This window comes from Strix aluco, chromosome 2 (genome assembly GCF_031877795.1).
Source record: "Strix aluco isolate bStrAlu1 chromosome 2, bStrAlu1.hap1, whole genome shotgun sequence".
NCBI classification, from domain to species: Eukaryota; Metazoa; Chordata; class Aves; order Strigiformes; family Strigidae; genus Strix; species Strix aluco.
Window position 1 is genome coordinate 84,077,104 of NC_133932.1, and position 72,089 is coordinate 84,149,192.

Below are 72,089 nucleotides of genomic sequence, written 5' to 3' on the forward strand. Positions count from 1 at the left end.
CACTTGACCCCAAATGACTAAAAGCTTACTCCATACCATATGACATTGTGTTCAGCAATAAAAGCTCAAGGAAAAGAGGAGGAAGGGGGTAGTCTGTGGTTATATTATTTGTCTTCCCAAGAAACCGTTACAAGTGCTGAGACCCTGCTTCCCAGGAAGTGGCTGGACATCTGCCTGCCAATGGAAAGTAGGGAATAAATTCCTCATTTTGCTTTGCTTGTAGCTTTGCTTCACTTGTTAAACTGTCTTTGTCTCAACCCGTGATTTTTTTCTCACTTTTGGCCTTTCAGTTCTCTCTTCTACCTTGCTGAGGGGTGATGAGTGAGTGACTGGGTGGGGACTTAGCTGCCAGTTGGGATCAATCTACCACAGTATTCTAAATTATTATAAAGAGCAAAAAAACCATAAGTTGGCCACTTTGTCACTCCATAGTTCCACGCCGGATTTACATCTTGAAAATAAAATATATTTTGGTTTTTTTACTCAATTCATAGAAGATATTCTAGAACTAAAAAAAGTTACAGAAGAGGGAAAGAAAAATAAATTAACATATCAGATGCCTGCCACCTGAGAAGGTATTAAATAAACAGCTAGAAGAAATGGAGGATGTGGGGACATGCGTTAGAAAGATGATAAAATTATGAACAGTGTATTTATTAATAAATAAGGAATAGTAATTCACAGCTGCTCATGGTTTAGAAAGATTGCATTATGCTTAATTTGCCAGACTGAAAGCAAATCAAAATAGTGGTTTTTCCACCCCAACTGTAATTAAATTAATTAACACATGACCAAAAGATGTCATGAATGCCAAAAACATGAATTGGTTTAAGATGTAGGAGGTGGTCGTTTTTTTTATTTATCATCTATAAATCTATAAATGGCTATTAAATGCTATGACATGGATATTCACTTCATTTAAGAACCACCATCTTCAGAAGCTGAGATGGTGCATCAGATATAGACTGTTTATTGTATTATTTCACAGAATCACATAAGCATCTAGGCTGGAAAAGACCTTGAAGATCATCTAGTCCAACCATTAACCTAACACTGACAGTTCTCAAATACACCATATCCCTAAGCACTATGTCAACGTGACTTTTAAACACCTCCAGGGATGGGGACTCCACCGCTGCCCTGGGCAGCCCATTCCAACATCTAACAACCCGTTCTGTAAAAAAATACTTCGTAATATCCAGTCTAAACCTTTCCTGGCGCAACTTCAGGCCATTACCTCTTGTCCTGTTGCTTGTTACTTGGTTAAAGAGACTCATCCCCAGATCTCTGCAACCTTCTTTCAGGTAGCTCTAGAGGGTGATGAGGTCTCCCCTCAACCTCCTCTTCTCCAGAATAAACAACCCCAGTTCCCTCAGCCGCTCCTCGTACGACATGTGCTCCAGACCCTTCACCAGCTTTGTTGCCCTTCTCTGGATACGCTCGAGTAATTCAATGTCCTTTTTGTAGTGAGGGGCCCAAAACTGAACACAGTAATCCAGGTGTGGCCTCACCAGTGTCAAGTACAAGGGTAAGATCACTTCCCTGTTCCTGCTGGCCACGGTATTTCTGATAGAAGCCAGGATACCATTGGCCTTCTTGGCCACCTGGGCACACTGCTGGCTCATGTTCAGCCGGCTGTCAATCAACACCCCCAGGTCCCTCTCTGACTGGCAGCTCTCCAGCCACTCCTCCCCAAGCCTGTAGCGCTGCTGGGGGTTGTTGTCGCCAAAGTGCAGCACCTGGCATTTGGCCTTATTGAAACTCCTACAGTTGGCCTTAGCCCATCACTCCAGCCTGTCCAGATCCCTCTGCAGAGCCTCCCTACCCTCGAGCAGATCAACACTCCCACCCAACTTGGTGTCATCTGCAAACTTACTGAGGGTGCACTCGATCCCCTCGTCTAGATCATCAATAAAGATGTTAAACAGGTATGGCCCCAAAACCGAGCCCTGGGGGACACCACTCATGAGCAGCCACCCAGTGGATTTAACTCCATTCACCACATCTCTTTGGGCTCGGCCATCCAGACAGTTTTTTACCCAGCGAAGCGTATGCCCATGCAAGCCACGAGCAGCCAGTTTTGCCAGGAGAATGCTGCGGGAAACGGTGTCAAAGGCCTTACTGAAGTCAAGGTAGACAACATCCACAGCCTTTCCCTCATCCAATAAGCAGGTCGCTCTATCGTAGAAGGAGATCAGGTTTGTCAAGCAGGACCTGCCTTTCATAAACCCATGCTGACAGGGCCTGATCATCTGGTTGTCCCACATGTGTTGTGTGATGGTACTCAGGATGAGCTGCTCCATCAGCTTCCCAAGCACCGAAGTCAAGCTGACAGGCCTGTAATTTCCCGGATCATCCTTCTGACCCTTCTTATATATGGGCGTCACATTGGCCAATTTCCAATCTGTCGGGACCTCCCCGGTCAGCCAGGACTGCTGGTAAATAATGGAAAGCGCCTTGGCGAGCGGTGCCCTAGTCGTCCTCCAACCACCACACCATCCACCAGTCCCTCTCTGTTCAGAAAGAGGAGGTCCAGTAGGGCACCTTGTCTGGTTGGTTCACTCACCAGCTGCATCAGGAAGTTATCTTCCACAGATTCCAGGAATCTCTGAGACTGGTCCCACTCTGCTGTGTTGTATTTCCAGCAGATGTCTGGGAAGTTAAAGTATCCCCCAAGAACAATGGCAAGTGATCATGAGATTTCTCCTATGTGCCTATAGAATATTTCATCCACCTCTCTGTCCTGGGTGGGTGGCCTATAATAGGCCATTACTACATCTGCCCTGGTGGCCTTCCCCTTGATTCTAACACAAAGACACTCCACCCTGTCTTCACTACACTTATGCTCAAAGCAATCATAACAGTCCCTAACATACAGCGCCACCCCACCACCTCTCCTTCCTTGTCTGTCCCTCCTAAAGAGCTTGTAGCCATCAATTGGTGCACTCCAGTCATGGGAGACATCCCACCATGTTTCTGTAATAGCCACAACATCATAGTTTTCCTGTTTCATCATGGCTTCAAGCTCCTTCTCTTTGTTACCCATGCAGTGTGCATTGGTACACATGCACTGTCATGTATCTCAATAGCTGTTATTAAACATTATTGAGGACAAGGTGTGAGATTAGATGTAGCAGACAGATCTTTCACCTGTGCCATCATATCAACTGTCATAAATTTATGTACCTCATAAATCTGACGTATTTGCATACAGTAAATGTAGTCAATAGGAAGAGCCAGACACCTCTAGGCAGTTACTCATCTAGGTTTCTTTGTCAGAGAAACCTTAGGTAAATTTCTACAGTTGGATTGCATGAATTCTTCTCAATGATTTACAACAGGAACACTGTGCAAAAGAAGAGATAAATGTCCATTAAGTATTCACAAGTATTGCATATATTGAGAAGACCAGAATATACAATGCTCAAGGTAGATGTGATTCTTTAGAGTGATTTTAGAATCCCTTTTCCTCACTTAGTTGTGCTATGCACAGATAAATGGATCCTTTATGCTTATAGAAAAACAAAATATTGTTTATAGGATTCTGACTGGAGACCTGTAGCATATAACTCCATTCATGTCTTAAAAAATGTGATAAAGGTCTATCTTGTTAAATTCCAAACAATCTTGACTCAATGGCTCTTCTTAGAATCACACAGGCTCAAAGGAAAAAAAAAAAAAAAAACAAAAAAACAAAAAAACCACACACATAATTTTCTTCCAGACCTCACACATTTCACTAATAGGTCGTATCAAGGTGCTGTACTTGTTCTGCTAACATCTCACTACATGCTGTATTAGGATGCTGCTGTTTCAGATACTTAAAAGCCTTGCTTTAACACTCTCTGCCAAGATATGCCATGAATGTCAGAGTGCTTTAAATCAAAACTGAAAACTGACTTGTTTTTCCCTTTGCTTTCCATCATTAGCTTGGCACGCAAGCTCTGTTATTAATTATTGTACATCTCTTGTAAAGCACCTTGAGATGTCTTGCTGAGTTAAGGTACTATGCCCTATAAATGGAAATTGTTGCCGTTATTCAGTCAGAAATGAGTCTAAAGTACAGTAGAACAAAGTTTTTCAAAAGTTCCATCAACTATAGAAAGTTTAATATAAATTAATACTATAAGGCTGATTCTAGAACCTGCAGCTTATAGTTTCCAGCTCAGAGAACCATTTACAACTGTGCATTATGCCTTCAAAATAATTGTATATTCATAGTGGTTTATATCAACCTGGCACATCATTATTCAGGTACAACCAGCCACATAAAGAGAAGGACAGAGGAGATGCAGATTTAACATTTCTGTTAGTATTCATATAATTCATTTCCTAGGCATAAGATTTGTACCATATGTTATTGTTAGTGTAGAGGTACTAATGAGGAAGGCAGATAGCTCAACTTAACAGGGTAGTTACAAAAGCAGGATAGTTTCCTGAAGGAAGAAACTTCTTTGACACTGCTGAGCTATTTTAATATTTCGCTTCAATTTTACGGGGCTTCAAAAAGCATGAGAGACATTAAGAGTTTATTTTAAAATAGGATTAGCTGTAATTTTGGGATGCTAGGTTTACCTTTGGTTTTAGAGCCAACCTTATCCCTAGCGAAACTGTTTCAAAAATGTACTTTGCCTAATTTCATTGCAATTCAGGCTATTTCTTTTCAACAGCAGGAGAGGGTTGACTTCACTGCTGAGGTCAAGGCATTTTCAACTATACAGAGGGCTGAAATTTCTCCTCAGTTAGTTCTCCTTCTGGCTATGCATGCAATAAATATCTAGCTCATATATCATTCTTTTTGCCTGTAGATCTCCAAATATTTAATATATGAAAATAATTATTTCCCCGAAAGGAAGCTCAGAAAGCTCAGAAGACCACTGACACAGCTGGACATTGAACTCAAGTGTCCAATGAGTGAATGCAGCTCTCTTCTTACTCATTCTAGTTTTATAAGCACGCTTTCAGATATTCTCTAATAAAGGCAACACAGATAATTATCTGCAGAGGAGCTCTAATGCAAGCAACTCAGCCATGGCCAGGTGTTTATTAAAATCAGTCATTAGTAGAAACATTTTGTATGTCAGATATGGAAATTGAAAAACAAAATTGGAAAAACACATTCAGCACTATTTTTCTAGTTCTTCTGTGTCTCAGAATTCTTGTCCTGTGTTTGGCATGAAATGAACAGCTATTGCAGGTACCCTGTGGCCCCCTCTTTGCTCATTTCTGCCAGTGAATCATGGTATGTCAAATGCCGTTGGACTGTAGAGATGGAAGAAACAGATTTCTTGGTATCCACAGAAAATTGCCAGGGAGCACTGAGACATTCACAGGACAAACATTACAACAAAATGGACAATTTTCACAATTGTAGCCTAGACATTGTTGGTCAGCAATGGACAAGCATAGAATAAAGTGATTACAACTTCCCAGCTGCTACTGAAAAATTTCCTATTTGGTGTCAGATCTAGTCTCAGAAAAAGCTTGGTGGTTAATAAATGTTTTGCTATTAAGTATAGGATGACATACATGAAAAAAAAAGAACTCATTATGGTGAAACTGTCAGTCATGGCAACATTTATCATTCTAAGCCTATGTACAATTAAATGAGTAAAAAAGATGAGGCTAGTATCCTGATGAACAAGAAGGAACATTTTACTTATTCCTTGCTATCTATTTTTCATTCCTCAGCAGTACATGGTCATAAAGTGAAGAATATCACTAACATCAAGGACACAGAGTTGAACTTAATGATGCAACAGAACTGACTGGGCATTGACAGAGTCAGCAGTTTATCCCTATCCCTTGAAATTTCCAGGCTCAAAGCTCAAATCTGCACTTTATTTTGCCATTGCATCTTGCATAATGCTTGCAAAAGCATGTGCAAAACACAGGCTGAGGGCTTCAACAGCAAAAGAAAGTGTGACATAAGCTAAAACAGTAGAGTGGTAGAATTTCAGTGTGATTTCAATTAAAACATGCATTGCATTTTCATTTTCATAATAGTCAGAACACCCTGAAGATTTGACTAACTTTCTCTTCGCCCTTTTCTCATCACTGCATGTTATATCATTAGAGTTATGGAAACTCATTTACCCATGAGGCTGATGTGGTATCTTGTAAAAACTTGTACACTTCCAAAGACTGTATCTGCAAAAATTATACTCATGTTGAAGATACTTAAGAAGATGAAATGTGATGATGTTTTCCCAAATGAGGCTTTTATGAAAGAACTAATTCACATTTATTTACATTCATTTTCTTAAAATTACTTTCTTTCCTCTGTGAAGAAATTGTAAGTGGTAGCTCAAAAGAATCTTGATATCAAAGCTAATGTTTGAACTGATTGGTAAGCCATGTGCACTTAACAAACCCTTGTGATATACTTTGCTGTGCAGTTATCTCACAGAACATTTGATTTCAAAAGCAAATAATGAGCCTCAGATTATTTCACATAGCTTTTGGTAAGCAGACATATTTTGATGTCTCTTTCAAATTGAACCTGAAGATTTAAATACTGGTCCAGCCACTAGCATAAGTAAGTGTGTTTCTAACAAGACAGTTCAAAATAAATGATGCTATTAACTAGATGAAAACACAAATCTTAACATTTCTTACTTTCTGGTCCTATTCTGTTCTCTTTCACATATAATTTATATTTTATCACAAGTGTTTCATTATAATGTGGACAGAATTAATACTGAATAAATCATTTTTTTTCAATTAAATCTCAATTACCTAATGTTTCAAAGTGAACCTGGGCCTTATACTGATGGTGAATAAGAATATCCTTTAAACAGGAAGATCTTTTGCTTTCATATCTACAAGTCCTAACAGGCTTTAAATTGCTATCAAGATTGTATACCTTTTTAAAATAAGCATTCAGTTTCTCTCCATTCTTTCTTGTATATCAATGCCACAATACAGGCCTGAACAGCTTTGCATATACCAATTTTAACTAGTTCAGAAGTCAATTTTTCTATAGAAATATGTGTGATGTATTCGTATTTGCCTCCTTGGAGATGCCATGAAAATACATTTACATTTTCCACAGTGCTTAACTGGAACACTTCTGCAGTACAATAGTCAATGGTCAACCTATCGTGTTGTGTTGCTATTCAGATTTAAATTATTATTCACTGCTCTTCAAAAAGTTAAATGTCACCACATGTTCATGTGTGAATAAGAATGAAAAATTCAGGCTGCAGTAATTACTCACTGTGAATTCTAGCTAACAGAGGTGAGTAATGATAGCTGCAAAACTGATGGATTTGGATTTTTTAATCATATGTCAATTACTTCTAATAAGTAGTAAAACTGTGAAATAGTAAAATATTTTATTAGAAATTCAAATGCTTTGAAAATGTATTAATTTTACAAGAATGTATCCAAAGGTATCAGAATGCAACATTTTGACACTTTCTCTTTAATTACTTGTCTGAATTCTTGCTCTTCTTTAAACTAATGTGTAATTTGTGCAAAACTCCCCAAGCTGTTAAAATATGAAATATTTATCTTCATTTGAAACTTTTTTCCCTTATAAATTTACTTAGAAAGTTTTCATTGAAATTGAAAAAAAAAATCCTTAACAAATTCTGTAAACTCAAAATCCTTTATAACATTAAATTTGTTCTCCTTCCATCTCTACTTTTTAGCTTTTTCCCTTTTCAAATGCCAGTTTGTCTTATTTATTCTCATTGATTTCAACAGCATGTCTAAAGATATTCAAAAAAATTAAGATGCATAATCTGTCAGATTCACAGTAATTTAAATAATGGGGTCACATACATTATTTTAGATCAGATGTAATCATCACATTTGTTCTGACCTTATCTATGTCAAACAATTGCACTCATACTGTTAGCCTTTACTGAACTCCAATAACTAATTGTAACTAAATCAACTCTGCCAACATCTCTGACAGTAATAATCTGTCCAATTTTTTATTTTATTCAGCTTCAGAATTTAGGAATCAATTCTTGGCATGCTTTGGAATAATAAAGAGGCTGTGAGAATTTAGCATTTTCTCCTGAGATTAATAAATGAAGAAGGCATGTTCTAATTTTCTCACTGATAAACTAAACAGTTCTATACATTCAGTTTCTCCTCAGAAGACTTCTTCCTTCATGGTATTCACATCATCTTACAGGATTTTCTGTGAATTTTCTAGAATCTTATAGCGAAAACTTCTAATAACAAGCAGTATAAGTTATTGAAGAGTTTATCAAAGGCATACAGATCAATGCAGCAAAATAAACATCCTACATCCTGACACTACACCATTGTATTACTATCTCATTCAATTATTTGTATAACATGACCCCAACATTTTTTTCTTAGCCCCAGCCAGCTAGGATACAGTTCCCTGTACAGTAAGCATGACCTGTGTTCCTGGCTTCTAGACAGACTTGTGTTTGGCAGCTTGAAATCATGTTTTGTTTTAGTGAACTCAGCTTAAGCAGTGACACAGATCATTCTGTATGACAGCCCTGTATGATTCATTGTTTTCCACTGTCAGTCTTGTACTATCTGCATATTTTGTCAGCAATTATTTTATATTTACATCTATGCCACTGATAAAAATATTGCCAGACCTATTATTTTACACTTCAGAAATCCAATGGAAATGTCCTCATTCAACATCTAATTGTTACAGATTACTTCAAAGGATATATCAGCCATGCATTACTATGCTTTAACTGGGTCTTTTTTAACCATAGTATTTTTCTGTACTGTTAAGTGTTATAAACAAGCCTATCCTTTTTAACAAAAGATAAAAATAAATAAAGAAAACCTATTGATGATGTTCTTTACAAAGAGTAAACTATCAAAAGAACTATCTAATGAAATGAAGAGGCACATAGTGGTCAGGCAGGATAACTTTATGCTTCTAAAATGCTATGAGATATCTGCGTTTAACCATCTGAAACCCACTGTTAATAAATGATCAACACATGACATTTTTCTTGCTTAAACATGTTTCACATTTGGAGGTCAAATCAGTCATACTAAACACTAGTCTTTAAAGTATCTGGCTTACCAGCTGTGTCTCCAGAAGGAAGCAGTTGTCTGTGAGGTCCTATATCATGCATAGCAGCTCTGCTGAACTTCTGAAAGGGTTAGCTGTAGCCTGGTGGTATAATTATGTCCTGGTTTTGGCTGGTATAGAGTTATTTTTTACTCTCAGTAGCTAGAATAGTGCTGTGTTTTGGATTCAGTATGGGATTTGGTATGAGAAGAATGCTGGCAATACACGTTTCCAGCTGTTGCTAAGAGATCAAGGACTCTTCAACTCCCCATGTCCTGCCCATGCACAGGTGTACAAGAAGTTGAGGCCCAAATTAGCCGATGAAATATTCCATATCATGTAACATCATGCTCAATTTAGAAAGGAAGGTTGGTTGGGAAGGAGGGGGTTCTCTCTTGCTTCCAGGACTGTAATTGTGGGATCTAGGTATTTTGGGATTTCTAGCTGGGAATGGGCTGGTTATCAGTCAGTGAGTGGTGAGCAGTCGCATTGTGCAATACTTTCTATTATTGTTATTGTTTTATTTTATTAGAATTATTAAAGTATTTTTATCTCAACCTATGAGTCTCCATTTATCCCTCCAATTTTCTACTCCATCTCCTGGGCAAGGGTGGGTGAGTGTGGAACTGCATGGTGTTGGGTTGCCAGCCGGGATTAAACCACAACAAATTAAAAGAGCATTAGACCCTATGTTGACATGACTGTATCCTGCTCTGAGAGAGCTGAATAATTCTCCAAATTCCACTGGCAGAGTTGATCAAGAGATCATTTTGCTTGCCTAAATATATACATCTAATGATATCTGAGATACCATGTAGCACCTGAAACATGCATGCAGGACTGGCAGACATTCTGTGGAACCTCTGGGATATTCACATTTTTACAGAAGCCAGACAATCAACTGAACAGATCCCCAGACCTCCCTTGACTATAAAAGACATCACAAATAGTTCATATACAGTGACCAACATTCAAACAAGATACACATTTCTGTTTCTTCAATCAAAAGATAAATTCCAACATTTAGGCTGTATAAATTTCTCGCACAAAGGCATATAACATAATTTGGGACTCCCTAGGATGTCAGGTCTGGCTTTCTGTAGCCTTAGAGTTGTGAGCGTCTTCTATAGGTCCTGTATAATATCTGCAAATCCATGTTTAGACACTTTGAGGCTCCTTAAACCATACTACATGTGGGTAAATGAACTAAGCTTATTTTCACAGATAATAATCAAGAAAATGGCATGATTTCCCAACTAAACTGAATGCTCTCAAAATTATTAAAAAACACCATTTTATCTTAAAATTCTATTGTCATATGTATGTATGTATATACTTATATTCTTCTGTTTTAATTTGGTTTAATATTCAAATATAGTTAAGGTATCACAGATCTAACTTCTATACATGCAGAAGGAAAGTCTTCAATTTTTCTTCCTGGAAATGTGCATGTTAGTTACTCCCTCTACATTTCTTTGAACAGCAGTTCTTTAGGAAAACAGCTAAGACACTTTGTTTATTATGAAGTATTTGTAGTTCTTATTATTAGTATCATCATCTTCATTGTCACTAGGTATTTTTTCTGCTTCATTTATCAGTTGTAATTGAAAAATTGCTTACCGACAAGGAACTGTGCCCAAACTCATATACAAGTTTATTTATTTTAGTTAATAGTCATGTTTTCATTAAATTCAGTGTGTATTAAAAAGTCCCATAAAGCCAACTGAACTACTACAATAATTTTCATGTATTTTGAACAAAAATAATTGTTATATTACAACTATGTTCTTTATAAATGCAGATTCTTCTTTTACTGTAATTGTAATAAATCTATAAATTACAACAGCTATAACTGTTTTCTAGGTCAATAAGGTCAATAAGCTGTCATCTTCTGAAATAAGTTGAAGAAAATAATTAACATTTGCCAGCCATTACATCAAGTTTCCGTTAGTATTTCCTATTCTAACTGCTATTTTAAAAAATATCAAAACTACACTACATTGTTGCAACAAAACAGTTTTTGCAAACTTAATGTTTGTATCTTTCAGTAGTGTCCTCTCATGAGAGGAGAGATTCATAAATGTTCCTGAAAACATTCTTGGAAGCTGAAAGGCAATTTTATATTATTTAAAAAGCAATAGAATCTTGAGAAACTACATTGTTTCTCATTATTGGTTTTCCTTAGGAAGGACCAAAATTTCCCCTTACCTGTGCTCTACCCTGACATCAGACTGTGTCCTAACTTGTACCTGAAGAATCTTATTGTCCTCATTATCATGGTAATGACCTAAAACTATTTGAAGGCAAAGTCATTTCAATGTTCAATTAAAAATGAAAATTATTAGACGTGTAGGTGGAATCTGATTGAGAAATCTTATTCCATTAAGTTTTGATTCTGCAAAGTAACCAAGAAAAGCAAGAGGTAGAAAGTTTTTTGTGAGTGTGCTGTCCTTATTAGATTATCACTTGCTATTATTTGTTATTACTTGTTATTAGTAGATTATTGTTTGCTGTCTTCACCAAACTCTTTCAGAAGAAAATGACTAAAACAGGTTTTCACCTGTGATGAGGGTTAGGTTAGAATCAGGTTTTAACTCTGAAAAATTATTCAAGAGTGGATTGAGGAAAAAATTGGGGACCTCAGGAAACTGTATTCAACCTGTATTGAATGAGGGATATATTTGAAAGAATACCTCTCAAGAGTCTTCAATTCTATTCTCTGTAAAAAAACAGATTACATTGCCAGGACCACTCAATAGCTTCTGATCATCTTTTTTCAAAATAGAGTTACCTAAAGATCAGAGTAAAAGATATGGTATATTAAGCCTGCAAGTTCAAAAAGTAGGGCTGCAGATAGTGACCCTGAAAGTTTGTATAAAACAGTAAAACATCTGTGAGGGATAGAAACTGCCATGGACTGAAAATTTGTGCAGGTTAATTTTATGATGTCTGTGTAGTTACAAAACATGACATAATCTCCACTCCTTTCTCAACAACAATGTTTGCTCTTCCTTTCAAAAATTTTGTAGCCTTTCTTTTTTTCATTCTGCTTGCCTTTAATACAAGACAATATTTGATTTATCATGCTTTCCAGTTCAGTTGTGTTTTGCTAGTTACACACTTGAGAGCCTTATGTGAGTTGCTGATGCATTCTGAATCCACATTTAAGACTTCATTTTAAATGAATACGCTTTCACATAGCAATTCAACTTCAGTTTTTCTGATTTATGACACCAGCCTTTACTTTATATTCACTGCTCTTGACAAAAAAAATGTTTTTTATAAATATTAAAATACTATACATATGTACACAAAAAAATATATTTACTTATATTTATATATTTTATCATATGTATTTATCTTGTACATCCTATATGATTTTTTCAGTAACTAGGCTGTTGTGTAAAAGAAGGATCAGTGTCATTTTGCCCTGGCAAAACTGGCTGCTCACGGATTGGATGGGCAAGTTGGGTGGGAGTGTTGACCTGCTCGAGGGTAGGGAGGCTCTGCAGAGAGATCTGGACAGGCTGGAGTGATGGGCTAAGGCCAACTGTAGGAGTTTCAATAAGGCCAAATGCCGGGTGCTGCACTTCAGCCACAACAACCCCCAGCAGCGCTACAGGCTTGGGGAGGAGTGGCTGGAGAGCTGCCAGTCAGAGAGGGACCTGGGGGTGTTGATTGACAGCCAGCTGAACTGGAGCCAGCAGTGTGCCCAGGTGGCCAAGAAGGCCAATGGTATCCTGGCTTCTATCAGAAATAGCGTGGCCAGCTGGAACAGGGAAGTGATCTTACCCTTGTACTCAACACTGGTGAGGCCACACCTGGATTACTGTGTTCAGTTTTGGGCCCCTCACTACAAAAAGGACATTGAATTACTCGAGCGTGTCCAAAGAAGGGCAACGAAGCTGGTGAAGGGTCTGGAGCACATGTCGTACGAGGAGCGGCTGAGGACACTGGGGTTGTTTATTCTGGAGAATTGAAGGCTGAGAGGAGACCTCATTGCCCTCTACAACTCCCTGGAAGGAGGTTGCAGAGAGGTGGGGATGAGTCTCTTTAACCAAGTAATAAGTGATAGAACAAGAGGTAATGGCCTGAAGTTGCGCCAAGGAAGGTTTAAACTAGATGTTAGGAAGGATTTCCTTACAGAACGGGTTGTTAGGTCTTGGAATGGGCTGCCCAGGGCAGTTGTGGAGTCCCCATCCCTGGAGGTGTTTAGGAGTTGGGTCGACATATCGCTGAGGGATGTGGTGTAGTTGGAAACTGTTAATGTTGGGTTGATGGTTGGACTGGATGATCTTCAAGGTCTTTTCCAATCAAGACAATTCTGTGATTCTGTGATTACGTACTCATCTACTCATAATTTAAGCAGAAAAAAAAATTATTTAGTTTTGTATGAAAAGTACATCTAACTTCAAAAGGATAATTCAAAGGACAAATACTAATCACAAAGTATTTCACTAACTATTGAAGTCTCAGAATTTTTTGAAATGGTTAGCCTTTACCCCCATTGACTAGTAATAACCATATGCAGCAACTACCTTTTCTGGTGAAGATGACTGGGGAAAAGTAAAATGAGAATCTTGAACCATGCAACATGGGCTTAAGATGATTTTGATGCATGCTAGAGGACTGGACAGAAAACAGGGTTTGGGTTTTTAGATATGAGGTACAATAAAGAGAATTCTGAAAAAAAGGGTAGGTGCTAGGAATATAACTATGTGCATGTGACTGCATGTCACTTTTCAGCACAGTTTATTGGGGTATAGAAAAACTCCACCCTCAGACATGACCACAGTGAGGTCCTCCAGGTGTTCATCCAAAGATATTTCTTTCCATAACACTGTATTATACGAAATCTTTCCTGTTTTATTTTCTTGAATGTCCTTCTAATTGATTAACTTTACTCAGTTCTGTATTGGATCCTAGGGTGCTATCAGATCAAGAACTTTTTATTATTATAAAATAAATGTACAAAAAGTTTGAAATGTCTGTTATTTCTAAATCTATCAACTAGGTGTTATCACTGCTTGTAAAGACCACTGTTCACTAAATCTTGTCTTAACCCAAAAACTTGTCTTGACTTCTGCTTGCTTTATTGCCAAAACAGATTTTTAGCATCAGTCAGGGGGTACAGGGGCTAATGATTAAGCATCAGCCCTGTTCTCAATGCTTAATCATTGGAATTGGAACTTGTTTGGATTTGTTCCACTGAAATTAGTGGTCTAATGATTGTTCATGTCACACAAGCCATAAAATTTAGGGCAAAAGTCCAGCAAACAGCCTAGAGTCGGAAAATAATTAGCATAATATAGAATTGCTGAATTTTTGCTGAGAAAAAACAGAAAAGAAAAATGACAAAACCAATGACACTGACCTTTTCTCAGCAGGAACTCACCAGCCAGCACATTGCTAGGACAACCACCTCCAAGTCACTTTTGGCAAGAGTTAAACACCTCAGGAACCCATGGCCATCCAGAAAGGTAAGAAAGTACATCAGGTAAGAGCAGTGGTTTCAAGATGCTATGTCCTGATTATTAATATTAGAACTGCCTTATTAATTTCTCAGCCTTTTACATTAATGTCGGATACTGGTTATATGGGAATCACTTTCCTAGAGCCAGTTTGCCTTACTGAAGTTGGATTAACAATAAATTCTTGAGTCCACACATAAGGTATGTTTTATTTTTGCTCATAATTAAATTTTATGTGTCACAAAAGGTACATGCAAGTTTGGAAGAAAAAAAAAACTACTACCCTTAAGAGGTTTACATTAAGAAGAGCTATGTCTACACATACAAAAAACGCCAAATTTTTATCTTTGGAAAGAAGAATACTTCTTTTCATTAACTAAATCCTTTTGAATATTTTTTTTTCTATGGTATATTGCTCTTCTCACTCAGCACAAAATTAGAGAAAAACTTCAGGAAAAAACTCTAAACTTTAAAATAAATGGGAATATTCTCTGAATAATAATTGATGATTAATTTATTGTTGCTCCCTCTATTGCTATGGTGCTCACCTAGTAATACACTTTAGACAGAGAAACAGAAGTAAATGGAAAAAAAATCAAAATGAATGCCTAAACTAATGCATGTATGTCTATAAGAATTTAAATCTTATATTTCCACATTGTAACCTGAAAAAAAAAAATCATCAGAATTGTACAGAGAACTTTTTAGCATCTCACATAACCTTGCAAAAGGAATACATTTCTATGAAAAGTAAAAATAATTCTATTCAAAAATGACAGTCTGATCTCCTACAGCAGTTATAACTTTTATAATAGCTGTTTTCATTCTTCTTCATGAGCCAAGTGTTCTAGATTAATCACTTTTTAATACACTGCAGTGTCAACTTATATGAGGTGCTGTGTATCATTTTAAAAGATATTCTAAAGATGTCAGTGAAGTATTTTTGTGTATTGAAGGCTATTAAAAACAAAAATTAAGATTGAACTTTTATAGAAAATATTTTCATAGTAATCCTTTTGAAGATCTTTAAGTAATTAAATCATATGACAAAATATAAATTTGGGTTTGATAAATTTATTCAGCATTTCTAACTCTCAGAGGCACAGTATTGGTCCTTAAGATGCAGAGTCTCTATTCCTCAAAAATTTCTGTTTTTTTCCTGCAAACATTTTAATTTTTTTTTTTTTTCATGGCATATGGTACTACTCAAATATCTGTAATAGAGCCTTAGAGTTGCCTTAGCTTCTTTCTTTCATACGAGGAACCTTCTACTTATTTCTTTTTTTTTTTTTTTTTTTTCTTACTTGCTTGTTTTAATTATGGTATTATTTATTTCTCCTCTCCCTCTTAATCCAGTTTGGTGTGCATAGATATTAATACATTACTTCCTTCTTATTCTTCCCTAGCAAACTTCCTTAATCTCATTCTTTTCCTAAAACTATATTTTTTCTGACATAGGAAGTGCAAAATAATGGACTGGATTCAATCTAGAAGATGCAAATTTCAGTCTCAGTACTGCCATTCATATTTTGTGTGATACCAAATAAATTATTTATCTGTGAAGGTCTCTGTTTCTATTCCCAAACTTTAGCTATCTGGATACAAATTCAACAAATTTGTTGTCTCTGTTTTCTATTTTGTCAAAAAAAAAAAAAAAAAGTACTTTGAATGTGGTAAGGTTTCCCTGTCACCACAGTGATATGAAGTATGTTCTTTTTGAATTAGTCTCTCATGCTATCACTTTTTTTGACCCTCAACCCACCTGAACCTCTCTTTCTTCTGATAAAAGCCATTTAAGATTACAGTTTTTTTTCTTAACCTTCAAACTATTTTATCCATGATTTATTTATCCATGATTAGTACCATCTTTTCTTGCCTTTATCAATCCCTATTTTATTATTAATTTTTTTCTGATTTGCAGCTTTTTGTTGACTGAGTTCTTACTCCAGGGCCCATACCCAAATTTCTCTTATTGTCAATAACAGTAAATCTTGACTAATGCATCTTCATGAAGACAAATATTAACTAGTGAGAAAGCACAAGTAAGGCTCTATTAGTAACCATGAAACTTTCACTGTACAGGATGACTGCACTGTTAGAGCTAATGACATTTTCTGTAGCTTTTATGTACTAAGACCACTTACAAAGAGATAGTGTTTTCTTTTAGCTCTCTTAAAATTTTTCAGGGTCTTCCCTGGACTGGAAAGGAGAAACTCTTCATACAACTTGATTTTTGTGACTTCACACAAAAGAACAATCTACAGGAACATATTTGTTCAAATTTAGAGGGAATTTCGAAAATCAGATACATCAGTAGTGTGTCTTGTAATTAATACTGAGTAAACTAGCAGTAAATAATTGTAGTCAAACAAACATACTGAATGTGGTCTGCCACACATGGTCCTTTAATATCAATCCATTAGATAATTACCTTACTCTCTCTTAAGAATGAGAATTTGTTGACAAAATCTATATCACTTCTGTTATGTTTGTGTTGTGTTTGAGTGTGACAGGGTTTCTGGTAGCAGGGGAGGGGGCTACAGAGGTGACTCCTCTGACAAGCATTGTGAAGCTCCCCTGGCTCCAAGTCAGACTTGCCTGTGGCCAAAGCTGAGCCAATTAGTGACGGTGGCCGTGCCTCCATGCTAACATGTTTAAGAAGGGGAACCTGAGAGGAGTAGGAGTTGTGAGGGAAATGCCTATTGCAAACACCGAGGTCAGTCGAAGAAAGGAAGAAGAGGGAGAGGTGCGCCAGAGCTGAGACTCCCCTGCAGCCTGTGGTGAGAGGGCAGGGTGTCCCCTGCAGCCCATGGAGGTCCATTGTGGAGCAGATGTCAAACTTCAGCCTATGGAGGACCCCATGCTGGAGCAGGTGGCTTCACCTGAAGAAGGCCATGACTCTGTAGGAAGCCCCTGCTGTTGTAGTTCATCATTGGAAGGACTCAAACTGGAGCAGTTTGTGAAAAGCTGCAGCCCTGTAGGAAGGACTCACATCAGAGAAGTTCAGGGAGGACTGTCTCCTGTGGTAGGGACACCACGCTGGAGCAGGTGAAGAGTGTGAGGACTCCTACCTCTGAGGAGGAAGGAGCAGCGGAAACAAGTGATGAACTGACCACAACCTCCATTCACTTCCCCCCTGTGCCTCTCAGGGGGAGCAGGTAGAGAAATCGGGAGCAAAGTTGAGCCTGGGAAGAAAGGAGGGGTGGGGGAAGGTGTTTTTAAGATATGATTGTATTTCACACTGTCCTACTCTGCTTGATTGGCAAATTAGTGGTGGTTGTGGTGTTCGAATTATATTGATGTTCTTTTTTATTCCCCGATCGAGTCTGTCTTTTGCCCATGACCATAACTGATGAATCATTCTTCTCTGTCTTTGTCTCCACCCCAAGATTTTGGGGTGTTTTTTATTTTGCTTTGTGGTGTTGGGTGGGGGTTTTTTGTTTTTTTGTTGTTGTTTGTTTTTTTATCTCCTCCCTATCCCTGAGAGGGGAGGTGTGAGCAAGTGGTTCTCAATTCAGTCTTAAGATGTTGATTATAATTTTTCCCCTTGATAGATTTATGTAAATATAGTGACCATAGAAAATATGCTTATTTTTCTAGATTCCATGTTTTCTTTCTGTTTTCATCAATAGAGTTAGGCGTTGATGTGCTTTGTTCAAGCAAAAAGTAAGTAAATGAATACATGAATAATATCTTACATTTGTAGTTAAAGCTGCTGAAATCAGAAGGCCTATAAAAAGGCATGATTAACTTCCTTCTAGAAGCAAAATAATATTGCTTCAAGTGATTTTGCTTACCATTTAATATGACCTCACAGAAATTTCAGTGGAAATTAAATGATTTTAAACCAATGTTCCAAGACAGAAAGGATCAATTGTGGAAATGTCAGTATCTATACGTTAATCTGATTTTATTTTTAATTTGTATCTTTGGGCTAGAAGCTCACAGGTAAAAGACTCTGCCCCACAATCTGTTAATAACCAGTGTATGAGACAAAATGAGATATACCTCTGTGGCAGTGCAACTCCCTCCCCACTCTTGGGCCACTCAGCACTTGGTGCAATTTCCACCGCCCCGGCCACATGCCAACCCAAGTTGACTTGGAAAAGGTGGTGGACCAGAGCATCAAGGCACTCCCTTGGTGCATCTCGTTCCTATCTATCTCCCCTATTGCTTGGAAATGGATTACATGCCAACTCAAAATGGTTTGGGAAAGGCACTGGACAGAGTGTTAAGGCACTCCTTTAGTACACCTTGTTTCTGGCCCCTCCCCTATCATTTGGGAACAATAATGACAGTTAATACCTTCTGACAGCCTAGTACATCCATACTTAGGTTCTGGCCCAAAGGGGGTGATACCGGAGCTCCAAGGTCTACCAATTTCTTGTCCTGCACAGATGGTAGAAAGTACCAGAGTATTTTGTTATCCAAGCTGGGCTGAAATGGAAAAGTACCTGATGATAATCTAGTATCTCAGTTCCTCTAAATAGCAATTCTAAGCAAGACCCTTTGAGCTCTCTTGGATTACAGAGGACTGTGACCATCATCTCCCTTGAGTTGGGACACGTCTCGGGCACATACTCCTCAAGTTTTGAAGATCATCTGCCTACAAAGCGAATGAAAGGCCAGAGTGAAGTCAGACTTCTTGAGTCTGTTATCACCTGTTGAGGAATATTGATGTATTGTGAGTGTTTTCTCCAAACTCAAGAAGAGGGAAATTTTAACTACAGACTACTCTCTTCCATCCACCTCTCTACCTATCTATGTGTTCAACTATGCACATTTACCTTCACAGGTGTGGATGGCTATATATTTCACTGGATATCCAAATTTTTCCATGCTATTTGTGTATGTGTGTGTTTTGTGTTTATGCATGTATACATATATACAGTTTGATTTAAAATATCTTGTAGTAAATTAGTGTGAACCTTGTCATTCTCAAATCTGTAATTTAAGTCGCTGTTTTAATGCAACATATTCTACCAAATCAGCTTGTTGATCTTTAAATTGGTGAATCATTAAGTGCTGCTAAAATTCAACCTTTTGATCTACTTCACACTATTAATAAATCTTAAATTGCTAGTAAACCATAACTGTGTCAAATACTTTCATCCTCAACAACATCATTTGCACTACTATTGGGGAATTTTCTGTTTGTTTGCCTAAAACTACTATAAATTATATCTGCAAACATAAATCAGTACCTCTACCCTTATTTTGAAATTAAAGAAAAAAGAACCTGAAATCCTTTCTCTGAATGTCCTAAGCAATAGGCTATGAATCTGTGCTGTATTGAGTTTTGTTCTCTTAGCCACATAAATTTTTCATTATCTTCTGTACAGTATCATGACTTCAACAGCCATGATCTAAACTTGTCCATAGGTTGCTAATCTAACCCTGCCTAATTTTACTTTGTCTATAGCATGGTGGTAAGAAACTGTCCTGGATGCTAGAAATACAGATCTACATTCCTGGGTGTCAGAAATACAGATTTGAATCCCTTCTAGGTAAGGATAAATCCAGATTATTTCTTGGTGATTAGCCATTAGGTTATTTCATAAAAATGTGATGGCCCACTAAACATGATCAGTGATGTAGGTTCATACAAAAAAGATCTTCAATACTAATAAAGATATTTTACAAGAATGTGAGTGAGGCTCAGGGAAGAAGATGGGATATAGCTCTTATCAGCATACCAGTCTGGACCATCCAGCTGAGATGCTCAGACCTTTTTATATTGTTCAGAGTTTAAATGTCTCAGTTTCTTATTGCTGTATGAAAGTCTTCTACCTAAAACCAAACATTGTATTTCAGCTACAAGTTCCTGTCCTATATTGGATCCAGCTCTAAATGTTCACTGACCTTGTTTTTACTTAGATAAGTCATACTGTAGCTTAAAATTAAGTGCAATCTTTGCAGAGCTCTATCATTAGGCTGTATATCCTTTTATGCATTAACAGGATTTTCAAAATATAAAAATTGATTAGCTAATGTTTACAATACATATAATAAGAGAGAAACATTTTAATTGATAGAACAATAATTTATTGTTATATAATGAAATATGATTCATAGAATGTAATGTTTTATTATAACAAAACTCCAAAATGTAATTTCAAATTTAGCTGTGTATGTTTATTCATATGTATATATGTATCTTCATTATGACCTATTCTACTGTAAAATCCTGTAATATTTAAAACTGGTTTTTAAGAAAATTCTGTCTTGATGTCCTTTTCTTTAGAGACTTCTGCTTAGACATAATATAAATAAGCCTCAAACTTTTTGCCATTTTTAGTTTGAAAGATCTGTGTGTGTGTATACATGTAGAAAACAAATCAGTGAGCAATATCACACAGGGCAATTAACAATGTAGTCTTCTAACTTATTTACACTTTCTTCTGTGGTATAGGATTATCAATTTTCTCCATTGATTCATTCCCAGAATAATACAAAGTGCTTTTCAGTAATCTTTTTTTAAGCACTCTAAAAATTCAAGTCCAAAGCTTGCTGAAAGCCTATGCCTAATGACAGATTTTGTCCATGATCTATGGATATAGTGTGGGCCAGGACTGTGTTTGAAATACAGAATTAATGTAGCAGTCTTTGAAAATATTAATTCAAGAGCAGAGTAAGAATGGGTTATACTTCAAGGAGAAGAATCCTTCAGACATATGCATAATCATACTTTCAGAATCACCTCAATATTCCTAAAAACACTGTGTAATTATTTTTGCCAATACACAGTGTTGGTATTTGCTGGTCGGACTCATTTCAATGTTGTTTTCAAAGCCACTTGCATAAAATTGTACTATGGAGCAAATCTGTTACTTGGGAAACAATTTTAAAGAGATAGTTATCAAATATTCCCTACATTTTAGTGCAATGTAGCTTCAGTGTGATACATTTTAATATTAATGCAAATATTTTTAATGAAATAAGAAAATAGGTTCCATATTAAATGAAACAGCAATGTTACACAATGAGGGAACACCACATGAATATTCCTAAATATAAGCAAAAGATATTTACAAACCTTAGCCTTTCTTGGTTGTTCAAAATAAATGTAATTGGTAATTGGAGTAAATATTCTCCTGTTAATTAATCTGTTTTTCAGGCACATGTGATCAAATCTTCAGCTTTTATTGTACTATTTGTAGATCTGGCTCAATATTTTTGAAGCCCTGCTTTGGAAAGCTCTGTGCACTACCTACTGAATCTTCTTTGCAGTCAGCTATACATACACATTATGATTAAGGATGTGATACACAGATAGCAGCATAGCCTTGGTCAGGACACATATGTGGAAAACAAAACAAACCCCAAACCTAACTTTGTAGGTGTTATTTCTGCTTTTCCTTTTCCCGTAAAGGATGTCCTCATCTGAATACCTGTACTTAGGAAAAGTGCAACACTCAGATATCTGAAAGTGTCAGAGACACTGTATTGCTTAGATTTTTTACATGTAGTAGCTTTCATTGTGGGATCCAGACACAATAGAAAGTACCCAAGATGAGAATCCATCTGCAAGGCTGTCCCAGGTTAACTACTGGAATAAATATTTAGAGTATTTGACTCATCTTTCACAATTTGAAAGTCAGAGAGGGTAACAATAACACCCTTGAGGGGTGGGGAGAGGGAAATAAATTTAAAAACAATTGAGCACACACCTAAGTATGTAGTAAGGAAGATTCCACCTGGTGGTTTCCTCAGTGGGAGTAAAAATTCACTATTAGAAATAATAATTTCTATTAGCAATCAATTCTCTGTGCCTCTGGATAATTTATTTCCTGGGGCATCCTCTTGAATTCAATATTCCTTGCTGTGTTCTCCTAAAATGTCAGATTGAAGTTCAAAATTGATCTTCCATGTTAAATTCTGTTATTTTACTATGGTAACCATCTATGAAGATGATTTCTTCATGACAAGTAGGTCAGAGCTAATCAGTATAAAATGAAACAGCATGCCACTGAAAAGTGATCAATATATTGTGGAAAACATACAAAGTGATCGTCAACCTTAATAAGGAAATTATTTTATGTCATAGTTCAAGCTTATTTTAGCTGGGGGTGTGATGATATTTGTTCAACATATTTAACCCACATATTTAATTACTATTTGTACTGGGTCTGCCTGAGCCGGAATGGTTTTCCCCTATAGCAGCCCTCATGGTGCTGTGTTTTATGTTGGGAGCTGGCAGGGTGTTGATAGCACACTGGTGTTGTGGCTACTGCTGAGTGGTGCTTACACAGCACCAAGGCTCTTTCTGACATTTCCCCCCCACAGTGGGACGGGGTGGGCAAGATCTTGGGAGGGGACACAACCAGGACAGCTGACCCGAACTGACCAAAGGGATATTCCATACCATATGACGTCTGCTCAGTATAAAGCTGGGAGAAAGGAGGAAGGGGGTGGGGTCACCCTTGGTCCTCCGAGGCAACCACTACGTGTATTGGAGCCCTGCTTCCTGAGAAGGCCCGACATCGCCTGTTCATGGGAAGTAGAGAATAAATCTGTTTTCTTTTTTTGCTTCTGTGTGTGGACCTTTGCTTTGCTTTGTTTATATTAAAACTGCTTTTGTTTTACCCACAAGGGTTGGGTTTTTTCATATCTTATTTTCTTTCCCCTCTTTGCCCTATTGAGAAAAAAGGAGGAAGTGGGGGTAAGTGATAGACTTGGTGGTACCTGGCATTTAGCCAAGGTCAAACCACCACACTATTATATTACATGAATCTATGGAAGAAAAGAGTACATTTTCTAAAACTAAATCTCATTCACAGATCTCATTGTAAACCATACCCTTAAGCAAGAAGCTGTCCGAGCTTGTAATTTACATCTTCTGTTACCAGTTGTGAATGGTACAATGTTAATTTTTCTCTAAGTACAGGTTTTGATTATATCTGTGGAATTTCTACGGAAACCAAAAGCAGAATTAAAATAACTAAAGAAAAAAAAGAAAGAAAAAAACTCACCCACCCAAGTATTGTTACAGGGACCATCTAAAACCATCTAGGATATAGGATACTATCACAGAGATATTAAGTAAAAAGGTTGTATTACTTCAACAGAGAGTGTTGGAGTGACTACTGTTGAATTATCTGTCCAGTTCTGATTTAAACACTTCAAAAGAGCCCTTCTGGGTTTTTAAGGAGAACCATTTCAAGAATACTGAGATACAAAAAAACCTGACAAAAACCAAGAAAATAATTAAGGGATCTGAAAGTGTGCCTTATAGTGAGCAATTCAAGGTCTGCATTAATCTAGCTTATTCTGAGCAAGAGTAAATGGCTGAATCAATCACAGGTTATAACTGTGTACATGAGGAACAAGAACTTGAAATTAGATGTCTATGCAGTATAGCAGAAAAGCAACGAATGGTAATGGAAGCTATAATGACTGCAAAACCAAACTCTTGAAGAGTGAGAGTAAGTAGCCTTCAAGGAAATCTGCAGTGATTTTAAGTTGTTTTCTATCATGGAAATTTTAAAACAAAGTTGATTATTTTTCTCAGCTATGTGCTTCCATATAAGGAGCTATTACATTTGCAGCAGGAAACACCTGTCTTTTCAGAAAGTCAGACTGAATAATTGGAATTTACTACTTATACAGCTGACAAGATCTCATTTTCCTTCAACCACTGATGAAGTACCAGAAAGTATATAACCTCTCAGACACACTGTGACTATAGACAACTACATTTGTTCAGCTGACTAATTGTCTAAGTTCTCTTGACTCTCTTGATCTACTGGAAAAATAAATTGCCTGGACAAAGACCTCTGGTGCCATTTTATGAGCCTAATTATTTTCCTGACCTCCATCTGCCCCTCCAGAAGAACACGGCTCTCCCACAGGTCCTTTATTATACCTGCTAGTCTTGTGTTGATGCTGCAGAAACCTTAAAGCATCAAAAATAGCCATCAATATTTAGACAGCTGAAGTGAGTCCATTGACTAGAAAAAGATCTTGCAGAGTGAGCTCATAAGTAAACGGGAATATATAAACACCTACATTAGGACTCTAAAGTCTTCATATATTGCTTTTCCTAATTATTATTCTTTCTGTGCTTCATTTAATCCAAATTTAAAGGTAACCAGAAGTTTTTATGTGAAGATATGCTTTAAGTTATAAAATATTTGCCAATCTAAATACCAAGTAAGACTCAAATATTGTAAGGATTCAAGAAATAAGTGAAGTTTATGTAAATTACAACATAATACTTTGTCGTAACAAGAACCTATCAATCTTTTTTTCCCCATTAATAATTTACCTTCATTAAAGATCTTCTGAATACAATAATATTTAACAGTTTTTGACCAAGATAAATTATATATATATTTGGGATATTTTTTTCCGCAGAACTGAAGGTAAAAGAAACCCACTCGTTTTCAATTTAAAGCATAGACCCTATGGCTTAGACTCCATGATTCTGAAAACCAACAACTAATGTATGCTGGTCTGCACTTGAAAGAGATTTTTCTTCACTTCAGTGACCATAAATTTTCTAGTCTTACTTCCTTTCATGTTTAGCATCTTCATAGCTTTAAATTTAAAACTCCCATCAAATATTTAAGACAAAAAACACACCCAAAAGAGCACACAGCATATTTTTTCCCAAAAAACATAGCCTTAAAATAAAGCACTGAACATTAGATTTATATACTATAAAACCTAAATATGGGTGTCTTATGGTCAGATGTTTTTGAGGGTCTTCCCCTTAGATCAAGTATCTCAAAACAACAGTATGTAAGCCCTTGTTACTACATTTTTCAGAAATCATGGACATTAAAAAAACTTAAGTATTAAGGTTAATGTATGCACAGACAAGGAGAACAGAAAGTGTACAAAGAGTGAATGTACTCAGCCCAATAAAGCTTTAAAAAATTATTTCCTACACTCAAAGGAGAAGACCTATTCTTGCGTATTTGGGATTAACTTTTAAAGTGTCTTATCACTCTCCTCAAGGCAAACAACGTTTTTCCTTCAGGCTTCCAATTTCAGCACAAAGACATTTGTGTCAATAGGCTGTTCAGAAAGACATATTACTTTTTAAACAGAAGGGCAGAAGTGGTATCTGGCCTATTTGTTCATCCTTAAAAGGAACAAACAAAACAAAGGAAAAACATATTTGAATATAAAATAGATTTTATTACTCTGAAAATGCATTTTTTTGGGGAAATAAATTTCTTTGTGTGCAGTTGATGGTGGAAAAAGTATAACATAGAAAAAAAATTGTTATACCTAAAACTCCCTGCTCATGTTCTGGAGACAAGGCAAAAAGTGAAAGCCAAGAAGATGCCATTCTGACTTCTTTCTTCTATCCAAAATGTCATTTGTCATAGAGGTTGTGTACTGAAATGCTCCCTATTGGGTAGCTATCTTAACAACACTTTTGGCACATTTCAGAAGGGAAAAATTAGTGTGAATGCTATCACTTATGCATATACTTAAAGTTCTATTAAAATCCTTATTTCATCTAAACTCTGTCACGGTCCAGTTATAATCATCTTTCTTCTGTACAGCTACAGAATTTGAACAGTCTTCAGACATCACAGCAATCATCTTAGTTGATTTATGTTTTCTTCATACCGTTGCTGGTATACAATGATAGGATAAGCTACCAAAAACTAACATTTTAAAGTGTTGTCAAATAGTGGGCATCAAAGCAGAGATCCTGCTAGCTTGTCTATTCTTATCCGGGAATCTGGTACATGTATCGGGAGAGATTACCTGAGGGTATTTTCTGTCACTTGTTAAAATACAGTGAATGGCTGAGAGGTCATATTGCAGAGACAACCTTAAAGCAAATCTTCAGTTGTGTGGTATTATTTCTACAGAATAGAAGATTAGAATTAAACACCATCTGCTAAGGCAGAGCATGTATTCAATGCTATCAAAGCCTATGACAAAAGTAGCTTAACGTCATTGCGCAGAATCCTGTGAATACCTTGCAGGTGGAGTGGTGCTGGAGGAAATGGGAGTCTCCTCTAAAACCAAGTAAGTCTATTACTTCTTTTTTCGGTTCTATGATGCCTTCAAAGTCTTAAGTAACACTGTTCATTCACCAGTCTGTTTTCCTTCTGTATCCAGCTTATCAAATTTCATGAAAGCATTACAGGTATTCATGAATAAGGTCTTGTTTTGTGTTCATACTTGAAGATTTAAATTCTTGATGCTATGTTATCTGAATAAAAAAAGTATTTTTCTTCTAAATACAAAATCATTTTATTCTTGCATTATCTTATTGCTGGTTTTGGTTTGTCCTTTCTAATAGATTTCAGTTTTTCCTTAGTCTTCTTGATTCTTAGAATCATAGAATCATAGAAAAATAGATTCAGAGAATATCAGGTTGGAAGGGTCCTCAAGGATCATTTGCTCCAACCTTTCTTGGCCAAAGCACAGTCTAGACAAGATGGCCCAGCACCCTGTTCAGCTGAATCTTAAAAGTGTTCAATGTTATTAAATCCACCACTTCCCTGGGGAGATTATTCTAATGGTTGATTGTTTTCACTGTGAAAAATTTTCCTCTGGTGTCCAATCGAAATGTCCCCCAGAGTAACTTGTACCCATTACCTCTCCTCTTTTCCATGTGACTCCTTGTAAAAAGGGAGTCTCCATCTTCATTGTAGACAACTTTTAAATACTGGAACATGGAGATAAGGTCTCCCCTAAGCCTTCTTTTCTCAAATCTGAACAAATCCAATTCTCTCAGCCTTTCCTCACATGGCAGGCTTCCCAGTCCCTTGATCATCTTTGTGGCCCTCCTCTGGACCCTCTCCAGCCTGTCTACAACTTTTTTGTATGGCAGAGACCAAAACTGAACACAGCATTTCAGGTGCGCCTTGACAAGCGCTGAGTAGAGTGGGATAATGAATCCTTTATCTCTGCTGATGTTGCCCTTGTTGATGCAACCCAACACCCTGTTGGCTCTCTTTGTCGCAGCAGCACACTGTTCATTCATATTGAGCTTGTCTGCCAGAACCACCAGATCTCTTTCCACAGAGATGTTCTCCAGCCAGGTAGGTCCCAGTCTGTGCTGCACTCTTGGATTATGTTTTCCCAGGTACAAGACCTTACACTTGTCTTCGCTGAGCTTCACAAGGTTCTTGTTAGCCCACTCCTCCAGCCTATCCAGGTCTTCCTGCAGGGTGACTCTCCCTTCTGAAGTGTACACTTCCCCACTCAGTTTGGTTTTGTCAGTAAACGTCATCAGGATACACTTGATCTCATCATCCAGATCACTTATGAAGATATTACACAACATGGGACCCAATATCAATCCCTAGGGGACCCCACTTGTGACAGGTTGCCAGTTTGAAAAGGAGTTATTTACCACCATTCTCTGAGTGCGTCCTGCCAACCAGTTCCCCGTCCACTTCACAGACCACTTGTCTAGACTGTAATGCATCAGTTTCTCTAGGAGGAGGCTGTGGGAAACCATATCGAAAGCTTTGGAGAAATCCAGGTGGACAATGTCCACCACTTGCCTCACATCAACAGAGCAGGTTACTTTGTTGTAGAAAGCAATCAGGTTCGTCAAGCACGATTTGCCCTTGGTGAATCCATGCTGGCTTTTCCTAATCACATGTTTTATTTGACTTGTGATAGGTTCCAGGATGATTTGTTCCATAAATTTCCCAGGGATTGAAGTAAGACTGATGGTCGTACAATTTTCTGGATTCTCCTTTAAGCCCTTCAGGTAGATAAGGGTAGATTAGCCTTCTTCCAGTCTTCTGGGTTGTTCCCTGATCTCCATGACTTTTCAAAGATTATGGGGAGTGGCCTCGCAACATGTCAGCCAGCTATTCCTCGAGTAGATAATGTTAAGGCCCATCAATTTGTAGGCGTCATGTTCCTGTAACAGTTCACATACCAACTCTTCCTTCACTGACCGTGGGTCTGTTTGCATCAACCTGGATTTTGGTTCCCAAGGACTGGGGCCTAGCAGTGTTGGTAAAGACAAAGGTGAAGAAAGTGTTGAGAACTGCCATTTTAGGTTGTTGGCAACTAATTCACCTCTCCTGTTTAACGGTGGGCCAGTATTTTCCTTTACATACCTGAAGAACACTTTCTTGTAGTTTTCGACATATCTGGCCAATTCCAAGTTGAGCTGAGCTTTTGCTTTTCTAACTGTGTCTCTGCACAGCCAGGCCTTGTAGTTCTCAACTGGTATTTGTCCACTTTTCTATCTCTGGTACACTCCTTTTTTTGGTTTTGAGCAGACTCAGAAGCTCACAGTTAAGCCAAGGGGGTGTCCTGCTCTGCTGCTTCCCTTACCTTTAGAGTGCATGAACTGGTCTTGTGCTTCCAGAAGAGTGTTCTTGAAAAACTCCTAGCACTCACTAGGTCCTTTATCCTCTATGGAATCTTCTCACAGGATCCCTCCCAACTGAGCTCTGAGTGAGTTGAAGTTTGCTCTTCTAAAATCTAAAACCTTAATCTTAGTAATAACCTTCAGCACATTCAGCAGGATCCCAGACTCCACAATATTGTGATCCCTGCAGGCAAAGCTACCATTAATGGAGATATTACAAAGCAAGTTTCCTCGGGTTATGAGTAGCAAGTCCAGCACTGCCTCTTTCCTCTTTGGCACATCTAACATTTGTATGAGGGAGCAGTCCTCTACACATTCCAGCACCTTGATGGATGACATGGGAGCTGTTGTATTGTTCTTCCAACAAATGTCTGGTTAGTTGAAGTCACCCCTAAGAACCAGGTTCTGTTGACCTGAAGCTTGCTTAAGTGACCCAAATATTGCTTCATTGGCCTTAGTGACTTGTTTTGGAGATTGTTAGCACATGCTTACTGTAAGATTCCCCCTTGGAGACAATCCCCCTGATCTTGACCTAGAGGCATTCAATAGAGCTTCCACAACCGCTGTAGTGACTTCTGTACGTTCAAAGTTCTTCTTAACACAGAGCACGACTACTCCACTTCTTCCCTGCATATCTTTACGAAACAGCCTATAACCATCCATTGTAATCCTCCAGTCATGTGAGTTGTCTCACCATGTTTCAGTTATTCCTATGATATCATCATTTTCTGACTGGGCACAGAGCTTCAGTTCCTCCTGTTTGTTCCCCAGGTTGTGGGCACTGGTATATGTACACTTGAGGTGATTGGTCTTCTGTCTGACATCTTGGGAGGTAGTTAAGGAACATTTGTCGCTGCTCTGGTTGGCCTGACTTATTCCCCAGTTGGCTGCAATGGCGTAAGCATTATCACTTTGGACCCCACCCCATGGGTCCTTCAGTTTAAAGCGCACCCCACCAAGTTGGCCAGCCTGCTGCCAAAGTTTCCCTTGCCTCTCCCAGACATGTGAATCCCAACCCTCCCTAACAGGCTATAGTCATTGAAGAATGTCCCATTGTCATAAAAGCCCAAGCCTTCATGATGTTACCAGCCATGAAATCAGAAGATGATTTGTATTATATGTCTGTTTCTGACTGCACCTTTTCCTCTAAGCACTTAAGTCTGATCAAGTCATTCTAAATTCCGTTTATCACCATGGGAGATGTCTGGACACTAAAGACAGTGTTTTATCTGCCCTGATTCATATGTTGTCCTACAATGAGAAAAACTGCCTCTCGAAAATGGCTATTTCTATCCACTGGCTGTAAAAGATAGTTGGGTTCTAGGTAGTAGGTAAAATCTTGGTGTTCAACAAAAAATATGCTTCAAGGTAGATTTTAGGGGGAAAAATACCCTCAAAACTGTTCTAAATATAAGAACAGTTGAGAACAGGAACAGATTTTCTAGAAAGATTTTGAAATTATTATTATATGTCAGAACATGTGAGATAAACATTAGGGGAAATACGTTATCTCTTGCCATTTTTCTGTCACTATTCATTATGTTTTTCTGAAGTTGTTTTGTTCACCAAATGAACAAACAAAAGGTTTATTGTTTATTATAATGGCTAAATATTTCTAGATATTTTTAGGTTTCAACATGTTTTTCTCTACAGCTGGGCAACAATTAAAACACTCTTTAATATTATAGGACCTAACACTTCCCATTAATCCTTGTTTAATATTGTTTTTCTATTTTTAATTTGGCTTTGAAATAACTATGTGGATTTCATGGGAAATGCAAAAGAAAAGAAAAAAAAAACCCACTAATCTCCCTATTCTTCTGTACAGCTATTAAATGATCTTGGACCCACTTTGTAACTAGCCTTGATATTACAGTCCTACTGTGTCTTATGAACAGAGACAGTTTTGTACAGAATAATATACAACTTCATATCAAGAAAATCACTAGATATTAAGGTCAGGGAACACGTTTCAGTTTAGACTGAAGACAGACTTCAACTAGTTCTCTAGAGGTGAAAATTCTATTGCATCACTATACGAACTGTCTCTCTTTATAAATATTTTAATTGGGTCCCAGAGATGTGTATATTTTGAAATACTGTGCTTTTTTTCTGTTGTGGGGTGTTTGTTTTTTTTTTTCCTTCATGCAGCTTATATGCAATTCTTCAAACTGCAATTGCTAAACTGTGCAAAATAATCTTTTTATCTGGAATGCTATAGTTATTTCAGGAGAAAGAAATATTTGGTTTTGGTTACATTTTTGTGTCAGCCTTATTTACACCAGTTAAGACTTCACTTTGTGAGTTAATCTAAGGAAAACAATTAACTTCACCCTAGAATATAATGTTATCCAATAAAGGAAATAAAACGTTTCCTTCAAAGATGTAAGATTTTATTTTTTTAATTGGGAATCACTAAATATTCTAACTAGTTAATTACTTCGGTTCTACTTCTCAAATTAGGTAGGTTTATTTTACTAAACATTACAAGTCATAGATTTTGTTTTCCTTTGTTGAAAGCAAAATTATTTTTCAGGTGTGTAAATAGAGCTTACCTTTGTTTAGTGCTGTTAATTCCATTGAAGTGTAACAACTGTGAATGTGGCATGATAGGGCAGGTTAATTTTGGTTCAGGGGAAGGCACAAGTCTATGCAGTGGTGCCAGTTCTCACACTGGGAATCCAATTACAGGTGTGTGACTAGGGTCCACTTTTAGTCAAATGTGAGAAATGTTTCTGCTTAACTTTTGGGATACAGAAAAGGCCCTTTCCCCTAAATGCAATATTTCTTACTAAGATTTCCTTCTGTTGCAAAGCTGGAAGAAGAAGAATGAATTTGTGAAAAGCAGATGATGTTCCCAAGAAACACATGCAGGCCATCTTGACAGTGGACAAGGAATTAAAGAGACCACAAATTTCATTATATGCATTGAAATAACACACAGTTGATAAGATGCTACATTAGAACCATGAAAGGATAAAGAATTAAGAGAAAAAAATCATTAAAACAAACTGATTGCTGCCAACATCATATCCTGTAGAAGAAAAAAGGAAAAAAGGGAAAAAATCACACACACAAAACCCCTGAAACAAATTAAAAACTGTAAAGCCTGTCATATTTTGAAGTGTATTCCCAAGTCACTGGAGCACCCATGAAGATTAAACAAATGACAGACTATGAAGTCTGTTTAATATTATTGAATATGAAAACCTCAAATTGCACATAGTTCAGTCTGTAGGAATGAACAAATAAGAGGTATTTATGATTCACTGCAAACGTGACAGACAGTATGATCCATTTAAGGAAAAAAAACCAAAACAAACCAACAACCAAAAAAACTGTAGTCTTCTGGTTAAGCATCTTTGTATATCTTCCTCCCTCCTGAATAAAGGCATACAAACAGACCAAACACAACATGTGAAACTTTCTTTTAGGAAAATAAAGAAAGAGGAAGATGAAACACTGACCTATATATGTGTCAGGTTACATCAGCTAACGTCTGAATGAGTTTGATGACAGAAGATGAAGCATGAAATGCTGTTCACTAACTAAAGGTTTTGAGGTTTTTTGGGCAAGGTAAGGAAAGGTGTTGTGAGATGAGGAGAGGCAAGGTAAGGCAAAACAGCAAGGCAAGCAAAGAAAAGAAATAGCTGGCATAAGACAAGTTACATTTAGAAATATGGAAAATTAAATGTAGAAAAATTGTCATCTAGCTAGTTAGAGTCCAATTACTGCTGCAGCAACTGAACAACAAATACAGTTAATATAAAAAGAAAACACATCTTTATAAACACAACAAAGACTTTTGTCGTAGAGCATATCAAAGTGCTTTGGAAATTATATATTTCTTTAAAAAATATTTTATGTTCCTGTCAACTATTTTTTTTCTACTTTGGGCCTGAATAATCATAGCTATTTAATAATATGAACAAACTCTGAACAACTTTGTAACTAGAAATAGAAAAATAATAACATCATCAACTTCCATTTCCATTGAACTCCAATTTATAGGAAAAACTCTATCACGTCTCAAGTCCCTGAATGTCAAGGCAAGTACTAGGGGAAAAAAATCCCTCCCATTATAAGAGAAGATCAGATTCAAGGTCTCCTGAGGAACTTGAACATACACAAGCCCATGAGATGCATCCCAGACTACTGAGAGAATTGGCTGATGTAGTCACTAAGCCACTCTTCATCATATTTTAAAAGTTATGGAAGTCAGGCAAAGTCTCCACTGACTGGAAAAAAATAGGGAATATTGAACCCATTTTTAAAAAGAGTAATAAAGAGGAACTGGGAACTGCCAACTAGTCAGCCTTATGTCTGTGCCTAGTAAGATTATGGAACAGATCCTCCTGAAAGACATGTCGAGGTATATGGTGATTAGAGACAGTCAGCATGGTTTCTGTGAGAGATGACTTGTAAAAACAGGTCCTGAAAGAAACAGGCCTGTGAGAAACAAAGACCAAGAAAAACAGCCTGAGAAAGAGATAAAGGATAACAGTGGAAGTGGAGGCTCTCCGAGCTAAGGAATGTCTCAAACACTTGCAAGTATTGAAACTATAGTCATGGGGTGGATAGTGTGGAGGTCGAGCTGATAAGGCTGCCTGAATAACACAGGATGAGCTGGAGGGGGGAGCCCTGTGGAGACAGGACAGCTCTTCTCTGGTGCACCTGGTCAAATTTCAAGGGCCATCTGTCTGGTGAATGAACTTTGCTTCATTATCCCCAAAATGCATATTAGAGTTAACACTCCTCAATATACTAATGAAGACTAACAAGATCATGCTAATTACATCATCCCATGAAACACCTTACCCCTCCCCATACATGAGATATGTAGGTATGTGGGTCAACCTAGCGGATGGACCGAAGGAAAGTGTGTACAAATTGAGGGGGGGGGCAAGGGGTGTGTGTGTGTGTGCAGAGCGTGAAGTGAAGCAAAGAAGACGGATGCCTCCTTGAACCCTTGCTGGCAGGATCGCCACAGGAACCCAGACTGGTGATCTCTATTTCTCTATTCTCTCCATCTCCCTCCTTTCTTTTTTCCCTTTTCCCTTCACTACCATTAAGAAATGCAAGGCATACTGTGTTGCTTGCACAACTCGTTACATACTTAGCCAATTATCATGTATCTAATTAGTACGTTGTGGGAAGTTAATAAATGTCTGGACTTTGAGACTTGTTTTACTGTTGTCCACTCCGTTGGGGATTTGTGAATCTGAGTCACTTGTCTCCCTCATCTGAGCGGGACATGACAGCTTCACTAAGGCAAATCATACCTGGCTAATCCACTTGCCTTCTATGATGGACTGACTGCATCATTTGACAAAGGAAGAGCTACATAGATCATCTACCTCGACTTCTGTAAGACATTTAATACGGTCCTTCACAACATCCTTCTCTCAAAATGGGACAGGTATGGATTTGATGGATGGACTCTTAGAGGGATAAAGAAGTGGCTGGTTTCCCACATCCAAACAGTTACAGTCAATGGCTCTGGTAAGACCTCACCTGGACTACTGTGTCCAGCTCTGGGGCCCCCAGCACAAGAAAGACATGGACCTGTTGGATCAGGTCCAGAGGAGGACCATGAGATGATCAGAGGGCTGGAACACCTTTCCTATGAGGAAAGGCTGCAACAGTTGGGGCTTTTCAGCCTGGATAAGAGAAGACTCTGAGGACATCTTATTGCAACCTTTCAATACTTAAAGGGATCTTATAGGAAAGACAAAGAGACTTTTTACCAAGGCCTGTACTGAGTGACAGGAGTGACAGGGACAATGGTTTTAAACTGAAGGAGAGTGGATTTACATTGGGCACAAGGAAGAAGTGTTTATGGTGAGGGTGGTAAGACACTGGAACAGATTGCCCAGAGAATCTGTGGATACCCCATCACTGGATGTTTTCAAGGTCAGGTTGGACAGATCTTTGAGCAAACTGACCTAGTGGAAGATGTCTCTGCCCATAGCAGGGGGATTGGACTACATAATCTTTGAAGGTCCCCTCCAACCCAAACAATGTTATGATTCTATAATTCTATGATTCTATGGTTTGGCTTCTGCTGATTTCAGTCTGAAGAAATATCTGTATATTCAAACATTCTATTAATTGTGTAAGAATACATATTTTAAAGTTTTCAAAAGTTTGGGAACATCAAGGAGGCACTGAAAGAGCATGTTGGTTTTTTGCATTTAGTAATTTCTGTTTGATTAATGCCCTTTTTAAGTCATTTCAGATTTAGTCTTCTCCTGATATAGGCTGAATCTTATCCTGATGGATAAGTGCTGCTGCTTCTTTTGTCTCAACATTTCCTGAGCTCTGTCACTTCTGATTCTGATTTCTTTTCTCATCATTACTTTCATTTCAGCCAGAAGGATGCAAACATAGTCTCCATATAGGTTGCCAAAATTACCCTTTCATCAGTTGAGGTGGTGCCAACTTACAAAGCAATGAGGAATCATTTCCCCTCTAGGAGAGGAAGCTTGTTACTCTTCTTCTTAGCTACATTAATCAGTGGGAACCTTAGGGTCACTTTTGTATCTACTCCCAGCCTGATGAAACACTGTTGCAGTCCATGACTCACAGAAAGGGGTTTTGTCTGGTTTTTTTTCCCCCCATCATGTTCTAGATCTTATTCAAGTCAGTTTCTTTTGCATTAGGACTAAGTTCAGTGGAGACTCCTTATCCAAACTTATGTCTGCTTGATAATGAAAATATCATTTGGAACATGCATGTGAGCAGAAACATTTAGTACAGTTACTAACATCACACATCTGTAAAGAATCTGTAAGGTTCTTTTCCCCAACGGGCCCACAGTGCTCCTCTCAAAGCTCAGCCATCTCTTGTGTATCACCCCCTGAACTATCTGTGTTATCTGGCCATTTCTCACAGCACTATTTATCAGCTTCTTACTCTGTTACTTGTAATGTCCAGGCTTTTCTAATGTCACATCTAACAGTTTCTCATGGTTTGTTCTGTTAGCTAAAATTTACATCAGACTCTGGTCATCTGCTTGCATACCATAACAAAGAGCATAGCTTCATATTATACGATTGACTTTTATTTATTAAAGAAAAAAAAATGAAATACAACCAAAAGAGCCTAGAAAAAGCAATTACTTAGAAGTTTCATGCTTATGTCATTAACCTTAAAAACACAGCATATGTTGCATTAGAGAATAGGAGAAAATCACTGTTTAGAACAGTGAGTACTTCACCTCTACTTCTATCTCCTATATTCAGTCCTATAGCATCACATTTATTGAATAAAAGTCCTTTGAGAACTTATCTATATTGTTTTCTTTTTTTTCTGAAAAGTTGCCTTTCTCATTATTAACAATAAAGCAGAAAAATTCCTCCACTTCCACTCCAGCCCCTGTAGCTAGTGAAAAAAGGAATATTTATCAGAAAGAAGGAGAAGAGTTCTGACTTCATTCACCAAATTTGCTTGTTCGGGAGCAAAGTCCAAAATAACAAAAACTTTACTGCTTCTTTGAAAAATGAGCTCACTAGAGGAATGGAAATAAAAGATTAAAGATAAGAGTATTGTAGGATACAAAAAATATAAGATAACAAAGAGAAGGTAGACAAAATTGGGGAAAGAGAGGGAATAAAGATAGGAATGGAGGAGAGAGAAGAAAACTATGCAGAAAATAATAGACAGGGAAAAACAAGATTAAGACAGGGAAAAAAGAAATTATGAAAGAGCAGAATATCTGTTTCATAATGTCAGTATATGAATTGCTCCAGTGACAAACTGAATTGTCAGAAAAGTGCCCTGGTTAGAAATCTAGATTGAGACATAAGCAAGATCTTAAAAAAGATCTTAAAAAAAAAGGGGGACAATTCAGAAGGAAATATAATGAGAAACTGAATGTCTGAAATAGCCTCAGAATGTAAAAGTTAGATTAAATATATACATACATATATATATAATGTTTAACAACATAAAAAACTAGGAATAAACACAACTGATAAATAACAGAAATTGAGGAAATGAATGAAAAGTAAAAACAGAAAAAAGATAAAGTAAACTTTAATTACTTAAAACTTGTTTGATATTTTTAATAAAGGTATATCAAAATTGACTATTATACATTTAGATTTTCTTGAAAAAAACTGATATTGTTTCAAACATGCACCCCAATGTATAGTATTTTTAAATACAGCCTAGCAGAAAACCATAATAGCAAACTGTTTTAACTAAACTGGGGATTAATTTTTAGAGCTGGTTAGGAAAAACTTTAATCACAAAGCATTTTATATCAGGAAAGCAACACGATCAAAATAAGATGTTTCAAAATTTAGGTTTTTTTTTATCAAATCTGTTTAAAATTATTTTGATTTTTTAAAAACTACATTTGTTTTAGCTAATAGCAAATATGTTGTTTTAAATTATGTCCTTAATGTTTTGTTGGATATTTTTTATTACATTGCTTTGAATCTTTATTAACTTAATTTCAGATAAGCATGCACAAAAATGACAAAACTTTTGTATGTATTTCTGTGCCCAAACTAGTGCAAAAAATATCCAAATCCTGACATTTAAGACCGTATAAAAGTTTTTGCCAAACATCTCTACTGGTATCATCCTTCTTTCTCAAAGTAACTTTTTTTCCCAGGATTTTATAGGACTGAACCTAGAGAGAGACACAATGTATTGATTAGAGCTATCTTGTTTACGTGACTGTAGCTGGAATTTTTATGGATGGCTATTCTGGAAATGCTGACATACGATAAAATTATGTAGACTAGTCTGTTTAACACAATTGTCCCATCTTGAACTGCTTAGAAAATGTGTATATAATATTAAAAATACTTAAAATAAACCTCTAGGGAGTAATTACTAATATACAACTTTAAGGATTTAAAGGTGATATCTCTACTTTAAGGTAGAAATATTGTTTTTCTTCCTTCTTAAGGGAAATTATTCCTAAAGACAGTTAATCCCATTCTAAAACACTTTGTGCAAGTAATATAAATCAGATACTTAACTTCTGAAATCTGTCAGTTAGTTTATGTGTTACAAATTTTCCCTGTGTTTTTGCCTAATCTTTGTTCAGTGAAGAAGTCAGACTTTTTTTTTTCTTTTCAAAATACTTGGAAACACTTTTCTTTTGAAACGTTATTTATCTTTTTCCCAAAAAAGAGAATGATGTATTAGAGAAATATTTGACTAATGACAAAGAGCTGCTAAAATGAAGTTATCATGAGGCCAAGGCTTGCATCCTCACCTGAATCACAAAAGCCCATCTCCCTGCAGACTTCCGATACTTTAAAAATGTAGGTGGATCAAGAGCTGCAAAACTGTTTATTGTTATTCTTCCTAAACTGTGGCTTGCCTTACTCATTGTATGCTTTTATTCTTATTATTCAGTTTAACACATGTAAGTGCAAATAAAGTCTATTGGAAATACAAAATGCTTCTTACTCTAAAAGCACAGAGGATGTCAATTCCATTTGGTGCAAAGTTGCTAAAAGTCTCAAATGACAACATTACATACAGAGCTAAGGATGATTATCCAAGTTCCTCCCTACTTCTGCCAAATATATGCCAGCAGTTCACAGTTGTTTACCAAAAGAGCAGGTGAAAATGAAATTGTGTGTGGTTTCACTATGGCTTTCGCTAAACTTTCTTGCCAAGTACACCTGTACATCTGTTAGAGTGGTGATGCACACTGCATAATTTTTTGTCATATCTCATGCTTCCTGTGGTTATGTCTAGACAGAGAAAAACTACATTTGTTATTTTAAAGTCCATCCTTTTATAAATAGAATCCTAAATATATTTGGCTGGTCTATCATTTAGGTAGAGGCAGTTTTACCATTTGACAGCTAAAGGCAAGTTGACAGCAACAGATACTTTCAGGGAAATCTATTGAAAATGCTACTCTCTCTTGCCAGACCATTGAGCAGAACTCCACAGGAGCTGTGAAAGGAGACAGTTTCCTGTTATCAGCTAAAATCCTTGAACCACAGGGGCTAGAGCAATATCAAAACAATTGGATTTTGCTATAGCTTGATTGGTCCACACAAGTTCTAGCCGGTATGCTCTACAGGAGACAAGATAGGTTATATGGTAGAGTTCCCTGTCTAACAGACCCTATTTCAATGCTTAAACTATGAACAATGTGACCTGCCACATCTCAGTGACAACAGACAAATTAATGACAAGCTGATACAGCACTTGAACTATCTAAACTCTTTAAAGAATACCTTTGCTGGTAAAACTGTTATTGATTGATAAAGAAGTTGATCTATATAGAGAAAGAAAACAAATGTTCACAGTTTTAACTTGAAGGTAGATGTTGTATGAAGTCTCTATTCACTCATCTGAGTGTCACGGATTCCAAATTAAGCTATCTAAAAAGAGCAGAACCAGAATATATACTCACAGAGGAGTTTATTGTTGTTTGTTTTTAGAAGGTGTAAGGGACTGTGTTGGACTGTGTTTGTCTCAACATTGCTGCCGTGCCACTACCACTTCCTGGCCTCAGCATCCTGTCACCATGGAGGAGTACACTCTGAAGGAGACGAATTGTCCCCGACAAAACCACGATATCTGCCCAAAGCTGAAACAACAACATCCTTGGCAGTGCCTACCAAGCTGCACCTGCGTGTGAGCCGGGTGGAGGGGAAATCGGGGTGAGGAAGATGTGCGGAGGCTGAAGACACCACAGGTCGACCCCCCACCGTCACGACCACCGTGAACACCTGGGCATGCGCACATGGAGGACCACGGGGTGGCACGTATGACAATGAGCTCTGTGGAAATGGGCAGACTTTCAGAGAAATCGTGGGGACTGGGGTAATAAAAGGACTGAGTACTCCTCTCTCAGGCTCCCTCTTGTTATCCTCCTCCTCAGAGCTTGGAGCTTGAAGCACCATCACCTGCACTGAGACTGAGCCAACGGTACATCGCTGGATTCATGGTGGTGGTAATTAATCTTGCTACATCTCTACCGTTTGCTTGCTTAGGGATTCTGACATTTCCTTTCCTTTTCTCTCTGTCCTATCACTATTACCAGTTGTTACGGAAAATAAAGTTCACAAGGTTGTACGGCATCTGACCTCGTTTGTGTCTTAATCTCGTTCTTGGGATCGTTTAAGAACCCTCCCCTATATCAGATCGGGACAGAAGGGTAGACATATTTTCATATCTAGATATGCTTATCTCTAAAATAATAGCAATGAAAGACTTTGTTCTCAGATTTTGTGGTTCACTGCCATATTTGGAGAAGAAAGTAGAGGCCAAAGTAGAGGTCTGTTGCACTCAGGAAGCAGAACAGACTACAAACTAAACAAAGCATAAGTAATATTTACTTGTCCTGAATCCAGAAATGAGCACACCAAAATAACATGTCCAGCAGCAGGCATTGACATTTTGTAGCATAGGTAAACCTAAGTATTAAAGTAACACATAATGGCAAAGAAGAAAAACAGAAGCTGTGGTATAATTTCTCAAAAGGAGAACTGGAAAACATGTGTTAGCAGTAAAATCTGCAAGACAAAAACAAAGGATACAGAAGAAGTAGGAAAGATGCTTTGACAAATTCTGAACCATTCTTAGTCCCCAGAATAAGCTGAATTATGTTAGGAGAAGATAAGAGACCTCTCTCTCTTTTGGGGAAGGAGCCAGGAGCATAAAAAAAAGCAGTGATGAGAAGAATGATGGGGAAGAGAGTTGGGTCACTTGATAAACATCCATATGTGAAATGACTGCCCTTGTCTTCTTTTATATTCAGTGAAGAAAAGTTTGCATCCTTAAGGGGAATTTAGTCTGATCTATGTTAGTTACGTACCTAGCTCTACAGATAACTTGTCCTGTGGAATGTATATCTCACCCCACTGAATATAAAAGGCAAAGAAAAATAATTATTTCTATGATTTCCTTAAATTTACCACTCTACCTTCCAACACAAATAGCAAATACAGTATGTAAGAGAACAGAATCTTCTGAGTTTCAGCTCACTTCTGACTGCTCTGGGGAGAGATGACCTTCCCCAGAGGCAATAGGTGACAATTAGCTTTTTTTAAAGTCTCTTAGCTGTAGAGTCAGATAGACCAACTGGTGTCCAGCAACTGGCAGAAGAACTGGGACAGAATTTTTGTCTGGAGTGAATCCAACTTTTTTTTACCTCCTGGCTGTTGGAAGCTCACTACACCTGGCATGTTCTCTGCAAATGAACTGCCTCCCTGCTGCCAGTCCTTCCGACCCAAAAATTGGGCTTGAAACCAAATCATCTAGAATGCATCACTGGGAGTCATAGGATGAAAGTGGTGAGCTGATGACTAAGATGTACTGTTATGGAAGCAGGAAGGCAGCAAAGAGAAAACAGGCTGGATATATAAGAGGACTTTCAGGAAGTGAAAGTGCTGTTTGATGAATTACAGAAAGTAACTTTTGAGAGGGTAAAATGAGAGGAGAAAAGTTATGTCATTTATGATGGAGACTAGCAGATATTGGGAACATGAAGAAAAAGTGCTGAAAAGACAGATTTTGATGTAGAAAAACTGAAAAAAAATCTTCCTGAAATATTTCTTTTTCTGAAATTTATTTTCTCATGTATTTTTGTAGTTTGTCTTGCCTTTGAAATGCAAATAATTTTCCAAATTTGCAGACTCATATTTTATTAGCTCTACTTGAAAGGCTTAAACAAAGTATTTCAACTTCAGTTACAGTTTATGCTTTCATTACAAGTTTTACAGATATTTTCTTCTGTGTATAGCTGTCACAGTGGATTAAGGACTACTAGTACCAATAACTACTTAATGAAATTATATGGCATCGCATCTGTCCAAGCATTCAGTTATTCCAGCCAATATACTTAAACAAAAGAAAAATCCTTTTTAGCAAAAAAAACCCCAAACCCAAACCAAACTACCAAAAAAACCCCTTTCCTTTTTCTTATGATGAATCTGACACTTTCTGTGTCCTGAGTCAGGTGTCCCATACATGGACAGGCATTGCATGCTTCATATTCTTTCCAATGCATGTTAATATCAAGGTTGTCAAATAGTGTAAAAATGAAACATGACATCTTAATGAAAACTAAAAGCTGCCACTTGTAATACAAAATGTGTTGATGGAAAATACCCTACAACTATACAGTCTCTATTTAGCACTAAAGAGTGTATGGAATTTCCTGAGTAACACATTTTACTTTGGTAGCTCTTCATTCAACACAGAATACACTACAAAGCCCTTTGCTGAAAGAAGTTATAAAACTGTGAGTGTTCCTTTAGTAAACCATTATATCTGAAATGGTTTTGCCTTCACACAGATAATAGTTTATTTTTCCTTTATGTGCTGAACTATAATTCAATGTAGCTAAATTAATAATACTTCAAATATTGCTTTCCAGTCATAAATACTTTAAGTCTCAATAGCTGACAAAATCAATTTAGCAAATGTGAATAACTTGACCTAACACAGCTTAGCGTAACCTGTTTTTATTTGGTTTAAATAAACAACCATCACAGCGCTCTCATGTTGGTGGGATTCTTGAATGTAGGCTGGATTGAAGAGTCACAGAGAAGAAGGATCACAGTGCCTGAAACACTGGGGTGCAAATGGCTTCAGAATATGTATTCCATTTATTTTCCATTTCAATGAGGGCAGATATAAGCACTGACCCTTCAGAGCTGTCAGTCGAAGAGTCCCACTAGGTGTATTTACACTGCCAAATAATAAAAGGCGAGGAAAAACTCAGGGGATGAGATGCCTGTTCATTTACACCCTTTAACTGTTAGCTATTTCCCTGGCTATGATTTAGACACACAGAAATAAAAGCACCTCAAGGAAAGAGATGCACAACTGGGAGCAAGAGGAGTTCAGGGACGGAAAATAAAGAAGAAACATGGTTAGTCTTCACTAGAGCCTAGGCAGGGTCAAGAGAAGCCAACCTGTGAAAGCTAGTCTGTGGTTCAGCTAATGAACTCTAATATTCTCTTATTTGGCAGTGTAGACATACACTGTCAAACTAAGCAGATTTTCTAAGTAAGAAATATTCATAGGAGTATTGATGACAGGACTGCAACCTTATAGTGCACTGTTCAATATGTTATATACGGTTGAAGTGCTAAGGCTTGGACAACAGGCCCAAGCCAGAGTTGACCTATAGATGAATCCTGTATATTTTATAACTGATAACCATTGTGCTAGTAGGTATTGTACTAAGTTATAACAACCCACTTATGCTGGTGTAAAAAGTGCTAAAGCATTGAAATACTGCAGCCTGAACAACAGGCCCCAAGCCGAAGCTGTTAATTTAGCATGTAGTCATTAATAAAATATGTAAACTTGCTAGTGAAAGACAAAATATAATCAGTAGTGAGGAGAGAATGTATCCAACTTTCCTTTCGCAGCCTTGTTCAAGGCTGAGAACCCAAGTATTTGGCCTTGTTAGAAACTCCCTTGATTCCCCCCCGAGCCCTGGCCAGGCTTTGGGTGGAATCCAACAGGAGAATGAAACCAGAAACTTTCCGCTCAAAACAAAGGTGCCAGCTATTCTGGCTTGTCGATCTCTGGTATATAAGGCTGGGCCCGTTTGCAGCGACTTTGGATGCCTCACCTATGGGTGGACGCACCGTGTAGGATTTCCCACTTGCCGGGACAGGCTCTCCAAATCCTCGCTGTAACCGGGGCTCCCCAGCGTCTGCGGATCTGGATGATGATGATAATATATGCAAGTGGTGATGTATTTCTCTTAATCACTATTCTCCCTCTCTCTCGTGTAGTAATGATTTGATGCATTACCCTGTATTTTCCTGTTTGTTGCTTTAAGTGCACTGTTCTGCTTCTTCTTACTGCATGTTTTCTGTATTACTCTGTTACATTACTTGGTTATCACTAGTAAAGTACACCTACTCTTTTCACTCTGGTGTCCAAGTTTAATTGGTATCCTTAATCAGCAAAACTATGGTATTCTAAGAAAAATGTGTATCTTATTCCAAGAAAAAAGAGGGGAAAAAAGAACAAATTTAATGGATGACTGTTGACAGCATGACAAATCAATTAAAATTGTGTAGGATGCAATTGTCCTTACTCAATTTATATAAAAAGAAATCTTCCTAAAAATGAAGGTATAAAAATAAGTATTTGCAGAAGGATAAAAGGGAAAAGGAAAGGGAAATACAGTCAAGACCAAAATGATTGTCAGATGGAAATCCAACTTGTAACAATGACTTTCTATATTTTTAGCGAAGAGAAATGAAATGTGAAAAGGCTTGTAAACTTAAAAATAAGTCTTTCATATGGAAGTTATTTATTTCCCAATCAACTTTGAAATTCTCTGTTACTATACACATGTGACTTTAAATAAAGTTGATGACCAAATGAAACTATTGGGTTTATGCATGGGTAGTATCACAAAAATAACTTCTTCATTTTCTCTTTTTCAGCAACAGTGAAACTTTTATTTTCTGCCCAAATAAGGCAACACAACTTCCCCGTGGGGCATTGGGAGCAGTCTGCACCCACCAGTGGGATGGTAGCATGGAGGCAGCACGCAGGGACCCCACCTCAAGGTTCAGGGTCACCCACAAGACACCTCACCATCAGAAGGGTACACTGGCACAGTGTCAGGAGCAACAGGGGGGCACTCAAAGCTGGGGCAATGGAATCTTTCAAAGAAGAGGAACCTCCATAGATTGGGAGGCAGTGATGGTAGCCCCTGTGGCCAGGGGGGTGGCATTTGCCACTGTGTGAGTGTGGTATGTGTGTGTGACTGAATGTGTGCATGTGCATGCAGGATCAGAGGATGAGACCTTCTTGGGAATAGTTCAGGAAAGATATTTAGAAGTTTTTATTTACTAACATTTTAAAATATCTACTATTGTGGTTTATCTGTTGTATTGGTTATGTGGATTGTGACTATAGAATTCACTGATTCCTGGTTAGTTAGACATCATTAATGAAAAAATAAATGGCTCTAATCCTGGTTTGATTGAGATCACAGAAGTGGAATAGATCTTTCCTGAGAAAAATATCATATATATTTTTCTTTGCAGTTAATCCCGTGGAAGATCCATTATTGGGAGATTTTAAGACAGATGGGAAAAAAACCCTAAACTTATAGAAAAGGTTGATTTCATGATTTAGACAACAGTGATTTGTTAGAATAATATATTCTTTAAGATTTTTGCCATTTGAGGTTGTTATTTTGTGAGAACAGTTCCTCGTGTTTTTCACTGTCTAATCACACACCAACATTAACCTTCAAATACGGTATTTCATGAGCTTTCACAGCTACTGAAGAAATTGATTCTGCCTTTCCTTCCAGCTCTAGGGAGTATACTTCCTCATGTTTGAAGACAGCACCATGAGTTCATTATTATATATATTATAATAACAACATTGATGATCACTTCCAGTAACACAAAAGCATCTGGGCTGTGCATTGCTCTCTGTGCAATATGTACGTGTCATAGAATTGAGACAGACTATTCAAAGAATTTTTTTGGGGTTTTTTGAGACAAGGTGAAAGAATTTTGTGAAACTGAGACAAGAAGGAGGATGTTTTGGATAAGAAATTGTGAAGAAAGTGTCAGTAAGACATAGTAATGTGTAAAGAAATAGAAGAAGTAGAGATATGCACTATATATGAAAGATTTTAACAGTATCAGCATATTGTAAATGGTAGTATAGGCAATGTGCACATAAAACAGTGTGTTAGATGTAAGGCTATATATTATTATTGAAACATGACTTCAGGCAAGTTCTAAAACTTGATAAACTTCCTTGTCATTGTCAGTTATCATCTTATAATGCACATTACAATGCCTATGTCTACTTTGAAGGCACAGAACTAATTGCAAGACTTACCTCTTTGTCTAAAGTTGGCTTTAATACTGTGTGAAAATGGAAGGGGCTGCAACATGAAGAGATACTTGTGTCAGTAAAGGCAGAGGAAAATAAGCAAGTAACAGAAGTAAAAAATAAGTTGTATTGTTATCATAGGAGTAAGTCAGAGGATGCTCCACATTTACTGTAGCTTTATAATGCTGTATTGAGTTTGTGTGGCAAGGTTTTGGTAGCAGGGAGGGCTACAGAAGTGGCTTCTGTGAGAAGCTGCTAAAAGCTTCCCCCATGTCCAATAAAGTCAATGCCAGCCAGTTCCAAGAAACCCACCACTGGCCAAGGCCAAGCCCATCAGCAACTGTGGTAGAACATCTGTGATAACGTATCTAAGAAGGGGAAAAAAAACCCCAACATCCTCACAACTACAACCAAAAGAGAGGAGTAAGAATATGTGAGAGAAACAGCCCTGCACACACCAACGTCCGTGAAGAAGGAGGGGGAGGAGGTGCTCCAGGCACCAGAGCAGAGATTCTCATGCAGCTTGTGGTGAAGACCCTGGTGAGGCAGACTGTGCCTCTGCAGCCCATGGAGGTTAACGGTGGAGCAGATACACACCTGCAGCCCATGGAGGACCCCACACCGGAGCAGGTGGATGTGCCCAAAGAAGGCTGTGACCCCATGGGAAACCCACACTGGAGCAAGCTCCTGGCAGGACCTGTGACCCGCAAGGAAAGAGGAGCCCACGCTGGAGCAGGCTTTCTGACAGGACTTGTGACCTCGTGGGGGAACCCACACTGGAGCAGTCTGTTCCTGAAGGAACTGCACTTGGTGAAAAAGATTCATGCTTGAGTAGTTCATGAAGAATTGCAGCCCATGGGAAGGACTCACGTTAGAGATATTCGTGGATGGCTGGCTCCTGTAGGAGAGACCCTATACTGGAGCAGGGGAAGAGTGTGAGAAGGAAGGAGTGGTAGAGAAAACATACGATGAACTGACTTCAACCCCCATTCCCTGTCCCCCTGTGCTGCTATTGGGGAGGAGATAGAGATATCGGGCATGAAGTTGAGCTTGGGAAAAAGGGAGGGCCAGGGGGAAGGTGTTTTAAGATTTGATTTTACTTCTCCTTACCCTACTCTCATTTGATTGGCAATACATTAAATTGATTTCCCCAAGTGGAGTCTGTTTTTCCTGTGATGTTAATTGTTGAGTGATCTCCCTGTCCTTATCTCAACCCATAATCCTTTCGTCATATTTTTTCTCCCCTGTCCAGTTAATGATGGGAGTGACAGAGCAGCTTGGTGGGCACCTGGCATCCAGTCAAGGTCAACCCACCACAAATGTATTTAATATTTATGAAATTTACTGCACTCTACAATGTAACAGCTACAGTTTTCATTGAGAACAGCTACTAGCATATGGGTAATATTTTATTCTTCAAACATCAGCTGCCACATATAACTTTCTTCTGCACCTAGTATTTCAGTAAAATATCATTGAAGCTATGCTGATTAGTCATACCATAATTTGGAATCCCGATATCTTAAGCGGAATATTCAGAGGGAAAGGTAATTTTAGAACTGAATTTAACCATGGATTTCTCAGCTTTAACATTGTTTATAGTTAAGAAATAGCTAGTATTTGAACTTTGCTCCTTCCTTTTTGCACTGTATCTTTAAGCAGAATTTAGCAGGAATTCATGATTTGAGTCACTGGGAGGTACATGAATACAACAATAATTAATAATGATTGATTTTAAATAATACTTTGAAAAGCATATCTGTAATCCTTGCACTCAATGCTTCTTAAATAAAAATATTTAAATAATAATAATAAATGCCAACAAATAAATCCACACATATCCTTATCCTAAATCTAAACTGCAGAGTAAGTGTTTAATTTCCAGATGATCAAATTATTTTAAAAATTAATTAAGATTAAAACCTGATACTGTTGGTCTCAGTTGAAATACTTAGATCTCATTAAGCATTTTTGTTACTTGGAACCACATTTAGGACGGATAGATACATAGATGTGTAGCTAGGTAACATATATATCTATATAGATATGTGAATATTTTCGTAATCTCTAAGGGCAATTATGTACTCAGACCATTCAAAAATCACTGTAAAACCTGTGCATTTTTAGGATGTAAATTGATGTAAAAATCTGTATCTTCTCCTTTTATCTTAGACTATAGCATGAAACAGAACACTGTACTAAGAGCCTGGTGCAAGCTCCAGACAGGCTGATTTGTCCACAGAATACAGCATAACACAAAAATGATAGCCTGGGTCCTTAAAGTAGAATAGCTGTGTTATCATGATGATAGCACAGTTTCTAAGCCTTGCTCTTGACATGGTGGTGCAGTATCACGCTGACATAGATGCTATAGGTATAGTACCTCATGTTCTGAAATTACTTCAGCCAGCAGTGCTTGATGCTGACACACTTTACTTCAACTAGTCCTACCCTATTTCCTCTATTTTTTGTGTCCTTATTCTACTATTTCACAGTATTGATAACACTATTAACATACATTGTAGAAATAAGACTAAATAAATATGTGATGACTTGCAAACACTGTACCAATGATTCATACAGCAGTAACATAATTTCTTGTTTGTGATATTAGAACGGCTTTTCATAGTGATGAGTCATGGAATCAGAATAGTTATTTGTGATTTGACTGAATAAATCAGGAATGAAAATTAAGCTAAAGATGAAGCTTATATACATTCATGTCTTCCATATTGTGACAAAGAAATGCAGAATAATTCATAGTTAATGTAATGATGAATAAATGTTTGAAAAATTTTCCCTTTACCTTGTGGCCCTTTCCTAGATAAAAATATAATTAAAAATTAAGAAAACCTTGTCTCTATGAGGGCTGTAGCATGAGTCATAATTGCTATAATGGCCTGTTAAAATAATGAAAACTTTGGAAACAGGACTTCTAGTTCAGTATTAATAGCTTTTTCTCTTTTCCACTATGCTACAGCACAAATCATGCTCCTATATTGTCCTTATGTGACTTCCAGTAATGGTTTTGCATCCAGTCCAATAGCAGAAGGAAAATAGTTGCCTTTTAATTCAATGTCACCACTTCTAACTCATTTTGATATTCAACAATGTACTATAAGAAGATTAATAGATTCAATTTTTAATTGTAGTTCATTTCTATAGCCCAGGTCTGTACTGGGCCTCACAAAACTGCTGAAAATATTAGGTGACAGTTCTCTATTACCTCTGACACTCCTTATGCTTTGTCATTTTATGTTACTATCTTTTCCTTTACAGAAGCTCATACAGAATTTTAAATCTGCAATAAGATTAAAACTTCTATATGAGTCTGTGATCCTACCCATACAAAGAAAAGACAGTACAACATGAAAGTATTTGGCACTCTTCTATTCATATTTTACCAGTATTACATTCAAAGCTGGTGTCTTGCTGCATCTTTGTTATCTGTTATGGTAAGCCCTGAAGCTGCTTATAAATTACATCAGTCTTGAAGATTTTATAAGTAACCAAGCAGATGAGTAAGCTGTCCCATCATCACAAAGCGGTTATAAAGAGATCAAGCCACCATGCCATATATTCCATTATTCTTATATCAAGCAGAGTATATATGAGAGAAAAAAAATAATTCTGAAATGTGAAATACGTAGCAAAACCAAAGAGTCAGTATTTTTGTGTGTAGAAACTGTGAGAAAAAGTAGTTATTAAACCAAGAATTTGATCCTAAAATGTTCGTCTACCCCAGTTTGAACAAAAATAACTAAATTCTTCAGTGACAGAAATGAATGTAAGGGTAACAGGCCCGTGGTGACATATGCTGGCTGAAGATTTGGCTATGATAAATTTTAGGTAAGAAGGTAGAAGGATTCAATTTTCCGGTTAGATGGACTGCCAAACTAACAATTTTTCAGAGGCAGAAACTAAATAATTGCTTCTGTGGTTGGAATGTTCAGTGCCATGTTTCCAACAGAAGCATCTTTATTCCAGCTGTTCAAGATCAATGGAGATAAGAATTAATAGTAGAAACACTTGCAGATTCTTCAAAAATATTTTTACTCATAGAATGTAATAAAATCTCAGTTAAATCAATAAACTGGTTCCAGAATGTGTCAAGAGTTATACTCATGAAATATGTACAACAGAAGAAATAACTAAAATTGAGCTAAACAGTTAATACACATCCCACAGGAAAACTCTGGAACTATACATGTTCTACAAGGAAAGAACTTTACTGAATGGTAACTTTTTCTTAAACACAGGGGAAGGCTAGTCACACATTACAAATCTTCAATTATATTTTGACTCTATTTCAAACTAAAACCTGCAATTGTTATTGTCAATGTAAAGGTGTCCTGGTTTAGCCAGGATAGGGTTAAGTTTCCCCAGCAGTGGGGGGAAGCTCTAGCTGGGTTATTCATATACCATGCTGACGTCAAGTCCCGGCACCAGAGCGCGGGAAGAATCAGTGATCGCGTGGGTTGGCGCAGCTGGTTCTCTCTTTGCTGTATCGGTATATACTTTGCTCTGTTCATTGTTATCACTGTTATTCTTATTGTTATTCTTTGTTGTGTTGCTGTTGCTCTGTTGTATTAAACCTTTCCTTATCTCAGTCTCGGGGCTTTGTATTTCACTCCCTTTGTGGGGGAGGGGCAGCGGCCATGTGGTCTCAGACCCCGGCAGGGGCTAAACCATCACAAAAGGTTAAAATAATTTTTAGTTTTATATTAGTAATTCTTAACATTACTCAGACTCCTTCCTCAAACAAAGCATTCCTTTAAGTCAATATATTTTGTTTAAGAAACTTAATGAACAAAACATAAGGATCATAGAATTTAGACTTTCAGATTCAATATAGTTTAGTTGACAAAAAATATCATATATAATGTTTGTGGGGTTTTTTTCCTGTGCCTGGTATAATTTAATATTAAATTGCTTCTCACAGAAACAAGAAGAAATATTTTAATAGCTGAACTTAATTATATATAATTCATAAATGTTACCTATTGAAGAGTGATTTGTGCATATTCAGCACATTCTAACATTTTGAGTTCCTATCTAAATTTTATATTCAAGGGTTATATCTGCAGCTGTTATGTGAAAATTAAACCTTTTTTCAGTAATGTAGATTTCAGCTGGATTAACCTTCTTCTTTCAAAATGTACCATTTAATCAGTGCTGCTATTTTCTTGTAATGGAAAAGAGCAAAGTTTATAACTGTTTGCTTTGTATAAGCATACTGTACAAACAATAACGTTTTCTGTTTACACTGCAATATCATACAACCATAGAGAAAAATACTGTAGTATGGAAGAGTATATAATTATGAAAGAGTGCTACTAATTTTTCAGTTGACTATATTTGAAATGGAGCAAAGACAAAATACTTGCCATGTATTTCACATTTGTATTTTACAGAATTAAAATATTAGTTTTAAAAATTATTCCATGGAAAAGATTTCTTTCCTGGAAGCAAAATTCAGGTAGACCCTCAGAAGAAGCTAAAAAACATTAGTGTGCTGATTTATATATGGAAACTATTTGATGCAGTAACTTTAAAAGCCAGCCATTCTTTATCATAAGGCTTAATGGCATAACATACAATGTTCTAGAAGGGGGAAGGAAATTGTCTTTTTCAGGATAGATGATCTTCTAATTCCAAAAATTACGCAGCAAAACTTAGAATGAATACAAAAGCTTAAAACAATTAGTTATTATTGTCAATTGGTAATAAAACATACTTTCATTTATTAATAACTGATATATAAAAAGAATTTAAAAATATAGTATTTGTGTTGTTTTAAAAAAGTGATGTATTTTGAAATTAGAAATATGCAGAAAGTGCAATGGGTTTCAGGCTGAGAAATTCAGGGATACATGGAGAACTACTATGCTTTACTGCTGGTTGAGTAGAGATGGTATGAAAATGTTCACATTTTGCTTGAATTGGAAGATATATAAACATTGCTCTACATTCAAACTGAAGTTGTGTTGTGCTTTGGAGATTTATCTGTGTAAGAGATGGTTTGCCTAAAAATTTCCATCTGTTTTCAATTAGAAGCTGAAGAAATATCAGTTCACACAAACTAATAGTTTTATTGTTGCAGTAAATCTGAAATAAAGAAAAATTATCCTCTCCCCATTTTTTTCATAGCTGATAACTTAAATAGCAACAGATTTCATGTTGTGTATTAAATCGAAAAATGATTATGTTCAGCCAGAGACTCATATGATTTCTGTTCAAGGCTTCCTTTTATTATTTTGCTGCTTTTGTTTGTTTTAATTTTACATTTCTTCCCAAAAAAAAAAAAAACAACCAAAAAACACTCAACAAACAAACAAACCAAAACCCAAGAAACCTGTTATCAAACCTGTAGCTTCATCAGGTTAATACCAAGATAATCACTTGCTAGTGATAAATTGGTATTTTAAGATTTTCCTGCTGATTTCTGTGCATTATTGCTCCTTGATGTGCTGATAGTAATTGAAATATTTAAATTATGCTACAATAATTTTATTGTGTTCATTGCATATTATTTTTTAACCCCAGCTGAAATAGAGTTTTATATTAACTTAATTCCCTTTCTAAAGCTATTTTTAACTCAATTTTTATAACTATACATACACATTTTCATTAAATGTAACAAGCTATTTTAGGATTTGGTTTTTTTCATCTTTCTTTTTTTCTTTTTCTTACTTTCCAGAGACATGGATAAAACTATGTATGAACCATGTAGCAGTGTTATTTATTGTAATGTTAAGATAAAATTAATGACTTTTTTTGGTTTGCTTTGAACCACGTACTAGTATCTTTATAATCATATTAATTCAGAAGTTTGAGGATCTTGGTCCTGCTTTAGAAAACTCCTCCAGAAAGTTGTTATCACACACTTTTTAGTCTGTAATTTGATTGTAATTTGACATCCTCAACTACTTTCTCATTTTGATGTGCACAGCAGACTTAAATATGTTTACCTAGGAGTCAACCAGATACTTCTATTTACATGGTAATTAATGACAACTACAGATTCAGAGTGTATAATTGGGTGATATATCAATATATCAATGATAAATGGTATTATTGTCTCTTTCCTCATAGACAAATTGTCCCGTACTGAATTCTGAGAATATTTCTACTTAATTACAAAACAGTGATTAAATTCTGTGTTCCTCAGGTTTTCTTTATATATTGACAGTGAAAATCAGGAGAAAATTATCATATTTTCACTTGAAAACTCTTAAAAAGAGTTATTCCTTAAAAATATTTCTTGTAATAACTATAAAAATTCACAAAAGACAAATATAAAGAAAGCTGATGGGAAAGAACAAGATAACAAAGTAAGCAAGGAGAAGTAGAAGGTAATATGATTATAAGGAACTGCATAGTTATTTTTCCTGTAGAGACTGTATGATTGCATAACAGAGAGGAAATCAGCCTTTTTGGCTTCTCCTCCACAAGTAGACTCACTTGTGTGGAACCATTTAGGGGTACAAGGATATTTTGCTGGCTCTGACTACTTAGGGGAGAAGATTTTCAAGTGTAGGGTAAGATAGGCAAAATGCAAAAGAGACAGCAAGAAAAGATGGAAAGAACACTTAAAAAAAGAGCAAATAATCACTAAGGACTCAGAAAAGATTAAGAAAAGATACTTTTTCTGGAATCTCGGAGGTACTATGAAGAATTTCTTGCCACCCATTGGAGATTGCTGGCCTGAAAATAAAGCTGAAGGAAAGGAAACAGTGAACAAGTAAGAGGTTAATTTTCAATTCCTTCTACTTTAACTTGGCTCACACACTGGAAGTTACAGCCCACAGATGAAACTATTATAAAAAATTTCAACTGGAATAATTGTTTGGGTTTTTTTTTCGGTTCTGCCTTAGGTCCAGCTCCAAAATAAAAGAAGCATACAAGTTTCAACTATATTCTTCATTAAATAGTTTCAATGCATTTCTGACATGCCTATTTTAGGGGAAAAGAATGAAAAATATGATGAATAACTGTTAGTGAAGAAAGTGTAGTAAATAAAGTTCAGTTAAAAATATGTCTAACTGTAACATTTTCTCTCTCTTCTTGCAGAACATAACATGGATTGCTAAAATGGCAAGAGAACAGTTGCCTCAGTCATTCTTAAATTGTTTGATTTCTGAAAACACGCTTAATATTAGATTCTGTATCACATGTTTAAAACAAGATCTTTGTCTGGATTTATACATCTAGTCCTTAGCAAATGAGCCGAGTATCAATGTTAAATTTGTTTCAGATACTGCAAAATGTACGTAAAACCTTTATGATGTAAGCAAAGCAAACCAGTACTCATAACTCTTCATTACTTACAAACTAAGAGTGAGGTAATGAAATGTGAACTAATACTTATTTTTAGAGTGTATTTTTCCAAGATGCCATTTTCATACAGTTCACTCTTTAAAATTCATGAGTCTTCCCTGACTTTTAACAAATTCTTCATAGAAGCAAGTTTTTTAGAAGTTAAATCTAATTTTGAATTACCAGCTGGAAAACAGAGTAAGAACACAAAAAAGTAGATTGCTATGGGAAGAACTTGCAATAACAAACTTTAGTGAGAAAAAAAATTACATTTTTTATTTCAGAACCATTGTAAAAATTTAAGCCATTTTCAAATATATATATTTAAAAATAATTTATTATTTCCAAAATTAACCAGTGTCATTAGGTTCATAGCCAGGTTCAGGTGTTTTCAGAAGATTTTAAAAAGTGTGATTTTTTAAACATAGACTGGTTTGAATCAATACAATTCAGTGAAAAATAGTTATAATCTATTACTAAACCAGATATAAATGACCTTATTATTCTTATAATAATGCTAAAATATCTTTATGATCTCAGACACTATATGATTTGAATATCCCTGCATCTTTAATGTAATTATCCTTAGAAAAATCTTGTCAAGAAGGAAAATACTATTGACTTTAATTCAGAGCTTGGGAACTGAGGTCCAGAAAGCTTAAAGGTATGCCTAGATGGATGTATACATAGTTGACCAAACTCAGTCACTGAATGCTAGCATATCAAATATGGGGGCTTATTAGATATGTTTGAGTATGATAGGCCTTTCTACTGTGTCACAGATGTACTGTTTGTCAGCTGAAAAGCAGTATCTAACAGAGGAAGACTAGCTTCTTAAATTGCTGCTAAATTTTGACTATGCAATCTCTCTTTATCCTGAGGCTAATTCCATTGGATGGGCACAAATCATTTGTGGAAATTCACCCAAATACAAAAAGGAGGATTGCATTTGAACAATAATTGAACTCATGTTTCATCAGCCCCCAATAAAGACTGTAATCACCGATGTATCTGCCTGTTACATGGCTGAATATTGTAACATTTATTGTACATTTTGTAACCGGAGTTCGTAGGATCAGATTCTCAACAGGCAATACAGTAATTTCATTCAACATAATGGGATTAGGTAGATCTGCAGACTGAATAACTAACCTATTATTAATTTCTGTATTTACCTCTTTATTTGTTATTGAAGTAAAAATTTTCAACATTGATCTCCTGGGATGAGAAACAACTAGGGGGCTTTGCAGTTCTTTGGATAAAGTTTTATACCAGCACTTAATCAGTAAAAGATGCTAAATTTCAAATGTCAGTTTACATAGTTTTTGATCTTCTTATTGTTTTTTTCCCCTCCCCATGTTCTGATTATACTTGGAAATTATTAAATTTGTTCTGAAATAAAATTTTACATAGTGACAAAACCTAAAGCTTAAAAAAATTAAGCATCACTAGTATTTGCCATCAGTTCAAATTAGATTTTTCAGTTTTCATTTTTGGAAGTAAAATTAACCATGCAGATAATAGTAAACTATGTCAGGTCTCCTTATTTGACAGCCTCTGGCTGTTCCTAGGCAGCATGCATCTTGTCTGTAGGGTCTGTCTGAAGAATCTGTCCATTTTCTGTTCATTCTTTGGGTAGATACCATGACACTTGCTTACCATCTCCAGCAGCTCCTTCTCCTGGTGCTTCAGCCAGAGTGTCTCCTTCTTGTGAGACTGCTGATGCTTCCAACTCAGCCTCAGACAGAAGCAGGAGGCACTCCCTGCAGCCTGAGACATGCATGACTGTATTCTCCTTCCATCTAGATTCAGATCAGTCATGTCTTTTAATGTACCAGAGCAGTTGTCCAGCTGGTCCCTTGTTCCACATCACTATGGTTATACTGACTCTATCAATCCCACACCAGTGAGAAATAGAGTAGAAAGTGTCTCTATCTCCATTTTGGAAGCTTTGCTACTCTTCCAAGATAGATGTGAGATTTCTAGGGCTGTAGTCAAAGAACAGGACATTTATTACTAAGACATCTCCCCAAAGAGACAACAGCTCTGGATGCTACTTTGTTCTCATGACTGCTTACTCATTTTTCACTTATGAGTTACCAAATCAAATATATAAATGGTACTGAGAGTATCGCCTTGAAAGGTTGCTTAGGTATATAGGGTTTTTTACATTTGTACACAAAGATGGTTCACATAGCATTCTTTGGGCCTTCTGCCATATACTGGCACAGTATAGTGATAATATTAATCATTGTTATTTAGAAACCGTTTTTATTTATCTTCCTGACAGTATATACTATATTATTCTGGTGTAATCTCTTCTCCCTTTTTTATTTTCTTGAGAGAAAGTATATCCAGTTTTAAGCTGTTAATACTACTATTGATTTAAAATTGATATGGGTTGCTTAATCTTTTATTGTGAGGCAATAACATCTGAACTGCATTCATAAATGCTCTGAAATCAATAGTGAGATGTTTGATACAGTTAGAAATGCTTTGGAGCTATGGCTGAAGACACTCTTTTTAATCATACAACCTTTCATTTTATGCCTCCTAACTAATTGTTATATAATCTGTTAACAAGTAGCTTCCTCAGGGGTTATATAAAGACATTTTACTTAGATCTTAGAGTGTGAAGCATTGAAGCTCCACAGAACAGAAATAACAGCATTTCCATCTCTCTTCTTACAGGCATTTTAAAGGATTCTTCTGTTTACTTAAGCCTGACTCTTACAAAAATTTTCCACAATGACTTTTGTAAAAGGTCTCTTGAGTTGAGTTTTGATGTATTTAGTACAATTAATACAAACAACTGCAAAAGAAGTAGAATGAAACAGAACTTGTCTGTCTTAGCAAGACTATGTGCAAAGGTGCTTTACTATGTCAGTAAACAACGTAGAATGACAGACTGTAAGAGAAATGTGCAAGAGGAAAACTTTTGCAAATAAAATACGGAATTTAGGCACATACATAGAAAAGATGTTTTTATCTGAACTGGAATCTGAAATGGAATATTTTTATGTCTCTTGTCATGAGATGGTGAGAAGAAAAATGATATAGTACTGGTAGTAAAAGTAAGGACTGACTTATTTTGTGCTTTATTTTAGAGAATACAAAAAAGCCCAAGATAACAAGACAAGTTTCTCATTCCTGTGAACATGTGTGTTGGTTACTCAAAAATTTCAACCATGTTGCAAAACTCTGCAGTGGGGTTAATTAAGTGACTTACTGATAAAAAATGTCACAAAATTTTAAGAAGTTGCTTATGATATCTAAAATACTTTTTAAAACATAACTTTTATTTTTAAATGTCTCTAAATTTATAGCACATTAGGGACATTTTAAAAATGGGCTATGCTTGAATTCCTTCCTTACTTAGTTTTCATTGACAACCTGTCTTTAAAAATGTCTACCTACATATAACTTGGTGGAGATATAGATTATGAGGTGTAATGCAACAAATAGTTAAAGAGAGGATTTTTGGTCTTTATTATAAAATAAAAATTAGTATGAAAGGTGGTATATAATGGAGAAAAGACATATTCTTGGCAGCTGACACATTTTACAAATCAAGAAATACAAGTTTAGCTCTGTCTTTTCAAGTTTCAGATGTTATATAAAATTTAGCATTTATAAAATATAAGCAGAAAGCTATGACAGAGATGAATAGCAAATTTGTCATTTATATGGTAGGAGTAAACAAAGGACAATGTTAGAGACTTACTTTTTGATAGAAACTGTGAATGTATGGATTTTGTGAGTGTAGTAGTAATAAATCACCTAATAATATGTTGATAAATAATATATGAATGTTCTTAGATAAGCAAAAATGAACTTTTATCACTTGGACTGGGATGGAGTCCCATATTCTAGACATCTAGACAGAATTAGGCATTTAAGTAGGTACGTTATCATATTTGATGGAGGCACAGTCAATACAGCCACTAGGGCTCAGTTCAACAGGCTAAAAATAAGTCAGTACCATTTTAGACTTTGTAAGATATCCACAGTATTTGCATGGTGTTAGAAGATGTGACACAGGATCTACATTGTACCTTCATCCTCAAAATTAGCAAATAGATGCCTGAAGGCTGCTGCAGCACATCTCAAATAGCATTGCACAACTTTATGGATAACTAATACAAGATCCACTGAAGATACTGACTATATTCACATTGTCTATATTGAAAGATTAATCACTTAAAAAACATATAGACACCTAAAATTAGATGTTCGTAACATGAAGCTTAATAGCAAACTTAGTGTTAAAAAGCCCTATTAGATTATTCCTGGAATATAATGGGAGTTTAGCTCACAAGTAAATCCTCGTATTTTGTTGCCTAAATTTGTTTTCTATAATCTGGAGTTGAATCCCACTTTGAAATCTGAATGTATCAATTTAGAGACATTTTTATACATAGGAATTAGGTTAGATGAGTTAGATCTCAGAATCCATTACTTCTGTTCATTGCCTATAAGGAAACCTACATGACAAACTCAGATAGATACAACTATATGGAAGACATCTACAGTTAGTTCTTGTCCTTGGGGTTCATTTTAGCTCCCAAGAACAGATGTCTGGTGGAAATTAACCTATTCTAGATTTTGACACTGACTTTGGTTACAAACCAGAAGAGTAGAGGTAGACTTAAATTCCTGTGAGACCCTTGTCAACGTTCCCTGAATGTTTTGAGATCTCAGGATATTGCAAGTGGCACTAGATGTCTACATGTATGCAACTTAACTGTTCCTATAATCATAAGACATGATTACATTTAAATAAATGTTAAATTTCATTATTTCAAGCCATGTTTATCTAGAATTTTAGGTATAGTCTCTATTGCTCAGTATTCTGTACCAATATAAAGCTTAACACCAGTTCCCAGGTCTCTCTTTCTGTGTCCAAACAGGTCAAGAAGCTCACTGTGATGTAGCAGTTACTTAGAGAAGCATCCCCTATATTCCAGAAAAGAGGAACACATATTACATGTTCCTGTGGATTTTGATTCATTTATGTCCAGCTGTTCACCTCTGCATCATTAAAGCATTAGCTGCCCATCCTGCTCTGCAAGAAGCACATTTAGTAACTAATTTGACATGAAACTGAAAAAGGGATTTTTCTATCATCTTTCAAGGTGATATCAGAGTTGTTCCATGTTTCTTGTATTTGAATTTTTTCTTTCTTGATACATAATAATTTATCGGATAATTTGTTCTCTGTGAGCAACACTATTTAGACTGATTTTGAATCTACATAGTTCCATTTTCTACACTAGTCTCCCATTGTTATCAGATAACACACAAGACTTTGTATCACTTTCACAGCTGGCAACAAAATCTATGATAAATTTCAGAAGCACTGAATGTATTAGAAATGCATGTAGGACATTTTCTTCCCATGCACATTTAGAAATCATTTATGTTGAAATCTATATGATAATTCTTCACATAAATACAGGATACTTTTCACAAAAACAATATAGATGGTCTTCCTTTTAATGTATTTAAACAGCATTTGTTACACACCAAGGGGTGTTCACTGCCAGGTGCTTGAGGGAATAATTCTGGTCAGCTCAAAAATTGACTCTCAGAGATGTAGGCAAGGAAATCACCATAGAGTTAGTGAACAGTCAGCCTAGCTCACTATGACATTTAAAATTTCAAATAGTGACAAATTATGTTATCAGGCACCCAATGTGTGATTTGATTGTCACTAACTACAGGATACAGTAACATAACATTTACTGGAAATAAGCAAAGATGTGAGATTGGAGCTAACTTCAGCTGGTAGCCAGTCACAAGTGGTGTTCCTCAGGGCTCGGTGTTGGGACCATTTCTGTTCAACATCTTTATTGATGATCTTGATAAGGACATAGAGTGTGTCATCAGTAAATTCGCAGATGACACCAAGTTAAGCAGGAGTGTCGATCTGCATGAGGATAGGGAGTCAATACAGAGAGACTTGGATAGATTGGATTGGTGGGCCAATGTTAACGGGATGAGCTTCAACAAGGCCAAATGCCAGGTCCTGCACTTGGGCCACAACAACCCCATGCATCACTACAGGCTTGGGGAGGTGTGGCTGGAGAGCTGTCTGGAAGAGAAGGATCTGGGGGTTCTCATTGACAAGCAGCTGAACATGAGCCAGCAGTGTGCCCAGGTGGCCATCCAAGAAAGCCAACAGCATCCTGGCTTGTGTTAGAAATAGTGTGACCAGCAGAATCAGGGACGTGATAGTCCCCCTGTACTCTGCACTGGTGAGGCCACACCTTGAGTACTGTGTCCAGTTTTGGGCACCTCAATACGAGAGAGATATCGAGGTGCTGGAGTGAGTGCAGAGGAGGGCAACGAAGCTGATGAAGGGCCTGGAGAATAAATCTTATAAGGAGCAATTGAAAGAGCTGGGACTGTTTAGTTTGAGGAGGAGAAGGCTGAGGGGAGACCTCATCACTCTCTACAACTACCTGAAAGGTCATTGTAGAGAGGTTGGTGGTGGTCTCATCTCACAGGTAATTAGTGACAGAACAAAGGGGAACGGCTTTAAACTGCAACAGGGGAGGTTTAGACTGGATGTTAGGAAAAAAAATTTCACAGAAAGAGTGGTCGGACCGTGGAATAGGCTGCCCAGGGAGGTGGTGGAGTCACCATCCCTGGATGTGTTTAAGGGTCATTTGGATGTGATGTTGGGGGATATGGTGTAGTGGAGAACTTTGTAGAGGAGAGCTGATGGTTGGACTTGATGATCCCAAGGGTCTTTTCCAACCTGAATGATTCTGTGATTCTGTGATTTGATCCAATTAGACGTGTCAGCAGTAGGGAATCCAGGGTCTCGTGTTGCTTCTCAAGTGCTGATTTCTGTGTTACAAGGTCAGCCTTTTCTCAGTTCCTTGCCTGACAGCTCCTCACTAGTTTGTTTTAGAGCTTGTAATAGCTTTGAATAACAATGCCTCACATTGATTTTGTAAAGCCCATTTATGACTTGTGATGCAAAAGTTGTTTAGAAATCTGTGCAAAACAGAGGAGAGAAAAGAGGAAGCTGTAGAGGAAAGAGGAGAAAGAAAAAGACAAGACAAGAGAAAAGAAGGAAGGGCAATTAATGACTTAGACCTAATGATTTCAGGGGGATGATTTCAAAGCCCTTCTCTGCTTAACTGAGAATAGAAACCCAATTTGTATTGCAAGAGACTATCATAGGCCACACTGTACTGATGATCTGGAGGTTGCTTTCCTCCAGGTGTCCTAGAAGAAGATGCATTTCTTCAGTTTTGTGTAAATAACTTACTATGAATTGAACTAGAAAGAGACAGCCATTATGGGAAGTTACTTTTTGTCTTACTCTGATTTAGGCAAAATGTATTGTCTTAGGTTTTCTATCATCTGTGGCTTCCTTATCTTTCATGAATATAATATTTTTCAGTCTTGCTATGCAAAGTTCTCTAGGCACCTAATCACAGTTTCCTAGACATGCTCATAAACTTTCCTTTTTAAGTCAGTGGATGACTAAGAACAACTTTGATTCAAAGATAGGTAGGCCAGAAGAGACAACATTCTGCTTTAATTCCTGGAAAAACTAATCCATTAGATATGCTTAAACCATGCCTTGAATAAATGATAGTATTAAATTCAGTGTATGAAACTGTCAGACACTTACAAGTAGTTGCTGAAGAGTTTAAGTACTCCCATATGAAACAGAACTACTACAGTTCCTCTTCCATACATGGATATTTAAATTCATGATTTCACCTTTTAAAGGGTATCCTAGACAAATTATAGAACATATTTAGAGGTGTTTATTTTTCCACCCTTCCTATTGAAGAAAAGAATGCAAATCAATACTGTGAGAAAGATTCCTACCTCTGTGACCCACAGAAGGAACCAAATTACTGGTGCATAGAGATAATTACAGGTTGTACATTTTACTTCAGACAGTGTTTATGGACTGTATGCTGAATGGACAGGGGACTTGGTAAGAGGACATAAAAGAAGCTACTTCACCTACTGTAGGAAGATCTATTGACTACAGAAATCACAGGTCTCTCAGACTACTGGGAGAGTCTGGAGCAAGTAAGACTTACCTTCAGAAAAGAAAGTTGGGGAAACTTTGAACAAACTGAGCAAAAACAAGGTTGTCCACAGATAAATCCACAGGTGCTGAGGGAGTTGGACTCCGCACTGCAAGGCCACACTGATAATCTCTGAAAGGTCATGGCAACTGGGGGAGGTTCCTGAGTACTGGAAGGAAACAAATATCTCTCCTATCTTCAAGAATGGTAAAAAGAATCATCCAGGGAACTTGATCCTTGAGAGGAAGAAGCAAATAGTCCTAAAAAGTATTTTGAAGGAAATGAAGACCAAGAAGGTGATTGGGATTCATCAACATGTATTTACAAAGAATAAATCATACCTGCCTAACCTCATAGACTTTTATCATCAAATAACTAAGCAGTTCATGAGGGGAGAGTAGTCAGTGTTGTTTCTCTCAAATCCAGCAAGACTTTTTAAACTGTCGCCCATAACATCTTCATAGACAAACTGAAGAACTACCTGCTAAGTAAGTGGGTTGTGAGGTAGACTGAAAACTGGCTAAACTGCTGGAGTCAAAGGGTTGTGATCAACAACATGAAGTCCATCTGGACTCCAGTCACTAATGACATACCTCAAGGTCCATACTGGGGACAATACCTTTTATATTTTCATTAAGAACCTAGATGATGGGACAGAGTGGATGCTCAACAAGTTTGGAGATGATACAAAACTGGGAGAAGGGGTTGATACACCAAATGTTTTTGTTGCCATTCAGAGGGACCTTGGCAGACTTGGAAATTGAGCAGACAGGACTCTTATGAAAGTTCAGCAATGGAACTGCAAAGTCTTAACCCTGACAGGGGAACAACCCCATGCACCACTACAGACCAGGGGCTGACCAGCTGGAAAGCAGGTCTTCACAGAAGATCCCGGTGGGCACTGTGTCCTTTCAGAAAAGAAGGCCAATATCATTCTTTCCTGAGTTAGGAAGAGCATTGCAAATAGGCCAGGGGAGGTGATCCTTCCCCACTGCTTTGAATGGGTGAGACACATTTGGAGTGTTGGATCCATGTCTGGGCTGCCCAGTACTAAAAATGCATGGACATACTGGGGCAGACACACCAAAGGGCCACAGATATGATTAAGGGATTGGAGCATCTGTCATACAAGGAGACACTGAGAGAACTAGGATGGTTTAACCTGGAGAAGAGAAGGCTCAGGGGAGATCTTAGTGATGCGTATAAGTATCTGATGGGAAGGACTGAAGAAAACAGATAAACATAAGTATACCAGGAGAGCATAAGTGTGGTCAAGCCCTGGAACAGGTTGCCCAGACTATCCAGCTATAGAGATATTCAGAATTTGACTGGACACAGTCCTGGGCAACGAGCTCTAGGTGTCCCTGTTTTGAGCAGGGAGGTTGGACTAGAAGATCTCCAGAGAAGTAGCACTCTCCTAAGGAAATAGTCTCATCAGTAAGCTAAAGAGACAGCTTCCCCAGAAATCGTTCTTCTGTCAATACCTGACTAAGAAGTGCTTAAAGCATTCTGTTGAATTACTACTATGGAAAAGGCTTATAATATAACTTCTTCATTCTACTTTGTAATGAAACCAGTCACAGGAATATATGTTGCATTCGAATCCCAGGTGAAGATATGTGAAGACCACTCAGCTTGGAGATGAGTGATCTTTAACACATCCATATAGCCTATATGTCTCATGGCTGATTCTATGCAGCTCCTGATCTATTGTTAAAGAGCATTAAATTCTACAGAGGTACTTATTCAATGCATAAAGAGGTGGATGTTTCTTTTCTGTGCTCTAAATTGTTCTTCTAAGGCACTTACACCTTTCAATTACAGAATCACAGAATCATCAAGGTTGGAAAGGACCTTGAAGATCAGCTAGTCCAACCGTTAACCTAGCACTGATGGTTTCCAACTACACCATATCCCTAAATGCTATGTTGACCCAACTCTTAAACACCTCCAGGGATGGGGACTCCACCACCTCCCTGGGCAGCCTATTCCAACACCTAACAACCCGTTCTGTAAAGAAATGCTTCCTAATTTCTAGTCTAAACCTTCCCTGGCGCAACTTGAGGCCATTGCCTCTTGTCTTATCCCTCATTACTTGGTTAAAGAGACTCATCCCCACCTCTCTTCAACCTCCTTTCAGGTAGTTGTAGAGGGCGATGAGGTCTCCCCTCAGCCTCATCTTCTCCAGACTAAACAACCCCAGTTCCCTCAGCCGCTCCTCATACGACATGTGCTCCAGACCCTTCACCAGCTTTGTTGCCCTTCTCTGGACACACTCGAGTAATTCAATGTCCTTTTTGTAGTGAGGGGCCCAAAACTGAACACAGTATTCGACCATATAGGGGGTCCCAGTACTGTGAATCACTCTGATTATCCTGTAGAACGTAGATTTTAAACCAGCTAAATTAGAATGTAACCTGAGCACTGACTCTGAGACTTTAGGCTAAAGATTTGAGATGCAACTAAACCTCAGTTTCCTAAATATTAGGCATTTTTCCCACATTATTGCTGCCTGCGTAGTCTTAGCCATGTTCTGTTAACAAGGTTTCTACCTGATTTTATGCTCCAACTAATTCATACAGGAAGATTAACTAACTATGTATGCTTATGGAGTGTTAGAACTTAAAGTACTTTAGATAACAAAATAACTATTGGGTTTTTTTAAAGGATAACAATGATGTATAAACTGGCAGATAGATGCCTACATACCTTTGAAGGTGAGGTGGAGTCTCTAGTTTAACACTTGATTTGTCTTGCACAGTTAAGCCTCTTACCAATTTCCCCCAATGTTTTGAATTTGTGCTTGTAAATGAAAATTACTGAACTGGAGTTCCATAAAAGATAAAACTGTGAGTATAAGCCAAAACAGCTTGTTTCAGACATTCAGGAAGCATGATCATTGAGAAAGCCAAATAGGAAAAAAAGTACCCAGCAATCACCAAGAATTTTAAACTGAAATAACAGCTTAAAAATGTTTCTGAATTTTTAAATTGTTTTCAGTTTAGATACATCAACCTGATTTTTGTGTCGCTTTAACCTTCAGTAATCTGAAAAGCTTTGAAAAGACTGTTGGAAATGCTGAGTTTCTATATCCATTCCCCCAATAGTTGACTAAAAATATTTAAACAAATGTAAAAAGAAAAGCAAATACTATTATCTAAACTACGTAATTACTTTTCATAGCTTCATGAATGCATAGGGAGTTTCAGAAAATAGTAGAAGGCTGAAAATGGGAATAGGTTTTCAAAGTGGAAGTCTGGATGATCAGAACTGTTCTAATATGGCATACATCTCTGAATAGAATAAAATTAATTTTAATATGCTTTCAAAGTACAATGGTATTGCTATATCACACCATTACTAAAACTTGCTAGCTGAAAGACTGTGAAATTTTTCATCTTAAAAATATTTATAAAGTGTATTGGACACAGTTTCATTAGTTTCATGTGCTGACCGTGGAGTTACCAAGCTTCCTTATTAAAACCTTTGTATGTCACTTTTCCTAACCATCCTTTCTGGCCTTACAGTTTTGATATCATCTCCAGTTTCTTTCTCATCTCTATAGACATGTTATCCAACACTAGGTTTCATAACTCTTCTTCTTTTAAGAACTTAAAAGTCTCTGTCACTTTTAAAATTTTTTTTAAGGAAAGATGGCATACTTAAAAAGAATGGTACTGGACTCCAGTCCAGTTACTCATCAATCTATAATAAAATGCAAATGAAAATTCAGTATATGCCATCAGGCTATTTGGGAAACCAAAACTTTGCATACCAATTCCCTGATTAAGTCTGCTCTCCTGAAGTTCAAATTCCTTTCTACTTGCCTTCTTCTCTTCCCTTAGGATTTTAAAGATCTATCATCTCATGCTTACTGTAGTCACAGCTGCCATTTACTATTATTATAATGAGCCAGCTATTCTTTATTTATCAGCTGCAGGACAAGCACAGCAGGACCTAAAGTCAGTCCATCCAGGACCTGCATTCAGCTACTCCTTACACTCCTCATCACCTTCCCTGACTATCTTTTCTAAAGACCTACTATCCATACATCACAATACTTCAGTTGTTCATGTTACCCTGCCATATATTTACAATTCTCTTTAATGTTTTATTGACATTCAGTTCCTTGTTTCTTTTCCATACTGTACATATTACAGTAAAGGCGTTTCAGACAGATGTCCGCTCACTTCGTTGTTTCAAGGGGAACACAAGCATCTCCCTCATTGCTCTTTCTCACCCACATTGTCTTATTTTACTTCAGACTTTGATCAGCTTTCTCTGATGAAACTTGCTTAAAACTCTCCTCATTGTATTAGCAAGAGACAACTGTGTTGCCCCATTTTATCAGGTGAACCCTGCTTCTCTTTAGCAGCTCTTATTCCCTGATGTGAGGTTCATGGTTATAGGAGTAAAAGCCCTGAACGTGACAACTGTGCAGCCAGTTGTTGTCCTTCAGGATGCATGTGTTTCTCTTTCCTTTCCCTTTAACAGTATGATTGCAGACATCACCACCTGGGCTTTGTCCCTTTCATCAAGCCCTAAGAGTCCCAAATTTACAGATCTCATAGTCCTGGGAATCTTTGTCCTACCCCTGCTCAAGCACAGCTTTTGGACTTTCATCCTTCTGTGTGACATGAGGCTCAGGATCGGACTTTGCCAGATCTCTGCAAATATCCTTTCACTTTCCCATACATTTTCCCTGATGTTATGCAATCTGCTCAAATTCTCCCTTGTCTCCTTCCTTTTGTGGCTTAGCAACTTGACCAGAGCACACCTGAAGGTAAAGCTCCGTCACTCCCCGTTCCCACCTAAGAGAAGAGCATCAGGTTCACCCTGCAGCCCAAGACTTAATAAATACATCCCCCTTGGAAGTCCCTCTTGGGTCAATGCCTCTGTTAATCTACATGTCCCATGTATTGGACTGTGTCCTTTTGTATCACTATGCTGAGCTGACTGGTAGTCCCAAGCAGCATATCTGTGCCTTTGTTGTTACTCCATTTACACCAACTGTTGTATGGACTACCTAGCATGACCTATTTATAGTACTTTTGGTTTGCTGTCATTCCCCACTCTCAGCTTTCAATAAGAAACTGGGCATGAATCTTCTCTGTCTGTTCTGAAAGCCTTCTTGCTTGGCAGTCAACTGTCTCTCTTGGCAGTCACTGTCTCTCAGTTCCCAACTCCCTAGACTTGTGATTTTCATGTGGAGAAAGTGTGGACTCCTGAAGTATTCATCTGAGGAAAAAAAAAAAAAAGTTTCTTTTCTTTTTTTTCTTTTTCTCCTCCCAGTTGCAGAGAGTCATAAGAAGTACAAGCACAGAGTTCTGGTAATGAGAGGGGATGCATCTGTATTGAAAAAATATTTCAAAGATTAATTGATACTACGCCAATGACTGGTTTTGCATAAAAAATTTTTATGTTTTATTTTTCTGTAGTTCTCTTTGCTTGTTTAAAGGCATGGTCTGCAACACATTTTTCACTTAAGAACCCAGATTACAATTACATGAAGTATATGACGCTAGTCTGAAAAGGTTAATCCTACTTTTACCATTCTATTCTCTTGATATTCTACTATAGGCTTATTTCAGTATTTTAGAATCTATGAGATCATGGAACATGATGGTGTAGTGTGTAATCATACATGGTCGGAAGTTAATTGGTATTTAAAAGCTTTAATTCCAAGAACCTGTCAATGGTTTGAAGCTTCTTTTAATAGCAGAATACAAAGAGAACAGCTGAATGGGAGCTTTACGAGTATACAAGTGAGATGTAGGAATTTAGACCTAAGGTATTTATATAGCTGAATATGCTTTAGTGTGGAGCTCTGTTTTTATGAAATGGATTATTTGCCACCCTTAAGAACAGTGAAGTACTATGGGAAAATAGTACTGAGGGAGATCAAAATTTAGCCTGAATTAAGCTTTAATATCAGTAAGTATGCAGTGAATGAAGGGAGTAACAGTTACCCAGTCATCAAGAGAAACAATGCATAAAAGTCCTTGTCTGACTTTGACTCAGAATGATTTGTAGTTTCTGTCTCAAATGGCAGATCATTCATACTTTTGTACCTCCTGTAGCAATGTTCATCTCAATCACCTGATGTCAGATTTAAATTCAGCTTTGTTTACTATTGATTAGACATTTCATTAAACTTGTTTCAATGTTTATGTCCCTGGCTTTTATGAATCAATTTCTTCAGACTGAATGAGCCATTTTCAATCCATGGAAACTAATTTGCAGTCTGTTGATTTGTTTTTATAGAAAGAAATTTTGACTACCTATGTGCAGCTATGTAAAAATTACAACCCTTTTCTTGATGGTCAGAGAATACTATTGAATGCTTAAAATTATATATACTATAAGTCATATTGCAGTGGTTTTTGTTACAGCTAGTGACTAATAAAAGCCCACTGGGCAGTAATATTATACTGTAAATACTGTAGTTATTCTGATTTTCCAGTTCACTGGCTTGATATTTACTATCTTCTCTGTGAGTAAGTATATAGAATATATTCAAAGTCCACGAAACCACCATACATTCTAAAGAAATGAGCTCTAAGACAAATGAATTATTTCCATTGTAGAGAAATTACAATTGTATATTTCAAATAGAGGAATTGGATTCTTTTTGTTATACCAGCCACTTATTTTGGATTTTTTAAACAGGCTTGCTGCCCTTGGTAAAGTCCTGTCTAGTTGAAAATATCTGTAAATAGATAAACTGCATTCTTCCCAGAGTACTGTGTGCAATCTGTTGTATTGTATAAAATCTTATAAAAAAGTCAAAAAATGTAAATAAATTCAGCAAAAGAATTTCATAAAATATGAACACTGAACCAGACGTTAGTTATTGCACACATGTAACTAGCAATGCATAACCTCAGCTGGAGGTAGGCTATATATTCCTAGGCTAAAGGACTTATGGGTAGAAGAATGAAAGAAATATATGCATGCCACAAGCTTTGTTGTCACTTTATAAGGCTGACTAGGGAATTTTCCCCACTTTACTAAAACCAAAATAATATTGCCCAAATATTTCTAGCATGGCTGCCATCCAGTAACTATGCTCTCATCCACACAGATGACTCAGGATCAGATTGTAGGTAGAGCCAGATGTGATTTTTCTCTACTGAAGTATCTTTAAAAAGATTCTGAGTTCTAAAATTTTATTTTCATTCTGAATGAAAATGTATTCTGAAATAATCTGTGTCTCATGAAACAAAATGTTCTTTGATAAACCTCAATTTTAAGATCCTTGAAGCAATTAATTTGGCTAAATTTTTTACAGGTTTTTGCATATGAAAGGATACTTCACTTAAGGAATGTTAGGAGTGGCCACCTTGTCCAGTTGCTTGTGCCAGGACTCCCACCTACCCAGAAACCGAAGCCCAGCTCAGTGCCCAGGGACCTGGGGTCTCTGCCCAGGCTGAGGGACACAGCTGCCACTTTCCTGTTTGCAGGTTCAACCTGTAGTCAGCTCTCCAGATTCACAAGCACTCACACATTCACAGATCCCCGAGTGCCAGCAGAGACCCTCTGCCTTCTTGCCCAGATCCTGGCCCCTCTTACCTGCCCCACAGGTCCCCTATTCTCTGAGTGGTACAGCTTAGTGCTTGCTACAAACACGCAGCACTCACACACTCATCCCACAAGCATTACACACTTGTGAGTCTCCTCCGAATACCAGCACAGACCCTGCACCCACAATTCATAAGCCAAATCTGTAAATACAAACTTAGTGGCTTATATTTTACAATATACTGCACATGCCACTGGTGCAAACATCTACTACTACTCAGATAATCTGTCTCTTTTTCTCTCATGACAGATAATGATATGCTCATCTTTTGTATTAGAAACACTTTCCTTTGCATGGCTATGGATGAACTCTTCTGTCAAACTATCTCAATGATTAACATACTTTTAAGTTAAACTCAGAACAAATTGTTCTCAGCTTGCATGTAATTTCAAGTTTGTTGTTTCTATTTCAACCCTAAAATGGGTTTGCATGCCTGAAAGCTTCTCAGTTTTTCTGAATACACATCTGGTCTAATGAAGAACTACATATTTTCCTACAAACATTGCCTCATTTTATATATTGCACTACTAATATCCCCAACGGAGGCAGAACTGATTTTCCACCATCCTGTAGCTTTAAATGTAAATGTATTTCACCACTAAGTTTTGATAATATGCTTTAGTCTCTTTATCCAAGGCATTCAGTCACTGGCATATTGACCTGTATGAGTGAAAATACATTTTAGAATGCCATCAAATCAAAAATTATGTCAGAATGTTACAGCTATAGTGCATGAATATATGACTACATCAAGTGTACTTAAAAATCAGATTTCTTGTATCCTGGTAATTACAACCAGAGTATGAATTAAGAAACCCAGTTTCTTTTCTCTCATATCTGTTTTTGACTCACTACATGACTACAAACAATTTAGACTTTCTTGGGCTTCTTATATTTAATACTCATCTGGAAAATAAAGGGTATACAATAAAGTAACATTCACTTACAGTCCAATAGTCAAGGGACACTTCTAACATGTTTGCAAAACACTTCAAGAGACTTCATCATAAATTTTATTTATTTAGACATATATATCTTTGTATATAGATATGTCTGTATACAGATATAAACTGTGTTCAGATGTGAGGTGTTGTTATAGCTTGCCTAGAAGACCTTAACTTTGTTTTAGAACATGCAGTTCTATACACAGAGGCATTTATTTTCACCTATTTAAATAAGTCACCTACTATAATGAATTCTCTTTAAATTAGAGTTTCATTGAAGGGTGCTGATTACATCTAAATAAAGCAGCAGGGCAAGTTCAGAAAGTTCCTCCAGAGTGGGAATTAAAGATAGAAGACAGAATCTCTGTAGGGTTTTAACCTTATCCAATTAAAACTCCCCCTGAAAACTGCTTAATTTTGACCTTTAATTTTATTTCAGGTAAAATAAATCAATTTCTGTTTTCTGAACCAAGGAATTAAAAAAAAAAAGAAAAAAAGACAAACCATAAGTTTGGCATTTTACTCAATGCTTAGTAACATTTAGAATCAAATTCCTTGTCCAAGGTTTCTATCAACATTTAAAATGCATGATTAAATCAATTGCTGTAAAAACAACATCATACTCTTTGTGAACAAAGCTCACAGCTTACTGAAGATGTTGTTTATTACAAAGTGTCACAAACACCACCATATCAGAAAAAAAATGTTGACGTCTTGCTTTCATTGTCCCTGTTCTGTGCTTTAATTAGAACTAGAAGTACATTAACTAAGTTGATCAAGCATATCTTATGGAGATAGTTCTCCTTGCAGTAGCTTAAGCTTCCAACTGCTAGCCATTACTGTCTTAGAGAATTTCTGCCATCAACATATTTCATAGAAATGTAGAAGCTTGGAAACTCTCTTCACAGAGATGCAGAACTTTTAATCAGGTCACTTGCAAACTGCATGAGATTACTAATCACAGAGATGAAAGAATACCTTTCCCTAAAGAAGTTTTACTGTGGAAACCAATCTAATAATTATTTTCTAGAAAGAAAAGCCTACTGTAGGACTACTGGTAAGAAGAGAAAGTAAGCAATATGTGAATGAGGGAAGTTTTTATGCAGGATTGAGATGGCCACCTGCTCAGCATTTAAAGACTGAAGTTATTCTTGACATGTTTGGAAATACAGCTTAAAATGCTGGGGCAGCTCACTGGAATCACAGGAAATATGCCTGGAAAAATCTCTCAAGCTATGGTTTCAGCCCACTATTATTATGAACAATAATGATATATGTCTTTATCTCTCCTAGAAAGATACTTGTCCTTAACAAGCTCTCCATTAAATTTATTGGAAGGTTACTCCAGCACTTTTAGGGGTAAAAGAATTCTGTTAATTTCTGATAAATTCTTGTTGCTCAAAGATAAACGTGGTCCTCATATATATTATTCCAGCAAGTGCCTTGATTTCCTCTGAAAAACAGTTCCTGTTATAAGCAAACAAATCTCTTTGAGACTTTCACACACTCATGCAAAAACACACATACAACAGTATTATTTTTTATTTTAT